Source organism: Gobio gobio (genome assembly GCF_949357685.1).
Source record: "Gobio gobio genome assembly, chromosome: 5".
Classification (NCBI taxonomy): Eukaryota; Metazoa; Chordata; class Actinopteri; order Cypriniformes; family Gobionidae; genus Gobio; species Gobio gobio.
In genome coordinates, this window is record NC_137101.1 from 65,125,923 (window position 1) to 65,198,011 (window position 72,089).

Below are 72,089 nucleotides of genomic sequence, written 5' to 3' on the forward strand. Positions count from 1 at the left end.
TTATATTTTTGCTGCTGTGATCTTTGTTTGTAACTATTTTTACTGCTGAAAAAGAACAAGTACATATTAATAAAAAAATATTCAATTTCATAAATTATGATGAACAGAAGAAATTATATATATATATATATATATAATGGGCAACCAATTAAACAAACGAGAACAACTCAAAAACAATCAAACAAGGGAACTCAACATAAGTATAAACTGAGAAACCATTGAACAAAATGAATCAAAATAACAGCCCTGGAACAGAAACAGAACATGAGGGCAGATAGTGGCCCTTTCCAAAGGCAGTTTTTGATACATAAATACTACATCACAACAGCCAGTGTGGTGGTAGAGGTAGAGACTTTGTTGGAGCTAGCAGAGGACGATACCACATTACAACCGATACTGGTTACCATGGCAGAAATGGCATAGTGGATGGAGCTGGAAGGATTGAGGCACATGGTGGAGCTTTAGGTGGTGCAGATCAGTGCATATCAGACGGTGGAGTCAGGAAGGCTGGATACCAAGATGGAGACAGATGGCTGGAGAACTAGGGTGATGCAATTGGACCAGAGGGCCAAGGTGGAGACGAAAGATCTGTGGACTGAGGTTGAGCCAGTAGGACTGATGAAGATGCTAGAGGGATAGAGGACCCCGGTGAAGCCAAAGGATCGGAGAATGCAGGCATAGTCCGTTGTTTTAAACTAGAAGATGACAGATGGTGTACTGTACTCATAGTCCTACAACACAATAACACAAAATTGTTGTTGATTTTAGTTTTATGCAATGCTTAGATGATTAACAAATAATATGCATGTGAAAAACGTGCAAATAATTTATAAATACTAAATATGCTTACATTAAGTGTCTGTGAAGACTTTTGTTGCCTTGATGAAGCCAAAGGGATGGACACCCATGGGAAACCTTTAGCAGACTGTTACGCCCTCTAGGCATATGTGTCTTGTTTTGTGTGTTCTGTTGCAGGAGCCTGCTTCCCCATTGGTTCATCCATTTGCATTTGCTCCAGCCAATCGCTGCCCGTCCTGTGATCAATCGCACACGGGGATTTGAGATGATCCAGGGCTATAAAAACTCAAGATGGCTGCTATACCAAGAGACCTCTTTTGTTTTGTACTGCTTGTGGTTTGGTTTCATGTAAAGCCTTTCAATTTGGTTTCCTTTTTCTTTTGTTTCTCGTTCTTTTGACTTTGTTAGGTCCCTGGACCTTTTTGTGTGTTTGTTGGATTTTGTTTTGAATTGGGAACAGGTTAGGGGCCCTGCACATTGCTGCTACACGTAGACCTTAACCCTGTATAGTAACATCAGGTAAGGAGTGTTGCCACCTGTTGTAAGTTTTGGTTTTAGTTAGCGTAGGTAGTTTTCTTTGTTTCTGTTTTGTTTCTAGTAAGCTTTTCTTACCTTTATTAAGTGGACTTTTGGTTTTCCTTGTTTGTTTTTGTTGGCAACACTCTGGTTCCCTTTTCACCCTTTTATTTATTTTCATTTTCTTTTCTGATGGACTGTAAATATGTAACTACTTTTACCGATCCTCAGTAAAGCTTTACTTATTATGCTTCAAGCTTGGTTGGTGGTTTGCTTAAGTCTTTCGTTCTCTGTGTGTTATGAGTTGTTCTAGTTGATTCTAGATCTAGTTTATGTTGATGTCCCGTACATACCTCTAGATTAGTTGGGACGTAACATAAAATGGGGGCTCGTCCGGGATCTCTTTGAACTCCTTGAAAATAGATAAAACTGAACAGAATTTGAGTAGTAGGATGGCGTTGTTTGATCTTAACCAGTTTGCCAGCAAACCTAGTGTTGAACAACTTGATAAATGCCGTAAGGATGATTTAATGGCTATTGCAGATCACTTTGGTATTTCTGTATCTAGAGGTCTTGTTAAGAAACGGCTAAAGCTGGTAATTTGGGAAAAACTAGTGGAGTTGAAGGTTCTTACAGGACCAGTACAGTACGATGCGGATAGTTTTGAATCTCAGGTTGTGGGGACAAGTATGCCTGTCTCTGAGGATGAACAAGATGTGTTGCAGACAGATCTTAGTTGTACTAAGACAGCTGTTGAGGCTAAGACTCCAGCTACTTTACCAAGTTTTGACCCATTTTCTCCAGCTTCCTCTGCTTCATCCCCATCTAGAGATGCCAGGGTAAAGGTCCGTTTGGCACGTCTCCAGATGGAGGCTCAAGAGAGAGCCCAGAATCGTAAGGCTGAAATGGAGCATCGCTTAGAAGTACGCAAGTTGGAAATCGAAGCTGATAAAGCTGTTCGTCTGCGTAAACTGGAACTGGAATCTGCACGTCCTCCAGTACCAGTCAGTCCTAATATATCTCCCCCAGACCAATCTACTACTTCATTGGATGTGAGTAGATGCATTACTTTAGTTCCTCCTTTCCGAGATACTGAGGTGGATTCTTACTTTAGTGCTTTCGAGCGCATTGCGACTTCCTTCCGGTGGCCAAGGGAAGTATGGCCTCTCATACTGCAATGCAAATTGACTGGGAAGGCTCAGGAAGTAGTTTCAACACTATCATTAGATGATAGCTTACAATATGATCTGATTAAAACAGCAGTTTTGCGTGCCTATGAACTCGTTCCTGAGGCCTACAGGCAAAAGTTTAGGAGTTATAGGAAGGCAAGTAGTCAGACATTTGTTGAGTTTGGCCGAGAAAAAGGAAATCTCTTTGACAAATGGTGTACGGCTACTAGAGTTACCGATTATAATTCTCTCAGAGAACTCATTCTGATGGAAGAATTTAAGAACTGTTTGCCTGAACGTATTGTGGTTTATTTAAATGAACAGAAGGTGTCTTCCCTGTCTAAAGCTGCAGTTTTGGCCGATGAGTTTGTGCTCACACATAAAAATGTCTTCGTACCAAAAGACCAAAAATCTATGTCAGTGTTTACTCCTTCAGCATCTCTGTCTTCTGCAACTAATCAGGTACAGTCACCATCTGGCCATCCAGAAGAGAGAGAATGTTTTTACTGCCATAAAGTCGGACATGTTATAGCTGATTGTATTTCTCTTAAGCGAAAGCAGATGCAATCACCCGGGTCAGGTCAGAGAAAAAGTGTGGCTTTGATTAAGAATGTCCCTTTGTCACCCAAAAGAATTGTTTCCAGCAATGACATTCCTGATTCTGCTTACGCTCCATTTATTTTTACCGGACTAGTATCTGCAACAGGAAGGCCTAAAGACCAGAGGCTAATTCGCATTCTTAGGGATACTGGGGCAACCCAGTCACTTTTGCTTGCAGATGGGCTACCCTTGACAGATCAAACCTCATGTGGGGTGAGTGTTTTAGTGCAGGGTATCGAGATGGGATTTGTACCAGTACCTTTACACACTGTACATATAAAATCAGATTTGGTCACCGGTTTCTTTAGAGTTGGGGTGCAGCCCCAAGGGATTGACTTTATCATGGGGAATGATATAGCTCATGGGAAGGTAACGCCGATGCTTGAGGTAGGAGATCGAATAGACCATTGTTGTACAACTGACAAATTGTTTCACAACTTCCCAAACGCTTTCCCTAGTTGTGTCATTACTCGTGCACAGGCATAGAAATTAGAACATGTTGACCTGTCTGATTCTTTTCTAGGCCCAATGTTGAAGGACCTGGACCATGGCAACCCAAAAGTGTCTTCCCCTTCAGACTCCGGGGTGATGAGTAAGGCTGTTTCCTCAAAGTTGTCTGTAAAGTTTGACCCTCTTCAGTTTTCTGTTTCACGTGATCAGTTGATTACAGCTCAACAATCTGATCCATCTTTGGTCAAGTATTTTTCATTAGTTGTCCCTTTTGACACTGTGAATGATAGAGAGGCAGTGTACTACATTGAGGATAAGGTACTAATGCGCAGGTGGACCCCTCCTGGTGTGGTAGATTTAGACTGGAGTGCTACCTATCAAGTAGTAGTTCCTTCAGTTTTGCGAGAACAAGTGTTGTGTTTGGCTCATGACAGTGTATGGTCTGGACATCTAGGTGTCACAAAAACGTATAATCGCATTTTGAAACACTTTTTTTGGCCAGGCTTGAAATCCGATGTGGCCCAGTATTGCAAAACCTTTCATATATGCCAACTGACTGGTAAGCCAAACCAAAAAGTCCCTCCAGCGCCTCTTTGTCCAATTCCTGCTGTGGGAGAGCCCTTTGAGCATGTTATGGTTGATTGTGTGGGCCCTTTGCCCAGGACTAAATCTGGTAATCAGTTCCTGTTGACAGTAATGTGTGTTACGACTAGATTCCCAGAGGCCATTCCCTTACGAAAAATCACTGCTACTTCAGTCGTAAAAGCATTGACCAAATTTTTTTCAACATTTGGTCTCCCTAAAATCCTCCAGAGTGATCAGGGTTCAAATTTTCTTTCGAAGGGGTTCAAACAAGTTTTAGAGGCATTGGGTATTCAGCACAGTCTCTAGTGCCTATCAGTGATGCGCGGGTTCCCCGCGGTTACGAGTCATCCAAAAATATTTTTAATGATATTCGGGTCACGGTCGGTCGGGTCGTCAATAAATCCTTATTTACCTTTTGAATGTTGAGCGTTAACTTTTGAATAAATGCTGACGCGGGACAAAAATGCCCTATTTCCCAAAACGTTGAACTGAGCAATGCCATTGTACCATTTTAATAGGCTACTTTTAAACGCATAGCTCCGAAAAGTCAGTTTTATGTATTTTCTGAGAAGGGGCGGGATTTTTGCTGGGAAAGTCGGGGGAGAGACGCACACTTCGATTAGACTGGATAAACACATGCAGCATCTTAATTGTTAAGAAAATGAAACTAAATAAATGAATAAATCAAGCCTGTTTTACATAACACTAGGCTATATCATACAGCATTCAGAAAAAGAACAGTTTGCGCTCCTAAGGGCTTGCTGATTAATTCTTCAAGCCGGGTTGAAACATAAACATCGTGTTCATCAATAATATGCATCTAGACAGCTGAAATGGAAAATGATGGGCCGCCTCAAGAACTGCCTGCTCTCGCCGCTGCACCTCTGAGCGACACCGCGTCAGGGCCTGAAACATTTTCTCAATGGCCCAATGACGCTACGATGAACATTTACTACTTTTAAAAAATGCGGGTCAGGAAGCGGGTCGGGTACAACATTTTCTTCTTTTTTTTTTGCGGTCCGAGTTGCGGGCGGGTTAGTTGAAAACGTCGGTCGGGTGCGGGTTGTTTAAACACTGACCCGCGCATCACTGGTGCCTATCACCCTGAGAGTCAGGGTGCACTGGAGCGTTGGCATCAGACGTTAAAGTCTATGCACCAGGGTAATAACGCTGGACCAGAGGGCCAAGGTGGAGATGGAAGTGAAGCCAGTGGCACTGATGAACCTGGACAGATGGAGTAGCCCAGTAGACCCAAAGGATTGGAGGATGCAGGTGTAGTTAGTTGTTTTAAACTACAAGGTGTCCTCATAGTCCTACAACATAATAAAACAAAATATTGTTTATTGTAGTGTTATGCAATAATAAGAAGATATGCATGTCACAAATATATGCAAAGCAGCCTTTATAAATACTAAATATGCTCACATCAAGTCTCTGTGAAGATGTTTTTGTTCAGTAAGAATGAGAGAGTGGTATGGCCTGATGTAGTCAGAGAGATGGAGACCCACAGTGGAGCTTTTGGCACAACACACCAGGTTGGAGCCAAGGAGACAGAAGAACAAGGCAGAATCAGGAATGGTGGAGACAAAGATGGAGTCAGAGGGCTGGAGAATCAGGGTGATGTCGCTGGACTGCAGGGACAAGGTTGAAGATCTGCAGATGAGTTGGAGCCAATGCTGAACTCTGCGGGCCGCCCTGGCCGCCTGATCTCCGCGGGCCGCCCTGGCCGCCTGAACTCCGCGGGCCGCCCTGGCCGCCTGATCTCCGCGGGCCGCCCTGGCCGCCTGAACTCCGCGTGCCGCCCTGGCCGCCTGAACTCCGCGGGCCGCCCTGGCCGCCTGAACTCCGCTTGCCGCCCTGGCCGCCTGAACTCCGCTTGCCGCCCTGGCCGCCTGAACTCCGCTTGCCGCCCTGGCCGCCTGAACTCCGCTTGCCGCCCTGGCCGCCTGAACTCCGCTTGCCGCCCTGGCCGCCTGAACTCCGCGTGGGATTCGCACGATTGAGGTGGCGAGATTCGCACGATTGAGGCGGTGAGATTTGCGAGATTTGCACGATTGAGGCGGTGAGATTTGCGAGATTTGCACGATTGAGGCGGTGAGATTTGCAAGATTCGCACGATTGAGGCGGTGAGATTTGCGAGATTTGCACGATTGAGGCGGTGAGATTTGCGAGATTTGAGATTTGCGAGATTTGCACGATTGAGGCGGTGAGATTTGCGAGATTTGCACGATTGAGGCGGTGAGATTTGCGAGATTTGCACGATTGAGGCGGCGAGATTTGCGAGATTTGCACGATTGAGGCGGTGAGATTTGCGAGATTTGCACGATTGAGGCGGCGAGATTTGCGAGATTTGAGATTTGCGAGATTTGCACGATTGAGGCGGTGAGATTTGCGAGATTTGCACGATTGAGGCGGTGAGATTTGCGAGATTTGCACGATTGAGGCGGCGAGATTTGCGAGATTTGCACGATTGAGGCGGTGAGATTTGCGAGATTTGCACGATTGAGGCGGTGAGATTTGCGAGATTTGCACGATTGAGGCGGTGAGATTTGCGAGATTTGCACAATTGAGGCGGTGAGATTCGCGAGATTTGCACGATTGAGGCGGCGAGATTTGCACGATTGAGGCGGTGAGATTTGCGAGATTTGCATGATTGAGGCGGTGAGATTTGCGAGATTTGCACAATTGAGGCGGTGAGATTTGCGAGATTTGCACGATTGAGGCGGTGAGATTTGCGAGATTTGCACGATTGAGGCGGTGAGATTTGCGAGATTTGCACAATTGAGGCGGTGAGATTTGCGAGATTTGCACGATTGAGGCGGTGAGATTTGCGAGATTTGCACAATTGAGGCGGTGAGATTTGCGAGATTTGCACGATTGAGGCGTGAGATTTGCGAGATTCGCACGATTGAGGCGGTGAGATTTGCGAGATTTGCACGATTGAGGCGGCGAGATTAGAGAGATTCGCACGATTGAGGCGGTGAGATTTGCGAGATTTGCACGATTGAGGCGGCGAGATTTGCACGATTGAGGCGATGAGATTTGCGAGATTTGCACGACTGAGGCGGTGAGATTTGCGAGATTCGCACGATTGAGGCGGTGAGATTTGCGAGATTTGCACAATTGAGGCGGTGAGATTTGCGAGATTTGCACGATTGAGGCGGTGAGATTTGCGAGATTTGCACAATTGAGGCGGTGAGATTTGCGAGATTTGCACGATTGCCGCCTCATTTACAAGCGGAGGCAGAAATAGCCTCATGTGGATCCACCAAGATAATCGTGGCCGTATGTGGATCCCCGGAGCTGTATGATACATCATCCTATCACTACAGGAACAGGAATAAAAGGATCTTGCTTGGAAGAAAGTGAGTGAGGAGGTCGGACAGTCAGCTACCCTCTCAACAAAATCTATGTCAGAGACTGGAGCAGAAAAAAAGCCAGAGCCAGTGGCAAATGTGAGAAGGACTAGCCGAGGAAAGGCGGGTCTCGCCGGGTAAACGAGCGCGGAATGCCACTGATCGCCTGGAGCTCACAACTCCCAAAACGCCAGATAAAATGCTCAAATAGGCTCTTTTTATAAATTAACCACAGATTTGAGCTTTAAACAACTATATTGTCGCCTGAAAAAGTCTTTAAACTACGTTTTGTCACACATTAATAGTAGTATTTTTTACAAAAAAGACTTCAAGTGACCGAGACGAGCTGGCTCATATAGGCTCATATAGGCTCAAATAGGCTCATATAGGCTCAAATAGGCTCATATAGGCTCAAATAGGCTCACATAGGCTCATATAGACTCACATAGGCTCATATAGGCTCATATAGGCTCATATAGGCTCATATAGGCTCAAATAGGCTCATATAGGCTCATATAGGCTCATATAGGCTCAAATAGGCTCATATAGGCTCATATAGACTCACATAGGCTCATATAGGCTCATATAGGCTCATATATAGACTCATATAGGCTCAAATAGGCTCATATAGGCTCATATAAGCTCATATAGACTCATATAGGGCTCATATAGACTCATATAGACTCATATAGGCTCATATAGGGCTCATATAGGCTCATATAGGGCTCATATAGGGCTCATATAGGCTCATATATGGCTCATATAGGCTCATATAGACTCATATAGGGCAGAAGCCCCTCCCATGACACGAATTCGCGTCTTTTGTGTAGTTGTCGAATTTCACGCATGAATGAAGCGAGTAAACTCAAAATGTTCAAGCGTCCACCTTCGTGCGAATCGTGTCTGGTGTGAACGCCACATAACAGTCATAATATAAGAAATAGTAAAAAACATATCTATACTTACACGTTTGCACGAATGCTTCACACAACGTGCTACAAACGCAAAATTCGACCATCTTTATTATTCGTGTGCAACACTGAAAACGGCCCGTCCGGAAACAATGATACGTTTAAATAGTTATGCTACTCACACATTAAACATTTCAACCGGATTATATTTATATAGCACCAGGGTAAAAACATACAACTTGTAGATCACTTGAATCTCATTGATTCACTCATTAACAGAGCATTGCTACCACCTACTGGCATACTTCACATTGCAGTATCTTTTCATGTTTTAAACTATTTTAATACTCAACATTATTCTTTTATTAAACACACTATAATGCATTAGTCACTTTACAGTATTTCTTTGACACCATTGAGCTCATTAAACAGTCCATGTAAAATCTTCTATGCCACTACAGACAAAGCTTCTGTGTTTGCAAACATGCAATTTCTTTATTTAATTCCATTGGAAACATTTTTATTGAGTCATATTATTCAAATTTAATTATATTAACTGAACACAAAACATGATGCATGAATATCATTAGGATTAAAAAGTACATTTATAAAGATAAAATATGATCAAATATCACATATTCACAACAGTGCTAAAGATTCAAGATTCAAGATTCAAGAGTTTTATTTGTCACATACACAGTTATATACACAATATACAACTGGCAGTGAAATGTAAACAGGTCCGCTCCATGGACAGTGCAAATAACAGTTACAAGAAATTAAATAGAAATAGAATAAAGTTAGAATAAAAAGTATTAACATAAGTAGAATTATAAATAAATCAAGTAAAAGATAAAAATAGGAAATAAGATAAAAATAAAAATATAAAAAATATGTGGATGATAAGTGAGATAAACTGTAGACTTAAAAATAAGTGGTTAACATAAAATATATAATATGTATATATAAAGAAGTATAATGTGCAAGGTTTATTACAGGTTGTTACGCAGTAACAATAGGGACGTAAAGTAAAGTGCAGTGCAATTGCAGTATGTGGATGTTAATGTTGAAAGACCGTATGTTTATGCGTGTGCGGGGGTGAAGTGAGTCACGTGACTGAGTTCAGGAGTCTGATGGCCTGGGGGAAGAAACTCCTCCTGAGTCTTTCAGTCTTTGCCATCAGGCTACGGAAGCGCTTACCAGATGGCAGCAGGGTGAAGTGAGAGTTTGCAGGGTGATTAATGTCTCTGATGATTTTAGTAGCTCTACCTCTGCAGCGTTTGGTGAAGATGTCCTGCAGAGACGGGAGAGCTGAGCCTGAGATGCGCTCGGATAAGCGCACCACTCTTTGCAGGGCTTTGCAGTCGTGACTGGTGCTGTTCCCGTACCACGCTGTGATGCACTGAGTCAGGACACTTTCTATCGCCCCTCGATAGAAAGTTTTCAGGATGGCTGGTGAAACCCTGAATTTCCTCAGCTGGCGCAGGTGGTACAGTCTTTGCCTGGCTTTTTTCACCTGTGTCTGGATGTGTGTAGTCCAGGTCAGATCCTCGGAGATGTTCACACCCAGGTATTTGAAGCTGCTCACTCTCTCTACCGGTGTCCCGCTGATCATGAGAGGGGAGTATGACCGATGCTGTCTCTTCCTGAAGTCCACAATCAGTTCTTTGGTCTTGTTAACATTCAGAGAGAGACAGTTGTCCTGGCACCATGATGTCAGTTGCTCCACTTCGTCCAAGTATGCCGTCTCATTGTTGTTGGAGATGAGACCCAGGACAACAGTATCATCAGCAAACTTGATGATCGAGGTGGAGCTGTGTGTGGACAAACAGTCATGGGTGTAGAGAGAGTAGAGCAGGGGACTCAGCACACAGCCCTGTGGAGCTCCAACACTCAGGGTGATGGAGGTGGAGGTGAACTGGCCTACTCTCACCGCCTGGGGTCTGCCAGTGAGGAAATCTTCAATCCAGAGGCAGAGAGAAGAATTCAGGCCTAGATCCAGGAGTTTGTGTGTTAGCTTAATGGGAACTATGGTGTTAAAGGCTGAGCTATAGTCAATAAATAGCAGCCTGACATAGTTCCCACTTTTGCTGTCGATGTGAGTGAGGCAGGAGTGAAGGACGTGAGAAATGGCATCTTCAGTCGATCTATTGGGACGATAGGCAAACTGAAGAGGGTCCAAAGTGTCAGGAATGGAGGAGCAAATGTTGTTTTTAATGAGTCTCTCAAAGACCTTCATGACTAAAGATGTGAGAGCCACTGGACGATAGTCATTTAGGCAAGAGGGTTTACTGATCTTAGGTACAGGGATGATGGAGGATCGTTTGAAGGAGGTGGGGACAACAGATGTAGCAAGGGACTCGTTGAATATGGATGTAAAGAGCCCTGCGAGCTGATCAGCACAGGACCGCAGAACACGACCTGAAATACCATCCGGCCCAGCAGCTTTCCTGACATCCACACGTTTGAGTGCCCTCCGAACCTCGTCCTCCGAGACAGAGATCACGTGACCGTTGCTGCTCTGAGGGACTCTCTCTGACGCGTCACTCGCCGGAGTCGCGCTGCCGCGATTACCATCAAAGCGAGCGTAGAAAGAGTTTAACTCGTTCACCAGTAACGGATCAGCTCTCACCTCTGCAGAGGATTTAGTTCCAAAAGCACAGATGGTTCTCAGTCCCTGCCACATCCGCCGGGAGTCATTGAGTTGGAAATGAGATTCCACTCGGTCTTTATAGCGGAGTTTTGCGGCTTTAACGGCGCGCCGGAGAGCGTAACATGAAGCTTTGTACTCCCTCATATCCCCCGTTAGGAGACCGGCATTGTAAGCGGTGGTGCGCGAGTTTACTGCAGTGCGAATTGAACTGTCCACCCACGGTTTCTGATTAGGGAAGGACGTTATAGTTAATGTTTGTGTGGCTTGCTCTGTCAGTGTGTTAATAAAGCAGAGCGCCACTTCTGTGAACTCGCTGACGTCTTCAGAACTCGCGCGGAACATGTCCCAGTCGACGTCATCAAGAGCTGCCTGTAGCGTGATCTCTGAATGGGATGACCAGCGTTTGACTTCCCTCCTCACCGGGGGCTCTTGAACGAGCCTTTGTTTATATTCCGGTGTGAGGAAAATGGCGGCATGGTCCGATTTGCCAAAAGCTGGCTGTGAACGAGCTTTGTAGGCGTTCTTAAACGGAGAGTAGCAATGATCCAGTGTGTTTGCTCCTCGTGTGGGACAGGAGACATGCTGGTGAAAGTTTGGCAATACTTTCTTTAGGTTTGCTTTGTTAAAATCACCCGCGACGATGAAAGCAGCGTCGGGGTGTTTGTTTATGAAGCCGCTGGTCACATCATGGAGGGCAGATAAAGCCAGCCCCGTGTCTGCTTGTGGTGGAATATAAACGGCAGTGGTGATGACCGAGGAAAACTCCCTCGGCAGGTAGAAAGGCCGGCACATGAGAGTTAAATGTTCCAAGTGAGGCGAGCAGGATCGCGAAAGAATGGAGATGTTCCTAGGATCGCACCATTTCTTGTTTATCATGAAACACACTCCACCGCCTTTAGATTTCCCGGCCTCGGCTGTTCTGTCCATCCGAAAAACAGAGAAGTTCTCGGACGGCGTCACGGCTGTATCCGGGACCGCTGGCGTGAGCCATGTTTCGGACAGACAATAGATGTTGCAGTCTCTCATGTCCCGTTGAAAACTTATCCTGGCTCTAAGATCGTCCATCTTATTCTCCAAGGATTGGACATTTGCGAGCAAAATGCTCGGGAGAGGAGGACTGAATGCTCTTTTTCTCAGTCTGTTGCGGATCCCAGCGCGTTTCCCGCGGTGTTTTTTGAATCTTCGCCGTCGACTCGAGTGGCCATTGTTCAACTCGGCGTCCCGGCGAATCTCAGATGGAAGATTGGAGAAAGTGTCCTGAAACAGGTCAGTGTAGCGGTAACCAATTTCCAGAAGTGTTTTGCTGTCGTAACAGATCAAAGCAGATGATCCGTTGGAAAAAATAGAGAGTAAAAGAGAGTAGAATAATAAATAAAAGCAAAGTCTTAGCGGAGCGACCTGAACGGCGACCGAGCACGGCGGCGCCATCTTTGGAAAACCAATACAATAAAGCCACCTAAACAACCAATACAATAAACGTAATCAGCGAAATTCCCTATAATTATCATTATCACAAACAATATCAATATAATTGATTGTCAATATAACACACTTAGTGAAAACTAACATTATTAAAACATCTCTGTACGATAACAGACACACTAACCCCTGCTTTCTCTTGTAGGTCTCACCAACACCCCAAAATTTGATATTAAATTGACCCGAAGCACCACAATAGACGTCACAGAATTACATTTCCCACATAAACCCCAACAAGAGCCTACCCCACTCCAAATTGTGGACATCAAGAGTCTGCCACCTCGTCAACTAACAACATGTATTAATTATGAATTATCAATGCCTTTGTATTTGTTCATTAATTATAGCTATCCAATACATAAAAGGCTACTAACAATAATGCATACCTAGTGTAGTTCCAATTTAAATACAGCTACACAACAAACAATACACACATCTTACCCCATTACAATGCCTACATAACCACAATGGCATAAACACCACACCAATCATCACTGCATACTTGACACAATTATAGCAAGCACTCAAATATCCAAGTCCCCAAGACTGCAATTGACAAACAGCACTTAGACCAGTGCTGTTCAGACCTGTCCTGACTATCACCACCACAGCACATTTCACACACCTCCCTCCTCTAACAAAGTTCATCCAACACATTAACTCACTAGTAAACATTGCAAAACTTGAAACAAATGTATCTGATGAGACAGACATCCATAATGTAAAGGATTGCCAGGACAGTTTTGAGAATCAGTGCTCTAGATATCACTATAAGTTTCAAACAAACCACACCGTTCATGATACTAAAATCATAATAACTACACACTCTCAACACATTAATGAACATATTTTGTCCCCTACAGATCCCCAAATTAGAAGCTGCAGTTTACAAAGTTGACCCATCCAGCTCCACAGTGACCTTCAGAGACACAGAATGCGAGGTCCGAACCTGCTTTGTTGCCGACCCAACATCTACCATTGAACTCTCTCTCTGGGACAAACACATCGATTTGGTACAACCTCACTTCTCCTACACCTTCACCAACGTCACAACAAGAAGCTACAGAGACAAGACTACATTGACCACTACCCGCCAGACAACTATAACTCCTCTTGACAAGCCAATCTCATTCAACCCACCGGATGCAACAATTACCCAGGAGACAAAACTCCAACATCTGACTGGAGAGATAGAAGCTGCTGTAATTAATGTAATGAAACTCTGCCCAAAATGCCACACCCCACAAAAGGATTTCACGATCAAAACTCCTTTCCACCGATGCCCCAGCTGCAAAATGCTAAGGAAAACATCCAGCTACCTCACTAAGTGCAACGGAACACTGACTGTCTGCATCAACAATAAGGAAATTGGACTGTCAATAATCAATTCTATTCTCCACAACTACGCAACCCAGCAAAACGACATAACCATGGACGCACAAGACATAGAAGAATTACTTATAATGGCAGGACCTTTGACAATACACTACACTGACGAGCATCAAATTACAAAGCTTTCCAAACCAAGCACTACCCAAACCCAAGACACCGCACAGCAACACAACAGTGATGAAGAGCTATGCCAAGCTACATGTGAAGAAGCACATATTGCTCCAACATCCTGTCAAAATCACAGTCCAAAGACACTGAGGCACCTTGCACAGGCCAACCTCACCACAACAGATGGACCACTCCCAAAAAAACTGCAAAAAACATCAAACACTGCACAAACCTCTTCCACTGCCCAAACAACAAACATTGAAGACAGCACTGACCACCAACATCGTCCAGTGCCTCAACAAACACAAAGCATGCCAAACCATCCCCCAGGAAAAAATCCGCTTTATGATCCAAAACCAACAAAAGATCATCATCACTCTCATCGTTGTCTCTCAACCTCACCTACCTTACTAAAGTTCATCACTCTGCAATAACAAAGTCAACACACCATTACCACCTTAACTCTACAGAGGTATGTTGCACACACAAATGCACACTACCATACAAATATTAACCCACACTTTTATACTCAGCACTACTTAGAGTTCATCCTCAGTACTGATAATGCCCAAGACCACAAAATCTGCTTTCCTAAAGCAACTACCTTACCCTTCCAACAACTACCTTACCCTACCAACAACTTCCTTACCCTACCAACAACTACCTTACCCTTCCAACAACTTCCTTACCCTACCAACAACTACCTTACCCTTCCAACAACTTCCTTACCCTACCAACAACTACCTTACCCTTCCAACAACTTCCTTACCCTACCAACAACTACCTTACCCTTCCAACAACTACCTTACCCTACCAACAACTACCTTACCCTACCAACAACTACCTTACCCTTCCAACAACTTCCTTCCCCTTCCAACAACTACCTTACCCTTCCAACAACTACCTTACCCTTCCAACAACTACCTTACCCTTCCAACAACTTCCTTACCCTACCAAACAACTACCTTACCCTTCCAACAACTTCCTTACCCTACCAACAACTACCTTACCCTTCCAACAACTACCTTACCCTACCAACAACTACCTTACCCTACCAACAACTACCTTACCCTTCCAACAACTATCTTACCCTTCCAACAACTACCTTACCCTTCCAACAACTTCCTTACCCTACCAACAACTACCTTACCCTTCCAACAACTTCCTTACCCTTCCAACAACTTCCTTACCCTTCCAACAACTACCTTACCCTACCAACAACTACCTTACCCTACCAACAACTACCTTACCCTACCAACAACTACCTTACCCTACCAAGTCAAGTCAACTTTATTTATATAGCGCTTTTAACAATGCAGATTGCTTCAAAGCAGCTTTACAGTGTTAAACAGAAAAATAATGCAGCATAATTTTATTCAGCTGTATAGCCATTTGATGTCATCAGTTCATTTCAATTTCCATACGGTGACAGTGTGGGCTTTAGATCAATAATTAGATCAGTAATTTAGTTTATATGGTTAAATTAGTTTATTAATTAGATTTATTTCGATGTTTAGTTGAAAAATATCGTGTCCCCAACTGAGCACGCCAAGCCAGAGGCAACAGTGGCAAGGAAACCAAAAAATAAACCTTGGGAGAAACCAGGCTCAGTCGGGGTGCCAGTTCTCCTCTGGCCAATTAACAAACAGCGTATTATTATTATTATTATTATTATTAATATTATTATAATTATTCTGGCTGCTTTACAGGTCAGAGGTCATAATAGATCGGAATATTCAAAGGACCGGAGGCAACACGCTGGAGACGGGTTTATTGAGGATGATGTTGATTAAATAATTATTAAAGTGCAATATTCGAATGATCGGAGGCAACATGCTGGAGATGGGTTTATTGCGGATGACATATCGATTTAAGTATTATTTAATGGTAATATTCGAACAATCGGAGTCATCACACTGGTGACCGGTTTATTGAGATGCCGTGTCGATGAGGCAGTTGCAGGGGGAGGATAATTGACACGGTCTCTGCGTACACTTCGGGGTCATGTGTTGGTCTTCTCTGGGCGCAGGTCCACCATCTGATTTGGATACGGCCCGGATCCGGCTGACTGCAGTAAACCTCGGGATAAAACAGAGAGACTATCATTAGCGTAGATGCCATTCTTCTGATGATGTCACGAGTACATCAGGTGGTATGGGAAGTGTTCCCGGTTCCGGCTGACCTAGTTAATGCAGCCTAACAATCAATTAATTGAAAAAGTGTTTTATGTGTATGCCACAGTAAAGAGATGTGTGTTTAGTCTAGATTTAAACTGACAGAGTGTGTCTGCTTCCCGAACACTGCTAGGAAGACTGTTCCAGAGTTTAGGAGCTAAATAGGAAAAGGATCGGCCGCCTGCAGTTTTTACTGCAGTTTACCAACAACTACCTTACCCTTCCAACATCTACCTTACCCTACCAACAACTACCTTACCCTTCCAACAACTACCTTACCCTACCAACAACTACCTTACCCTACCAACAACTACCTTACCCTACCAAGAAATACCTTACCCTTCCAACAACTACACCAATAACTACCTTACCCTACCAACAACTACCTTACCCTACCAACAACTACCTTACCCTTCCAACAACTACCTTACCCTACCAACAACTACCTTACCCTTCCAACAACTACCTTATCCTACCAACAACTACCTTACCCTACCAACAAATTCCTTGCCCTTCCAACAACTACACCAATAACTACCTTACCCTTCCAACAACTACCTTACCCTTCCAACAACTACCTTACCCTACCAACAACTACCTTACCCTTCCAACAACTACCTTACCCTACCAACAACTACCTTACCCTACCAACAACTACCTTACCCTTCCAACAACTACCTTACCCTACCAACAACTACCTTACCCTACCAACAACTACCTTACCCTTCCAACAACTACCTTACCCTTCCAACAACTACCTTACCCTTCCAACAACTACCTTACCCTACCAACAACTACCTTACCCTTCCAACAACTACCTTACCCTACCAACAACTACCTTACCCTTCCAACAACTACCTTACCCTACCAACAACTATCTTACCCTACCAACAACTACCTTACCCTTCCAACAACTACCTTACCCTTCCAACAACTACCTTACCCTACCAACAACTACCTTACCCTTCCAACAACTACCTTACCCTTCCAATAACTACCTTACCCTACCAACAACTACCTTATCCTACCAACAAATACCTTACCCTACCAACAAATACCTTACCCTTCCAACAACTACACCAATAACTACCTTACCCTACCAACAACTACCTTACCCTACCAACAACTACCTTACCCTACCAACAACTACCTTACCCTACCAACAACTACCTTACCCTTCCAACAGCTACCTTACCCTACCAACAACTACCTTACCCTACCAACAACTACCTTACCCTTCCAACAACTACCTTACCCTACCAACAACTACACCAACAACTACCTTACCCTTCCAACAACTACCTTACCCTTCCAACAACTACCTTACCCTACCAACAACTACCTTACCCTACCAACAACTACCTTACCCTTCCAACAACTACCTTACCCTACCAACAACTATCTTACCCTTCCAACAACTACCTTACCCTACCAACAACTACCTTACCCTTCCAACAACTACCTTACCCTTCCAACAACTACCTTACCCTACCAACAACTACCTTATCCTACCAACAAATACCTTACCCTACCAACAAATACCTTACCCTTCCAACAACTACACCAATAACTACCTTACCCTACCAACAACTACCTTACCCTACCAACAACGACCTTACCCTTCCAACAACTACCTTACCCTACCAACAACTACCTTACCCTACCTTACCCTACCAACAACTACCTTACCCTTCCAACAACTACCTTACCCTACCAACAACTACCTTACCCTACCAACAACTACCTTACCCTACCAACAACTACCTTATCCTACCAACAAATACCTTACCCTACCAACAAATACCTTACCCTTCCAACAACTACACCAATAACTACCTTACCCTACCAACAACTACCTTACCCTACCAACAACGACCTTACCCTTCCAACAACTACCTTACCCTACCAACAACTACCTTACCCTACCTTACCCTACCAACAACTACCTTACCCTTCCAACAACTACCTTACCCTACCAACAACTACCTTACCCTACCAACAACTACCTTACCCTACCAACAACTACCTTACCCTTCCAACAACTACCTTACCCTACCAACAACTACACCAACAACTACCTTACCCTTCCAACAACTACCTTACCCTTCCAACAACTACCTTACCCTGCCAACAACTACCTTACCCTTCCAACAACTACCTTACCCTTCCAACAACTACCTTACCCTACCAACAACTACCTTACCCTACCAACAACTACCTTACCCTACCAACAACTACCTTACCCTACCAACAACTACCTTACCCTTCCAACAACTACCTTACCCTACCAAAAACTACCTTACCCTTCCAACAACTACCTTACCCTACCAACAACTACCTTACCCTACCAACAACTACCTTACCCTTCCAACAACTACCTTACCCTACCAACAACTACCTTACCCTACCAACAACTACCTTACCCTACCAACAACTACCTTACCCTTCCAACAACTACCTGTATTTTAAAACCTTATTTCCAGGCTCACACTTTTCTTATCCTAATTTTACAATCTGCAAGTTACACAAAACACACAAGCAGTGCTGACTGACTCTGATCACAGCCAGGTGTTCTCACGAGTCTGATCGACGCCGGTATTACACAAAATTTTAAACAGAACCGGGACCCGAAGTAATAGATTGACCCGGACCTCTAGTTTGAGATACATTTTCTCTTGTTTTGTGGGTGTGTCAGTAATGTCAGCCCAATCAGCAACAAGTAATGTCGTTTACAAATGTGTCCACTGCAGCTCGGTATACGCAACAATTGAAGATATTAGAGGACATGTTTGTCGTAAGAGTTTTATAGTTCAAATATAGCATATCAACATGATGATGTAGTTGTTTATATTTTTAGCTTCACTGCGAGGCAAGTTTATCTACATTCTAAATTGCACTGCAAGGGCAGTGACTGCATCAAGCATATTTTGCAGTATTTAAACATGTATTTATATCGATTTCATCAGGCTCCGGAAATTCTTCAGAAAGAACACAAAGAATGGCCTTCTCAGCTGCCATAGTTGCTACTCCTGCGTCATCAGAACGGACCACGTTTCCGTTTATAAAACATTTTGCCATGTTTTGTCGGAACTGAACGCAGCCCTGGTGTGACTCTCCCCTGAACTATTTGCCTTTTTCTGGCTACAACTGAGTTCTCACGGGACTTCAGAGAGACTACAGCTTGCCGTCTAAAACACTATCTCTGTGAGTTTAAACAATGGCATCACGCATGGCAACGCATCTCCTTGTCATGTAAGGGCCCTGTTCATGTTGGACAGACATTTTAATTGCATTTTGTGTCTGTTAAGAGGCACAAAGACACTCTTTATGTATATGCCCCCATAGCTGCCGTGTTAGCTGAGTGGGAGCTCAGGGCATTAACTGTAACAGCTCCATGTTGCAAGCACCAATCCGGTTCGGGTTTTTTTCTATAGACAGTGCTCACAAAGGTATAACGATCAAGATTAACTTAAAAATTCCCCGGAGTTCTCCTTTAAAGTTAAATTATTTAGCAGGACCCTGATTTTGGCCTCACAAAAAAAACTATTCTTGCCGCTCGCCATTGTCAAGTAAAAAAATGTGGACGTTGAATGTGCTCTTTTATATGCTAATGATATTAATTAGGGGGGGGGGTTTATAAGGCGGAGATCTGAAACCATTCAGCTGTGCACAATTTCAAGATCATTTGTGATTTATATATTTCACATGCAAAAGAGAGGCGTTCGTTTTTTGGAATCACATGTACAAACATTTGAGAAAGGATCTTAGATCAAACATAGGACAGTTTATACGCAACATTTTATAAATGAGGCCCCTGGGGTGCGTCTCAATCAGCTCCCTAGTTCAGTCTATGGGCTCACTCCCTGATCAGTGCCCTGACTACTGAACTAGGGTGCTGATTGAGATGCACCCCATAACTCTATGATCCTGTATGATTTCTGGACCCTTTATGTGGCTGCAATTCGGGCTCAAATGCCGCAGCGGAGGCTCCCTGTCAGAGGGGAAACGGTGCACACCTGTGTAAGAGGAGCTATCCCTGGTCCTGAACATCATGAGTGGCACTGATGGTGCTCTCCATTGTGCTGAAGGTGCTGCATTGTGCCAGGACCACGCTTCCTTCTGGCTAACACAATACATAAGCCCCGTTTCCACCGAAATTACCCGGAACAATTTGTACCAGGAGCTTATTTTCCCCCAGACCGGCTGCTGTCTGCATTTCCACTGTGGTCTAAAGTACAGAGAAGATTAGGCAGATTAGCCCAGAGACATGGGACTGTGCGCGACTGCTCCTCCCAGTCAGCAACAAACAGTCATCATTATTGCGCGACACATGTCTGCAACATTAACAACTATGGAGGAGATGCAAGCAGTGCTGCTTCAAGTCCCACCCCCAAAAGTTCCCGAACTTTGAAAAAGTACTACCTCGCGAGCAGGGCCGTTTGGAGGGGGAAATATTTACCCGGAACTTCGTTTAAACCCTGCGGTCGAAACACACCGAGTACCAGCTCAAAGTTCCTAGTTCCTGGGGAAAGTTCCTGCGGTGAAAAGCGGCTATACAGAGATAGATCTATATAGCGATTTACAAAGTTTATATACACACACAGAACAAAAATATTCACACTAATTACACATCCATCTATGATCCCATTTTACATATGTTATGTTGGGCTATAAACATGTATTGGCTTGGGCTATGCATTAAATGGAGTGTACTAAAGTATACTAAATTGACTTTTGACCACTAGCTTAGAAAGTTTGATTTAATGTTTTTTATCCTGCTTCACAACCAGCTCACTTCTTCTCTTTTTCTTTAAATTGGTCTTAATTCTCTCTCATAAGGTAGGCCTGAAGTTCCTTGGTCCCCCGAGGGCTCCAGCCAGGATCCATAATCCATCCCTCTCACCAGTGTCTTTTATTACGTCTGCCTTGTCTCAGAGGCCCTTGGTGTCTGAATAAGAAAAACCCCAATCAGGTTAGCACTCATGACAAACCAAATTATATAAATATTTATACATTCAATATTAAGCCTCAACGCACAACGGAAAGGAAAATGTAAACATACCAGTAATTTTCTGCCTGTCCATTTGGAGATTGAAGTATGTAGCTTTGAGTCCTGTAAGTTTCTCCTGTCTAGTGTACCTCAGTCTCGTGTAGGGCCTTAGTTTGGCAGCTAGTTCAGGTTCCAGATCCTCTAGAGACTGGGCCAGCTTGTGCTTGTGCAAAGTGGGCTGTTTTTGAAGTCCTGAGGAACCGGCTTGCACAAGAGACAGACTCTGAAAGTCCACGGAGATATCCATGTTGCATCCCACATCTGGAACCTGGGTGGATGAAAGTGCTTCATCTCTCGTTCTGAGGTCTGGTCAGCGATGGATTCAACAGACATTGTTGTGGTCAACATTGCACCCCGACTTGGGCCGATTCGAGATAGAGAAGCCACACTCTGAAGGTCCAGGAAGATCTCCATGTCGCGTCCCACATCTGGAACCTCCAAAAGAAGTAGAAGCCACCATACCACAGACCTCCACTTCCATTGTAGTGATCCTCGAAGCTAGCCTGTCCAGTTTCCTGTCCACAGCATCCATCCTCTTGGTCACAGATTCCCCCATGGCCTTCACCATTTCTTCAACACCATGTTTAGCAGTATTAAAGTTTTCCACCAGCAGCTGGAGGTCAGTTGAAATGTGAAATGTGAAATTAAAACAGCCACTAGGTGGCAGTAAGTTAATGAGTGAATCATTTAGCTTCAACCGATTCATTCAAACGATTCGTTCATTCTCAGCCGTGTGTTGCACAACAGTCTTATTATTATTCTTATTAGTGAATAAATACATAGATCCGCAGTCAACATTTGAGTTCCCCAGTGGTTTGGTGGTAGAATCTTTGTAAACAGTGTCAAATGTGGCGGGTTGTAATCCGCTCTCATATAGTTTTTCTTCATTAGGGTTAGGGTTAATATTTTGTTCATTTGAAAGAATTCAAATCAGTGCAGTTTTGCTGATAATGTGAACATATCTTTTAGGATGTATAGGCTATGTTTAATGGAAACAGATATATTCACTGAAAAAGTATTTTAAAAAGGAAACATGCAAATCTGAACCTTTTCTTCAAGTTGTATCCTTCAAATACAGTGGTATTTTTCATAATTTTGTGAAGATCTTTACACTCCTATTCTCATTGGACCTATTCAAACTGGACCGTTTGACCAGCGAATCCTGCAGTGTCTGTAATATCACTGATCATCGTTCTCGCTAAAACATATTTTGTCATAACATGTTTAAGTTTAGTTTAAAGAGGATTTATTAGAAAAAGACGTTTAAATATGAATCCTGCATCAACATTAAATGTCATACACGCAAGACTGTTTAGACAAGATTTATTTGGATTGTTTTGGACAGATTATGATGTGTTTATTGTAAAAGAGCCTAGTGCCTAGGGTATTTTTTTAATTTAATATCAAAGTTTGTCAGAAATTATTCTGAAGTTTTGTTTTGTAGAAAGTGAATTGCTTTCTTTAAAGTAATTTTTTAGCATTAGACTACATTTAAAAAGAAAAATTATTACAAAAAAATGCTCTTCTTAGTCATTTTTGTCTTGTTTCTAGTCTAAATATTAAAACATTCTTAAATCAAGATGCATTTACTAGATAAATACAATTTCAACCAAATAAGAAGAGCATTTTTTGCAGTTTAGTCAAATCTTTTGATCATTTAAAATATAATAGGCCTTTGTTGACTACATTCTAAAAAAATTACTCTGGAGTTTTGTTTTGTAGAACGTGAATTGCTTTCTTTAAAGTGAATTTTGTTTTGTATAAATTGTATCTTAATTTTAATTATTTATTATTTTAGCATGAGACTACTTTCAAAAACATAAAAATAGTACAAAAATATATCTTAGTAATTTTTGTCTTGTTTCTAGTCTAAATATTTAAACATTATTAAATCAAGATGCATTTACTAGATAAGTAGAATTTCAACTAAATAAGAAGAGCATTGGCTGAAGCTCATTCATTATGCAGCTCATTTATTATGTTCTTTTGTCCTCTCATGTGTTCTCTCATCATTATTCATTAGATATTACGCCTCCTCGCATACTGGCTTTGTGAAGAAAAACTGTCTTACAAATGTTAAATCAGTGTATTGTTTCATGTGAATGAGTAGGCTCAATTATTCTCACATCAGTTTGAAGCAAAAACTCTAGGCAAATACACCCATTAGTCAAAAGTCTTGTGAACACATATCTATTGTGTGTTTTGAGGCCTTAATTTTAAAACAATTTCAAAAATCACAAGCATGTACACGCATGTTGCTCTCATATTATGGTAGCCCAGTTTGTGCTGAATACAGTGTAATGACACTTTTGCCATTAATGTGTTTATAAGCAACTGAAAAAAAACACAAATGTCAGAGCATGTCAAAACTTCTAAAGGGCCCCAAAACAGCTCAGACTCCTATGGGTTAAGGAAGTTTACAATTCTATTGTTTAAAATACTGCTAAATAACTTCCCCAGATTACTGCTCATTTATTTCCACTTTTGTGAATTGATGTTTTTTTGTATTTACTCATTCGGGGAACAGACACAGTCTCTATATGATAATATCTCGGTGAAAGAGTCTGTCTTGTATAAATAAATAAAACGCTCTTGGAAATTGTTACATGTCTGTCTTGTCCTATCCTAGCCATGTGCTTGTTTTGGTCTTACGTCACGTCTCTAGTCTATGTCAACCCCGCCCATCTTGTTATCTGATTATTCGTTGATTTGCCCCGCCTGTTCTCCCTTGTTTCCCGCCTGATTTGTCACCCTTTATTATTCTCATTGTGTGTTCAGTCCTGTGCGGGTACATCATCTTTGGTATGTCAATGTTACTTGTTGTAGGTGTTTGTTCCTGATTTGATGGGGTTTTTTTGTGTTTATTATTATTTTTCGTAAATAAAAACTTTTTTCCTCCTGCATTTTGAGTCCTCGCCCCTGATCTGCATCAATTGCAAGGAGCCCCTTAATGGAAAAGTTAATTCCTGACCCTGGCAAGGGGGAACGTCTGGCATTTGCAGTTTGTATTGGTGTAAATTGCAGAAATAAAAAAACTAAATTCAAACAGGGATGTTATCTTGTTAATGATTGATGGGTTTCCCATGAGATTAATGGTAAATACTAGGAGGCACAGTGTTTTAAAATCTTCTTAGTTACCCCATTTTGTATTCCAAAAGTTTGTCTTGACCTTGTAAAGTTACGGTCAGTGGACACTTTTATTCACTTATTTATAATTTTTGCCTCCCACTGATGTCCCTCCCACCCTAGGGCCCCACTTGGTCAGTTTTTAAAAAATCACAATGGTAGTTTTTTACTTGATTTAAAGCATGACCAACAGGGAACCTGAAAAATGACCCCTCTTGGCTCGGCGGTCCCCTGTTGGTGAATGTGTCACGACACCAAGGTCCCCTGTTAGATAAGTAGACAAGAACACACACACTGATCTCACTGGGGATTTATTACACACACATGTTATTTCATTTACAGAAGTTAATCTGTAGTATTAATGTCATGAAGAGAGACTCTATAACACTCACGGTCACTGATTTATCATGAGCTCAAAGCATTATGGGAAGAATCTCTCTACAGTCTATCATGATTTATCAAATCAGTTTCGCTGATGCACGATGCAGAAACCAAAACCCAGGATAGAGCGGCTCAGTGAAAGTGGTCTGGTCACTGCGGATGAGGCTCATTTTGTCTCCATTGACGCTGTAGAAGGACAGAGTTCCTGCACTGGGATCCACATACACTCCTACTCTATTAGTTTCCCCTGCAGGGGTAACATACTGCTTATTATTATGCCAGTATGAGTAACTGTGTTTTAAGCTGATCAAACTCCAGGACTTATCATTTTTTCCAAACCGACAATCATCACTCCACCTCTTCCTGCAGATGCTCTTATATGACAATGATATACCCACACCTTCACCAATGGTCTCAACCTCCCAGTAAGAGCGTCCACGCACACTCTCTCTACACAACACCTGATAAAGTTGCTTAAATCTGTCAGGATGATCAGGATACGGCTGAGCTTTGAAAGCGACAGTAATCTCTCTGTTGTCCTCAGACAGTTTGAGGTCTTCATACGCTGTGTTGTTATCCAGAGTCAGCCAAAGTGAATCTGACGGAGAGAAAACACATCAGAATGAGTTGTCGTTATTGTAGCTGAACTCTTCATGTTCAGTTTAATCATCATTCACATGATCAACTCTAAAACTCTCCTGTCATGTTTTCTTTCCTCTTCTCCAGGAAGAACATGAACACACTCATGAGTTTCTCTGCTTGTGTTCTCAGTCACTTACATTGTAGGAAGTCGTCTCTGGTCACGGGATCAGGGACTGTGGAAATCAACAGACATGAAGAGTGTGATTATCATGACAAGAGGAAATGATCCCTGCATCCATTGTGATCAGTTAATGTCTACAGAAGCCAAATCAAATATGGTGATTGGGAAAATAAATGTAGAAAGTTCAAAGAAGCTGGGAAAGAGAAATGTTTGTGGATGTAAAGGAGTAATCACAGGAGGGCCAATAAATGTTGGAATGAAGAGAGATGTCAAAGGAGGGGTAATAATAGATGCTCAAAGATTGAAAACAACCAGTGTTGGGCAAGTTACTGAAAATTAGCTTTTAAAAGTAATTGAATTACTTTACCAATAACTGAATATCAAAAGTTACTAGGGAAAGAAACTTTTATGTCTGCTTTTTAAATGTAAATATGAACAGTACTGACCAGTCAAACACAATAAACATCATTTATAGACCTATTTATTGTAATCAACAGGGCAAAAGGCCTTCAAATCAAGCAGTAGTGCAGGGTTTAGTGTCCAGCGTTCCCTCGGCTCAGCTGGGAGAGTATACTGGGAGAGTTATGGCCTGTTTACACCTGCTCACTTAATTCGTTTTCTCTGACCAGATATCTATCCGAATGTGAAAAGACCAGACCAGTAAATGCCTTCTGAGATTTTTTCGAGATTTAAATCCGATCACGCAAACAACCAATTCGGAAGGTGCAACACGCGTCGCGCGAAGGAGTAAAGCAAGCCAACACGCAACCTGCCGCCAGTGAAGCTGAAAGTAAGTCTTATATGCTCAAAAACACAATCATCTTCATTAAAACTAATGAGACTAAATGATCTTAGCAGTGCTTAGTTCGCTCTTTCTCGTATTGCGGTCTTTGATCTTTTCACTGATACATAAAATGCAGATCATATCTTTTGCTTTCGTTGACGTGAACTCCGTTAAATGTGCATATAGCGAGAGAATTGAAGATCGAATTATATTCGTTTTGCGGAGAGTTGTAAGGCAAGACAACCTGCAGGTTTTTATTTTTTTAGATTGTGCAGCCCGTTTCGTTTGCGAGCGCCTACGCCTAACCTCAACTTATAAAAAAATGCCTTTTTACTGAGGTGGTGGTGGTGGGGATAGTAGTTTAAACTAACATTGTGATGCTTGAAGTGTTTGATATCTATGGACTTTATTATAGGTAAGACGAGTCCAGTGTTGATTTGAGAGGCTAAAGCGTTGGGTTAACTCTCTGTCGGCCATTTGGTCGTCACTTTCAAAAACAAAAACTTTAATTTAACAAACAAAAAATGCTCCAAACATTTTTCTAAATTAACTTAATAAAGAAATGAAACGAAATATAACTACTTTGACATTAAAAACAACACTGAACTACTTTAATGGCAGCAACAATGTGTAATAGGGAGGATAAGAAGGAAAGAAAAGAAAAGCACAGGCCAGGCTAGGGCCTAGATCTGAGCTTCTTGTCTGCAAGCGTTCATTTTTCACAAAAGAGAGTAACAGGTAACTAATTTACATTTCTGCATTTGGCAGACGCTTTTATCCAAAGCGACTTACAGTGGCCTTATAACAGGGACAATCCCCCTGGAGCAACATGGAGTAAAGTGCCTTGCTCAAGGACACACTGGTGGAGACCGCTGGGATCGAACCAGCAACCTTCTGCATATCAGTTCAGTTTAACCCACTGGACCACCATCTCCTTGCTCAAGGACACACTGGTGGAGACCGCTGGGATCGAACCAGCAACCTTCTGCATATCAACTCCATGGTTTAACCCACTGGACCACCATCTCACATTTAAATTTCAGTAATTGTAATTACGTTACTTGATTAAAAAAATATTTAGTTACTTCTGCGTTACCGCTAAAAATAATGGAATTACAGTAACGCGTTACTCCCAACACTGAAAACAACATTGATTGAATTTGAAGGAAAAGATTTGCCAAAGAAGGTTTTCCTAGGTTTTTTGAGCTACCCAGTGAGAATGTATGTACCTAAACCTTTGAGGTGTTTTAACTGTCAAAGATTTGGTCATACAGCAACAATTTGTAAAGAGCAGAGAAGATGTGCGAGGTGTGGCGGAGACCATGAGTATGGAAAGTGTGGTGCAGGAGTACAACCAAAACGTTGCAACTGTGGAGGAGATCATAATATGGCATATGGGGGATGCGAGGTGATGAAAAGAGAGAATAATATCCACAAAATAAAAGTTGAAAGAAGGATCGCCTATGCAGAAGCTGCAAGGGTGGCAAAAGAGCAGAACAGTAGTGCGACTGTGCATGAAGAAATGAAGGATGACAGTATTTATGCTGATAAAAAGGACTTTGTAACATTCATAGCAGGGGTAATTAATAGTACAGCTGAAGTAAAATCAAAAATGCTAAAAATACAGCTGGTAGTGAAAGCAGCAGTGGATCACCTAGGGTTGGTCGGACTGACATGGGAAGAAGTGAGGGAGAACCTCAGGAAAAAAAGGTTATGGAATGGTTCATTATTATTATGGTAATTCTCTTGCAATGGAAAGCAAGGAGCCTAATGGCCTGATATAATTTATATCCAGGAAACTTGTTTGAATTCCAATCTAGGGTTTTTTTTATCTGACATTTTTAGTTTTGTCGCGATCGGGCTAGCGGTTTCGCAGATAGCAGCTTTTAAAGCGCTAAATTACAACTCTGCACAAACCATAGCCCAAAACCGAAACTTTTCAGGCTCTTTCAGGGCATCGTGTTGATGACCCATAAAAATCCGTTCATGTGTTCATAAATTACAGCATTTTAGCACATAATTCAAAATGTAGTGAGGAAAATAAGTATTTGAACACCCTGCTATTTTGCATGTTCTCCCACTTAGAAATCATGGAGGGGTCTGTAATTATCATCGTAGGTGCATGTCCACTGTGAGAGACATAATCTAAAAAACAAAATCCAGAAATCACAATATATGATTTTTTAACTATTTATTTGTATGATACAGCTGCAAATAAGTATTTGAACACCTGAGAAAATCAATGTTAATATTTGGTACAGTAGCCTTTGTTTGCAATTACAGAGGTCAAAGGTTTCCTGTAGTTTTTCAGCAGGTTTGCACTGCAGGAGGGATTTTGGCCCACTCCTCCACACAGATCTTCTCTAGATCAGTCAGGTTTCTGGCCTGTCGCTGAGAAACACGGAGTTTGAGCTCCTCCAAAGATTCTCTATTGGGTTTAGGTCTGGAGACTGGCTAGGCCACGCCAGAACCTTGATATGCTTCTTACAGAGCCACTCCTTGGTTATCCTGGCTGTGTGCTTCGGGTCATTGTCATGTTGGAAGACCCAGCCTCGACCCATCTTCAATGCTCTAACTGAGGGAAGGAGGTTGTTCCCCAAAATCTGGCAATACATGGCCCCGGTCATCCTCTCCTTAATACAGTGCAGTCGCCCTGTCCCATGTGCAGAAACCCCCCTCCCCCAAAGCATGATGCTACCCCCCCCCATGCTTCACAGGAGGGATGGTGTTCTTGGGATGGTACTCATCATTCTTCTTCCTCCAAACACGTTTAGTGGAATTATGACCAAAAAGTTCTATTTTGGTCTCATCTGACCACATGACTTTCTCCCATGACTCCTCTGGATTATCCAAATGGTCATTGGCAAACTTAAGACGGGCCTTGACATGTGCTGGTTTAAGCAGGGGAACCTTCCGTGCCATGCATGATTTCAAACCATGACTTAGTCTTAGTGTATTACCAACAGTAACCTTGGAAACGGTGGTCCCAGCTCTTTTCAGGTCATTGACCAGCTCCTCCCGTGTAGTTCTGGGCTGATTTCTCCCCTTTCTTAGGATCATTGAGACCCCACGAGGTGAGATCTTGCATGGAGCCCCAGTCCGTGGGAGATTGACAGTCATGTTTAGCTTCTTCCATTTTCTAATGATTGCTCCAACAGTGGAGCTTTTTTCACCAAGCTGCTTGGCAATTTCCCGGGAGCCCTTTCCAGCCTTGTGGAGGTGTACAGTTTTGTCTCTAGTGTCTTTGGACAGCTCTTTGGTCTTGGCCATGTTAGTAGTTGGATTCTTACTGATTGTATGGGGTGGACAGGTGTCTTTATGCAGCTAATGACCTCAAACAGGTGCATCTAATTTAGGATAATAAATGGAGTGGAGGTGGACATTTTAAAGGCAGACTAACAGGTCTTTGAGGGTCAGAATTCCAGCTGATAGACAGGTGTTCAAATACTTTTTTGCAGCTGTATCATACAAATAAATAGTTAAAAAAATCATACATTGTGATATTCTGGATTTTTTATTTTTAGATTATGTCTCTCACAGTGGACATGCACCTACGATGACAATTTCAGACCCTCCATGATTTCCAAGTGGGAGAACTTGCAAAATAGCAGGGTGTTCAAATACTTATTTTCCTCAATGTATATAGTTTACATTTATTGTCAATTTGAAAGCGCTTTACAACCTGTTACATTAATATTGTGACCTATAATTATTATTAGCCACACCTGTTAGGAAATATGGTTGTCAATACAAACATTGAGTGAGTGAAGCAAATTATTGTTATTTTTTAAAGATAAAGATTGATGCAAAGAAATGTTCATATGGCACAGTAGTACAGTAGCCTACATCTGACATCATATACATAATATACTCTGTGTCTTGACACTCACCTGAAGACGGTATGGGGCCGATAGTGTCACTGGCTTCACTCACTCCCACTTTACCCACAATCCTGTAGCGGATCATGTACTGCCTTACAAACTTCAATCCAGTCAGATTAAAGTTTTCATCAGGTGTGTTTATGACATGCCACTGTTCCTCGTTCAGCTGCTGGTACTCCACTCTGTACTGCACAGTTTCTCCAGTCGGGGACTTCTGCAGTTTCAGGGACACACTGCTCTCCAGGACCTCCTTCACTTCTGGAGGGGGAGGCTTCGACACGGGCTGAAACTGAGTGTCTGTCAGCTGCCCTTTTTCATACAGACGGATGGAGGAGCCTGGACTGGATGGATCAGGGATGGCTGACATAACGAATCTGTATCTCTTTTCATCTTTATTAGCCTCTGAAAAACTTCTGAAAAGAGATAAGGTCTCTCTCATCTTTGAGATGACCGCAGTATCATTGAACCACTTTCTGTCAGATGCCACAGAAACCATGCTTTGTTTCCCATCTAGCTCTTTAAACTTGTCAGATTTCAGAAACTCCTTCAGGGCTGAAAGATACGGGTCTTCATACTTCAGAGATGTGAAGGTCAAGCACACCACAACATCAATATCAGGATCACGGAGGATGGAGTTGAGGCGGTCTGAGTCTTGAGTTGTGATTCCCTCCAGCATCTTGGTGTGAGAACTCAAGAGGTTAAGTTCAGACTTTGCACCATCTAACCACTGGTAAAGCCTGTCAGCTTTAAAAGGGGAGCTGATGTGGATCTTCAGGACGTCTTCCAGTGACTTCTCCTCCATCTCTCCTCCGCGTATAGCAGGCAAGACCCTGGCCACTGCTTTCAGGAGCACTGTCTTGTAAATGCTAACCGAGCTCTGAAATGAATGCAGCCTCTCTTTGATATCATTGAAAGCATTCACCAGAGTTTTTCTGGACAGGTCGTTGTATGACCTCTCTACTTCTCCCAGCTCCTCCATTACATCTTCAATGTTGGAAACCAGACTTGTGCTGATTTCTCTCTCCAGCTGAGCAGCTTTTGAATCCAGTTCAGAAAGAGGATGGAGAAAAACTTTCATTGGAACTGCATTCTGTGGATTCTCCTTCAGGATAGTGGAGAGATTCTTGTACACCTCTACGGCCTCCATGTAAGTGGTGGGGCTCTTCTCAAGACGGACGTCACCATAAAATCTGCAAGCAATGCTCTCAGCCTTTTGCTTATCACCATCTGTCATTTCTACAGCTCCTTTTCCCTTGATAGAAAACTCAGGGATATTCTTGACCATGACATTCAGTTCTTCTTCAATCTCCTGCTTGTTTTCCTCTTCTGAAACTGTCCGATCAAACACCATGAAGGCCTGAGCTCCGTACAGTACAGCTATGACCACATGAGTTGCAGTTTTCTGGTCAAACACCTGAGGGTAGGTGATGTCTCCCAGTGGAGTCATAGCAAAATATTCTAATCTGGTGGTTTCACTGTAAGACATTGTTACTCTGGACTGTTGGTTTGAGGATTTGGTGTCATTCAGAAACTTGGCAGATCCTCCCACCTCCACCAGCCCTGCTAAGAAGCTGGCCTTCAGGGAAGCACTTACATCCAGGATACTGGCCTTACTAGAGAGAGAGTCAGAGCTACTGAACTTCAAATCTGTCTTGGGCGTTGGATGGGTGTTCAAATCTTCTCTCAGTGACTTCTTATCCCACAGAGTAACTCCTGAAATGAGAAATGGCTTTAACAGTCATGGATGAGGACACAATGCACTTTTGAAGAATCATGCAGGTTTTATCGTGTTGTTACACAAGCACTAGTGATGCAGCATTTGGTGAAGAGGGGAAATAAACTATTATTTATTTATTTTAAGTTGGTAAAGCACCTGGAATGAAGGCATCCGTGCGGAGGTCATACAGCATCCCAGGAAACAGAGGTCTTCCTAGAGGAGCCACATCAATGGACCCTAATGCCACGGCTGCAGTAAATAACAAAGGTCTTTATATATATATATATATATATATGATATTTATGAACAAAATTACATCTGGTGATAATTAATAATGTTTTCCCACCAGAATTTTTTTTAAAGTTGTCAGCCACCATTGATCATTTACACAAATGTTTCTGGATGGATATTTGGTTGTATCAATATTTGAACATGCAATTCATCAAAAGAAAGGACAGACCCTTTGCTAAAAAAGGTTATATTCTAGTTTCATGCATTCCTTTTTTATATACATTTTAATATGGGTAAGTTTAATTTAAAAAATTCTATATTTTGAGCAAAAAAGCTGAGAAAAACATGTTTTTGTTAGAGACTACATCCAGATGGGATTCAGAACGATGATCAAAACACAGATGGAGTAGATAAGTTTCACAGTCCTATAGCTCGTCCTGGGTCGACATTTCATTCAGTAACATTTGGCGGTTTTGATTTATATGCTGTTTAAAAGCACCCGGAAGCTGCGTTTACTGTTGCAGGTGACTTTAATCATTCAAACTTAAAGTCAGTGCTACCCAAGTTTCACCAGCATGTTTCCTGCCACACCAGAGGGAACAAAACCTTAGACCATGTTTACACAAACATGGCTGGAGCTTACGTTGCAACACCCCTCCCCCACCTGGGACAGTCAGATCACCTTTCTTTGTTCCTCACCCCCAAATATGCACCCCTCATCAACCATGTGAAGCCATCAGTGAAGACCATCAAGGTGTGGCCTGCGGGGGCAGATTCCACACTCCAGGAAAGGTTTCTACACACAGACTGGAGTATGTTTGCTTCTCAAGCCACCAGTGGCGCTCACACGGACATTGACTCCTACACCTCCTCTGTATTGGATCATATCAATACCACCATTGACAGTGTTACAACCCAGAAACAGATCACCACATACCCAAATCAGAAGCCTTGGATGAACAGGGAAGTGCGACTCCTGTTGAAGTCACGCAATACTGCCTTCAGATCAGGTGATGCACAAGCCTACAGCACATCCAGAGCAAACCTGAAGAGGGGCATCAAAAAGGCCAAGCACTGCTACAAGCTAAAGATAGAGGGACACTTTTCCAACTCTGACCCTCGACGCATGTGGCAGGGCATTCAGGCCATCAGTGATTATAAACCCACCCGGTCCTCCCCCGCAGCCACTGATGTCAACTTCCTGAACGAGCTAAATCACTTTTATGCTCGCTTTGAAAGAGACAACAGAGAAACTGCCACCAAGCTCAAACCCTCAGTTGACCACCCACCAATCACACTCTCCTCCACAGATGTCTGCAAGGCACTGAGCCGGATCAGCGCGCACAAGGCTGCTGGACCAGACAACATCCCTGGACGTGTTCTCAGGGCATGTGCGGAGCAGGGTTTTTACAGACATTTTCAACCTGTCTCTTACCCAAGCAGCTGTACCATCATGCTTTAAACGCACTTCCATTGTGCCAGTGCCAAAACACTCTAGCCCGAGGTGCCCTAATGACTACCGCCCTGTAGCACTCACACCCATCATTATGAAGTGCTTTGAGCGGCTGGTCCTGGAACACCGAAGACTCTCTACCATCCACATTGGACTCATACCAGTTTGCCTACGGCAGCAATAGGAGCACAGAGGATGCAGTTTCCATGGCACTGCACTCTGTGCTCACCCATCTGGACAATAAGAACACTTATGCACGCATGCTGTTTGTTGACTTCAGCTCAGCATTCAACACTGTCATCCCAACCAAGTTAATAGCCAAACTTGGAGACCTGGGCATCAACACTTCAATGTGTAACTGGATTTTGGACTTCCTAACTGACAGACCCCAGAATGTTCGATCAGGATCCACCTGCTCCACGTCCATCACACTCAACACTGGTGTACCATAGGGCTGTGTGCTAAGCCCGTTTCTCTACTCCCTCTTCACCTCCGACTGCAAGCCTGTGTATGGATCTAATTCCATCGTCAAGTTTGCGGACGACACTACGGTGATTGGGCTCATCAGCAACAACGATGAGACTGCCTACAGGGAGGAGATCCAGCACCTGGCCACATGGTGCGCTGATAATAACCTGCTCCTCAACACCACCAAAACGAAGGAGCTCATCGTGGACTTCAGGAAGGAGTCAAGAGGCACACACGACACCATCCACATCAATGGAATGGCTGTTGGGAGCTGCTCTGTTGCGGAGCGCAAGGCACTGCAGCGGGTGGTGAAAACTGCCCAGCGCATCACAGGGACTCCACTACCTGCCATCGAGCACATCCAGAGGAAACGCTGTCTGCATTGAGCTCGCAGCATCCTCAAGGACTCCTCTCACCCATCCCACAGACTGTTTTCTCTCCTGCCCTCCCGCAGGCGTTTCTCGATCCTCTGGACCAGGACCAGCAGACTTAAGAACAGTTTTTTGCACTTTTGCACTGCCGACTGTCTTTATAGTACCTACTGTTTACATTTGCATTTTGCACCGTACTTCTAACTGTAATATGCAACCACTTTCCACTGCACTTTACACTTTTTTTTCGGATAGCTCTGTCCATAATTTATTGCACTACCTTAATCCACTGCTATAATCCTCATCTTTGCCTAACATATTATTGTATACCTCTATCTGTAAAATTCTGTTTAAAGTAATCATTAATTAAAGCCATCTGTATATTATACTCATAGCACATATTCACCTGTAAATTCAGTTCTGTTTATAGTAATAACCATCTTTCTTTTTATACATATTTATATATATATTCAGTACATATCCATGTCCTGCACTTACGCATCCATTGTATATCCTGCACTTGCTGCTATTGCACTTCTGGTTAGACCTAAACTGCATTTCGTTGCCTTGTACTTGTACTTGTGTAATGACAATAAAGTTGAATCTAATCTAAATCTAATCTTAATGTTGACAATCACGTTATTTTATATAATGCATATGATTACACATATGATATCGCTTGTCTGCTGCTTCTTCTTCACCTGTGTTTTGATCAGGAGATGCTGTACTCTTTCAGAAGATGTGTAATAGCACCCCCTACAGTATAACAGTGAAAACTGGGAAAGCTGGACATTTAGAGTTTATCAGCTGATCTTAAGATTAGTTCTGATTTAATATAGACTGTTGATTTTTCTTAGCATCTCTTATTTTCAAATATTCGTTCATCAAGGGACCCGATATCGCACAGAGACTACAAGCGTCCGGATTTCGCTCACGAACACAAAGCGGTTACTTCTGATATTAGTCAGAGGATTGCAGAGTGAATATTGTAACTTTTAAGTGTTTGCACCTGCTCACTCAACAAAAAGTGTAATTTTAGTAATATATAAAAGCTGCAACTTGCTAAATGAGAAATCGGATTATCCCGCACTCTGTGCTTCAGGCTTCAGTAGTGAGGTCCTCGGTGTGATCTATCAGAACACAAGATTTGCAGAAATAAAGGACTCCACATTGATCCATACTAGAATAATGATTCCAGAATAATACAAGATTAACATTTATTTTAGCCAGACAGAAAAAGTAAATAATTAAACCAGTTTGATTTGGGCAGTGCTAGAACATACACTATTGCCAAAAGTGTTGGGACACCCCTCCAAATCATTGAATTCAGGTCAGAATTGGTGTGTTTTTTTGGCACACATGCTTCAGACACCGGTTCTGCAGTAGGCATTCCCATAGCATCAATACCATGACGCAGCGTCTCGCTCCCCTCTAAGGACAACAATTTGTCCTTCTAATGATTTTGAATCTGTCCCTGTGATATTGTTCATAGCATATTCACAATTTGTAACATTTCAATCTTACTTGGATATTTTGTGTTTCCTTTGGTATCAGGTTTGGGTTGTAGCACTTCCTATTTTTGGAAAAATGGTTCATAAAATCAAAGATTTTGTATCTTTAATCTCATGAAATACATCTGTTTACACTTCCACATTTTGTCTGAGGGAGTGCACTTACCTGTGCATTCACCACAGCTAGGGTTGCCAACCATAAACATGTACAGCAGATCCAGCTCGGCTGCTTCAGGGGCATCATACTTGGAATCGTCAACAAGGAGACCTGTGTGAAAGTCAGTGAAGGTCAGTGATGGAGATGCATACCACAAACATTGCCTTGGTTAGTTTCATTGTCATATTCTGCTATGTTTTGAGTTCTCATTGGTTGTTTCTGATTGTGCACACCTGTGCGGTTGATTATCATTCCATGTGTATTTAAGCACTCAGTTTTCCTCAGTTCAAGGTTCTGCGCTGTTAATGTTAATGTGTATTTAACCGTCTGGGGTCGATTAACGCGCTGACAGCCCGGCATGCTTTGGTCGATTTTTTCCACATAGCCACAAAATAAATTTAAAATCATGTCATTTTTGTCAAACAGGAACGAGTAATACAAGTGTCTACTTTTATTTGTGTACACTCACAATATCAACAAAACATTGTGCTTTTGTAAAATAAAGAAAACAGAGTGTACTTTCTGCCATCACTGAGAAACTTTTAAGTTGGCTATTATTAAACCACTTATTAAAAACCGCAACTTGATCCTACAGAATTAGTCAATTATAGACCAATCTCAAATCTTCCCTTTCTGTCAGAAACAATAGGAAAGGCAGTGTCTTCACAATTATGCTCCTTTTTAGAAAGAAATGGTATCTGTGAGGATTTCCAGTCAGGATTTAGAGCGTATCATTTTTTTTTTTTTTTTTTTATGCATTTGGCAGACGCTTTTTTCCAAAGTGACTTACATTTCATTCAAGGTACACATTTTACATTTTGTCAATCCTTGCTTTCCCTGGGAATCGAACCCATGACCTTGGCGTTGCTAGCGCCATGCTCTACTGTTTGAGCTACAGGAAAGCTACAGGAAAGCAGTATCATAGCACTGAGACTGCTCTCATCAGAGTTACACATGATTTACTCTTATCATCTGATCGTGGCTGTATCTCTCTATTAGTGTTACTCCATCTTAGCGCTGCATTTGATACCATCGACCACAACATTCTTTTGAATAGACTCGAAAAGTATGAAGGTATTAGTGGAATTGCTTTATCATGGTTTAAATCATACCTATGCGACCGTTATCAGTTTGTAGTAGTAAATGAAGAGATGTCACACCGATCACAAGTTCAGTATGGAGTACCACAAGGCTCAGTGCTAGGACCGCTGCTCTTCACCCTGTACATGCTACCACTGGGAGATATCATTAGGAAGCATGGCGTTAGTTTTCATTGTTATGCTGACGATACTCAGCTCTATATTTCTTCACGCCCTGAGGAAACTTACCAATTCACAAGATTAACGGAATGCAGAGCTGATATAAAACACTGGATGACCGGTAATTTCCTGCAACTCAATTCAGAAAAAACAGAATTTTTAATTATTGGACAAAAAAGGGGTTGCGAGGGGAAGATGATGGTGTAGTCTCAAACCTATTTGATGGTTTGTGTTCTCCGGCCACCAAATGCTGTATGTGAACCGCGCTCGAGCCCAACCAAACCCCATCCAAGTGGGCCAGGGCCGGCTAAACGAACCGAGCCGGGGCACGCAACGGAGCGCTCACACTAGTCAAACGAGCCGGGCTTTGGGGGTGAAACGCGCTCGAGTGCCTAGTGTGAGTACACCCCAAGTCAAACGCTGTTTACAAAAAAGGGAGTTGAAAGGTAAACCAACGATGTCGGACGATTTTGAACTTCGAGGAGAAGATGAGATGGAGTTTTTCGCCCTGCCCTACCTTATTGCTTATAAAACATAAACTTATTTTTTTATTTTTTAAATGACTGATGGTTTGGCTGGATAAGAGCCTTATTCATCGCCTGGTATTGTTTAAAGCCCTTTGTTGAAGCTGTCATTTGACCCGTTTGGAGCCCATTGAAGTCCATTATATGGAGAACAATCCTGGGCTTTTGGATTTTGACTTGAAATCCTTTATCGCCTTTTGGGTTGAAGGAGGAATTTGATCTCAAACCTTGTTTGTAGAATTGAGCATATTTCTTCATCTGTTCTCAGTGCCTTTGTGTATTTGTGGATTTATTTTGTCATTTATCTGGGACTCTATTGTGTTTTCACATGAGGTTTCTTTTTCAAATTATTATTTTATTATTTTATTTTATATTTTCAAATTATTAATATTATTTATCTTATCTTTCTTTCCGTTTTTTATGATGTATTTTTTTCTTGTTCATATTATTATTATTATTATTATTTTATTTTTTTACTTTATATTTATTTTCAAATTATCATTATTTAAATAATTTATTTCCTTTATATATATATATAAATAAAAATGTATTTTATTTATTTATTATTTCTTAAAATTATTATTACTCTTTTATATATTCATATTATTTTGTTTTGTTTTGTTTTCTCTTTTTTATCTTTTTTTTCAAACTATTACTATTAAATGTTTCTTTCTTTCTGTTTATTTTCAAATTATGATTATTTAATTTATTTATTTCCTTTCTTTTTAAAAATGTATTTTATTTATTTAATAATTATTATTTTATATTTATTTATCTATTTCTCTTTTATATATTATTATTATTATTATTGTATTAATTTATTGTATTTTGTTTTGTTTTCTTTTACTTTCTCTTTTTATTTTTTTATTATTATTATTATTTATTTTTCAAAATATTATTATTAATAGATTTTTCTTTCTTTCTGTTTTTTTATATTATATATGTTTTGTTTCTTCTTCTTATTATTATTATTATTATTATTATTTTCTTTTTCTTTCTCTTTATTTATTTATTTTCCTTTTCTTTTTATTTATTTTTAATAGGGCTGTCAAAAGATTAATTCAAGATTCAAGATTCAAGAGATTTATTTGTCACATACACAATTATATAGAGCATATATAACCAGCAGTGAAATGAAAGTCAGGTCCGCTCCAAGTGTTGGGATAGTTGTTGTTGTAGCACGGACTGTAATTGATGTGACACCAGTAGTGAGATGTTGTTTACATGTGACAGTACAGACCGGGTGTGTTGTGTTCAATAAAGTTAAGTGTACGCAACTATATTGGCGTTAACCGTCCATTCTATTTGACGATAGAGGATAGAATGAAACATGGTGGCAGCGGTGCTTTGTGAAAAGTAAAAGCACATAGAATAGCAGACACAACGGAAGACACCGGCTGAGTATGGTCGAGAGAGCGGAGAGATCAGGTGCAGCGCGGATGGAGAATCCTTTGGGACTGAGACCGCCACAAGCCCTTTGCCTAGACTCCACTAATCTGGCGAAATCATGGAAATTGTGGAAGGAAGAGTTCACACTGTATATGGATCTTACATTGGCGGAAGCTGGCGAAGCCGCGAAGCTAAAAGTTTTCAGTTATCTCATCGGAGAGATGGGAAGAGAGCTGTGCGAGACCCTGATCCCCACCTCGTCACCGGATCGGACAGTAAGCGGATTAATAAATGCATTGGATGAACACTGCAATCCGAAAGTGAACAAGACAGTTGAAAGGTACCGTTTTTTTGTCAGAAATCAGGGCTCTGATGAAAACATTGACAAATATGTGACGGACTTAAGAATGCTCGCCAGTACGTGCAATTTCGGCCAGATCAAAGACTCTCTAATCCGCGATAGAATTGTTTGCGGCATAACCAGCTCTGTTTTGAGGGAGAGACTTTGCAAAAATGTGTGCAAATCTGCAGAGCATCAGATCTGTCACGGGAAAATAAAAGAACGATTGAAGGACGGGTGACAGAGGAAGTGCACGCTGTAAAACAGGCTGAGAGAAAAGAGAGAAGTAAGAGCACTGTAAACTGCAAGTTTTGTGGGAAAATGCATGAGAGAAATAAACAGAAATGTCCTGCATATGGGAAAAAGTGCAAAAAATGTGGAAATGACAATCATTTTGCCACAATGTGCAGAACAAAAATGCAGAAAGGAAAAACGGTGCATACTATAACTGAGTCAGATGATGACAGTTATGAGGACATCTTGTGTGTAACAGTAGACACAGTGAACACAGTGGATAAACAGCAGCCGCCCTCAAAACTCTTTGCTGCAATGCTTCTGGGGAAAGAACAGATAAAGTTTCAGTTAGATTGTGGAGCCAGCTGTAACATTATACCTGTCAACCTGTTAAACCCAGCCACACAAATTGAAAAGACTGAGCAAGTGCTGGTGATGTACAATAAAAGAACACTGCAGCCAGTGGGGAAATGTAAAGTTAAATTGAGAAATCCCAGAAACAAGAAACTGTACCGATTAGAATTCATGGTTGTAGATGAGGGGTCCGCAGTGCCGCTACTGGGCAGCAGGGCAGTACAAGCCATGAATCTAGTGAAAGTCCAGTATGAAAACATCATGGCTGTGGATAGCATTGTTACCAAAGAGACCGGAAAAGATGAAAAGTGGAACATGGATAATATCAGAAAAGACTATGCTGATGTGTTCCAGGGAGACGGATGTCTGGAGGGTGCGTATAAGATAGAAGCAGACCCCACAGTAACTCCAGTAAAACTGCCAAAGAGAAGGGTTCCTGTGGCGATGATGTCACCACTTAAAGCAGAGCTGACTGATCTTCAACGAAGAGGGATCATCACACCAGTAGACTGTAGCACAGAGTGGATTAGCAGTCTTGTCATTGTTAAAAAGCCATCAGGAAACCTCAGGATATGCATAGATCCAAGACCACTCAACAAAGCTCTGAAAAGATGCCACTTTCCTCTGCCGACAATAGACGAAATACTGCCAGATTTGTCAAGGGCAAAAGTTTTCACTGTGTGTGACGTCAAAAATGGATTTTGGCATGTGACCCTGGATGAGGAATCAAGTTACATGACCACATTTGCCACACTGTATGGCAGATATAGATGGCTGAGGATGCCAATGGGCATTAGCCCTGCACCAGAGGTGTTTCAAAGAAAACTCAGCCAAGCTCTGGAAGGATTGCGAGGTATATATGTCATAGCTGATGACATCCTCATCACCGGAGAGGGTGAGACATTCGATTTAGCAAACCAAGACCATGACGACAAACTGAGAGCCCTGTTGACTAGATGTAGAGAAAAGAACATCAAATTGAATGCAGAAAAATTTAAACTGAGGAAAAACGAGGTTCCATACATAGGACATTTACTTACCGCAGATGGGTTAAGAGTGGATCCGGAAAAGGCACGAGCAGTCAGAGACATGCCACGTCCAACAGATGTCAAGGGGGTCCAGAGGCTCCTGGGCATGGTAAACTATCTCTCGAAATTCTGTGACCACCTGTCAGATGGCTGTGAGATACTGAGGCAGCTAACTCATAAAGACAATATCTGGGAATGGTCAGATGTGCATGAGCAAGCATTCACACGGCTCAAGGACGCCATCATAAAAGCCCCAATTCTCAAATATTACAACCCAGATGAACCACTGACACTACAGTGTGATGCATCTGAGACTGGGTTAGGGGCCGCTTTACTTCAAAAGGGGGTGCCAGTCGCTTATGGAAGTCGGGCATTGATGCAGACGGAGAGGGGTTATGCCCAGATAGAGAAAGAGTGTTTGGCCATTGTCTTCGGTATGGAAAAATTCCACCAGTATACATACGGGCGCAAAGTAACAGTACACTCTGACCATAAGCCACTGGAAAACATAGTAAGAAAACCCCTGCTGAACACTCCAAAACGCCTGCAAAGGATGTTACTTCGACTTCAGAGATACGATATCGAAGTCATTTATATCCCAGGGAAGGATATGTTGTTAGCTGACACACTGAGCCGCTCATACTTACCAGAACATGCATCAGAAAATTCAGTAGAAATGGAGATTGAAAGCATAAACATGGTCCAGCATGCAAATATAGCGGAACAAAGACTCAGAGGCATTAGAGAGGAGACAAGTAAAGACAGAAAATTGCAGACACTTATCAAATTCATCCAAGAAGGTTGGCCAAGGAGCAAAAAAGACTTGCCACATGACATCGCACATTACCACCCTTTTCAGGAAGAACTGAGTACGCAGAATGGAATTGTCTTCAGGGGGGAGAGAGTTGTAATCCCAGATGCACACAGAGGTGACATTGTTCAGCGCATTCACTCCTCACATTTGGGCATTGAGGGATGCCTGAGAAGGGCAAGAGAATGTGTTTATTGGTTGGGGATGAATGATCAGATAAAGACATTCATAGAGAAATGTGACATCTGCAGATCTATGGATGTGAAACAGCAGAAGGAGACCCTGAGGTCTCACGAACTACCAAGTAGCCCATGGTCTAAGGTGGGGACAGACATATTCACTTTAGACAACAGAAACTACCTGATCACCGTTGATTACTTCTCTAATTTCTGGGAGCTGGACTTCTTATCCGACACACGATCCACCACTGTCATCCATAAACTGAAATCCCATTTCGCAAGACACGGTATTCCTGATGTTGTTATCTCAGATAACGGCCCGCAATATGCATCAGAAGATTTCAAAAGGTTCAGCAGACAGTGGGAATTTAAACACTGGACATCCTCACCAGCCTACCCACAAAGCAATGGGATGGCAGAATCAGCAGTAAAGACTGCAAAACGGCTGTTGAAAAAAGCAAAAGCTGATGGGAAAGATCCATACCTTGCCATGCTTGATCAGAGAAGCACACCATCGCAAGGGATCAAAGCAAGCCCAGCACAGCGATTGTTCAGTAGGAGAACCAGGACACTGATACCCATGCATGACAACCTGCTGAAACCACAGGTAATCCACACTCGACAGGGTCAGATTGATAACAAGAACTGTCAGGCTGCATATTATAACAAACATGCAAAAGATCTAGATCCTCTGAAACAAGGAGACAGAGTCCAGCCGGAAGATCATAACAAAACATGGAGAAAAGCGACAGTTGTGAAACCTGTGGACTACAGGTCTTACGATGTCCAGCTCGACTCAGGGAACATTCTGAGGAGAAACCGCCGACACCTCAGGAAGGACAGAACCATAGTCGTGGAAAAGACAGAGACTTGTCAATCTGCAGAGGTGAACAGAGACAGTGTGACAGTCCCGAAACCAAACGCAGATAGTCCTGTTGTTTCTATTACAAAGTCTGGAAGAAAAGTGATTAGACCTCACTACCTTAAAGACTATGTACAGTAACCCACTAATACTCACCTCCATGTCCCAGGAAATTTAGTGCTATATTGGTTCACCTGCCGTGACAGTTGTATTCATATGTGCCAATTGAAAGGAAGAAAAAAAAAAGAGATAAACTGTGCAGACACTTTATTTTGTTATAAGAGTTTATTAATGGAAAGGAATATGTAGTAGAATGCATTAAGGAGACATTACAAATACTGTCTTACTGAAATTGCAATGTTTATACTTTAAGAATTGTGTAGTGTGTATATTTCAGTCAATGCATAGCATAGGTGAAGGTATACATACTGTTCTGAGTTATTATGGAATTGACTTTCAGGTTGTAAGTTACTTGAAAAAAAAAAAAAGAGAGAAAGGATGTTGGGATAGTTGTTGTTGTAGCACGGACTGTAATTGATGTGACACCAGTAGTGAGATGTTGTTTACATGTGACAGTACAGACCGGGTGTGTTGTGTTCAATAAAGTTAAGTGTACGCAACTATATTGGCGTTAACCGTCCATTGTATTTGACGATAGAGGATAGAATGAAACACTAAGGACAGTGCAATATTAAAGAAAATATACACAGAAGTACAATATACACAGATAAATAAAATAAAAAATAAAAATAAAAAAAGAATTCATAAATAAGCTATGAGAAAATGAATTAAGGTAATGGTGTGCAAATGTGCATTATACTGTAGTCTTAAATCTTAAATATTAAGATACACAGGAATGTATAAAAGGTAAAAAGTGCAAAAGTGCAAACGGGTCGACACTGACAGTATGTCACATCCAAAATAAAAGTTTGTGTTTACATAATATATTTGTGTGTACTCTGTATAATTATTATGTTTATATAAATATTCATGTATATATTTAAGAAATATTTGCATGTATATACTGTATACATTTATATAATTTATATTATATATACATATAAATATTTTTATATGTATATGTATGCTTGTGTGTATTTTTATATATAAATAATAATTATACACAGTTCACACACATATATTATGTAAACACAAACTTTTATTTTGGATGTGATTAATCGTGATTAATCTTTTGACAGCCCTAATTTTTAATTATTATTTTATTTATTTTTCAAATTATTATTATTAATATTATTTAATTTATTTATTTTCTTATTTTTCTTTCCCTTTTTATTTTATTTGTTTATTTAAATGATTATACTTTTATTTATTAATTTTTCTTTTTTCAAATTATTATTATTGTATTATTATTATTATTATTATTATTATTATTATTTTCTTTCTTTCTTTTTTATTTATTTATTTTTTCAAATCTTTTTTATATTATATATTTTTTCATATTATTATTATTATTATTGTTTAATTATGTATGTATGTATTGTATTTTTCTTATTCCTTTTTCTTTTATTTATATATAATTTTCTTTCTTTCTTTGTTTTCTTTGGCCAGAAATGTTAGCGTATACAGCTAAACGGGCTCTAAGTTCGTGCCTGACCAAGACCTGTTGGTCGAAGCGTTGCAATACACTGGAGCAGTTCAATCAGTGTGCGGACATCACATTTGTTTTTTGCTTCAATAACACTACGTTTGCCACAAACCAAGTCCAAACCCATATGTACAGGTCAAATATATAGTCAGCTACGTTTGCCACAAACCAAGTCCAAACCCATATGTACAGGTCAAATATATAGTCAGCTACGTTTGCCACAAACCAAGTCCAAACCCATATGTACAGGTCAAATATATAGTCAGCTACGTTTGCCACAAACCAAGTCCAAACCCATATGTACAGGTCAAATATATAGTCAGCTACGTTTGCCACAAACCAAGTCCAAACCCATATGTACAGGTCAAATATATAGTCAGCTTGTTCCCATGATTCCACAATTGTTTGATTAACATTGAGACAGACAGTCTGCATATTCAGACCCGCTGTAACGCTCAGATATAATGCTACACATCAGATATGAGTCTCTCCCAAAGGTTTAGGAAGGTTTACCTCTCAGAAAACACACACATACAGAGACTTGAGTTACTATCTGGAGCATTGGGATTCAGGGTTTAATGAATTCATTTTGTGAAAACCTCACATTCAACCAAAATGGACATTTGCCCACTTGTTTAGCCAGTAGCTCATACTTAGCATTACAGCTCATTCTGCCAGCACAGGACACACACACACACACACACACACACACACACACACACACACACACACACACACACACACACACACACACACACACACACACACACACACGTTTGTTTTTGTTAAATGTGAGGACATTCCATAGGCGTAATGGTTTTTATACCGTACAAACCGTATTTTCTATCCCCTTACACTGCCCCTAAACCTACCCATCACACACACACACACACACACACACACACACACACACTGCCCCTGCCCCTAAACCTAACCCTCACAGGAGACTGTGCAGTTCACTTTCTGTGAAAAAAAACTTGTTCTGTGTGATTTATAAGCATTTTGAAAAGTGAGGACATGGGGAACGTCCTCATATTTCACCCTCTTTTTGTAATACCTATGTCATACCCATGTCATTATACACATTTGTGTCCTGATATTTCACAAAAACATGCCCACACACACACACACACACACACACACTGTTAGAATAATGATGAAATTGATTCTTTTATTCCCAATATATATCCAGGGATAAGGCCTAATATAAAGAGGTCTTACTCCCAACATGTAACCAAGAATAATGCCAAATGTAAAGAGGCCTATGTTAACCACACAAGTATGTTATGCATGGTTTTATGATGTTGAAACTATACAGAAAATATAGTGGAGGTTTTATAGAGAACCTTTATCGTGGACTTTATAAGAGCCACAAGTAGAATAGAAATAGCAAAGTGAAGTAAAGAGTTGTTTATGTGGCCGAGAAACTTTTATAAGAAGTTTTTATTTTTCACAACTTTTATGTATAAGCTGTTTATAAGGCCGAAAAGCCTAAAGAAGGTTTTTCTTATACAACTTTCATAAATTACTTTGTAAGCATGGGAAAACACAGAAACATAATGTTGTACAAATGTTTAGCTTTGGTTCAAGTGAATACATGACACAAGATTCTGTAAAAATGTTTTATTTGGTTTCATAGTAAAGACACGGAAGCAAAGACTTTCTGTAAAAATGTTTTATTTGGTTTTATAGTAAAGACACGGAAGCAAAGACTTTTTGTAAAAATGCTTTATTTGGTTTTATAGTAAAAGCTCAAGAGACATTGTTTGGTAAAAAGTATTTTATTAGGGTTGGTGTAAAAACCACACTAAGACATGTTTTGTAAAATATGTTTTATTGAAGAGATAAAGAAAGACAGTGAGCCATATGTATGAAGGTCATTTATTCATGTAAAAAGAACAAGCAAATGAAATGTAACCTGTATAAGCATGCAAGCATGTAACAAAGTATTAAACGAAGAAATAGGTTTTACCCAGGATGATATCTTGCAGACGAGACGAAGGAGGAGATTAAGGATCCAAGCCAGAAGAAGAAGAATGAAAGAATACAGAGCATTATATACTAAAGTGTTGAAGGAATTGAGGGAGTTGACAATGGTTCAAAATCTGGGATTGGATGAACTGTACCTATGTGATTGAATATGTAATGAAGAGGTGTGATGATTAAAAAGTATATAAGGTCATGATCTCTGTATGACCATCAGAAGCTGAGAGCGACAGCTGCTTCTCCATTGCTTGATGATGCGAGCCTAACATCTGCTGGTGACTTTTGTGTACTGACGTTTTGAAACTTAAAACTTTTCTTTTTGTTACTTTTATTGATTGTATGTAAAACTTTTGTTAATGGAAAAATAAATCTACTTATAATTGATTTATAAAAGAAAACGTTTGCCACGTCTCTGCTTTCTAAACGAGTTGATCTGAACCAGACACGGAGGGGGTCTGTTCTTCTAGAGAGTAAGTATAAATTTATATTTATGATCTAGTTAAGGATTTGACCTGCTTTACCTAGCCTGAGAATATAAACTAAAACTAGGTAGAAGGTGTGTGGGATCTAGATAGATTGTACACCGAATAACAACACACACTAATATTAAATAGAATATATAATAGTTAAATATAACCTTGCCCTTTCTAGTCTCTCCAGTTTCTTGACTTCTTGCGTCTATCCTCTGAAAAGGTAAAAAAAGCTTTGCTCAACCTTTACTCCAACACAATAACACTGACACTGAACCTAAAGTCACATCTTACCTGGAGTCTCTGTTCTTGATCTGGTGAGTCTGAAGCGGATCAGAAATCTGTCGTGATGTTTATAGTCCTGCTTCTGAGGGAATGCCTCATGAATACATGCGATGTCAGGAAATATTGGAGTGGATGGGTCAATGCCCCTTGGACCTTGAAATGCTTTCTGGCAGTACACGTACGTCGAACATGACCGACTGAAAGGGAACTGTATAAAAGGTCAACGCCAGTATAGATCCACACTGAATAGATACCATTAGCAACAGTATGGATTTATGTTATGTAAGTTAGGTAACTTTCTAATGTGGCAGCTGTAGCCTGTGATACTGTAATTCATGTGATTTGAAACATGTATCTTGCATTGTTTGCTATTAAATGAGAGAGATCACACTGTTGTGTCTCAGTGATTAAAGCAAATGTTCTCATTATATATTACAATAACCTTCATGTAGAATGAAAATATGTACAACTAAGATGAAAGCATGAGATCAGGCTGTGGAAGAACGACCAGCTGTGTTACAAGTGTGATCAGTTTGGATAAGAGTTTTGAAAATGTACACCTAACTTGTGAAAATAAAAAACCTGTAACGTCTGCCTCCATCCCATGTCTGAGGTCAGGTGGGGCTCTGACAGCTTTAACATCTGTCCTGAAGCCGGACCTATGATGTTTCTGACCGTATGCTTTTTAGAGCTTAGATCGGGCCCAAAACATATCAAGCCCGACCCTACCCGAGCCTGTGCACGACACATTAACTATAGACAACACGCACAACCTTGAGGCGGATGGGCTACAACAGCAGAAGACCCCACCGGGTACCACTCATCTCCACTACAAATAGGAAAAAGAGGCTACAATTTGCACCAGCTCACCAAAATTGGACAGTTGAAGACTGGAAAAATGTTGCCTGGTCTGAGGAGTCTGGATTTCTGTTGAGACATTCAGATGGTAGAGTCAGAATTTGGCGTAAACAGAATGAGAACATGGATCCATCATGCCTTGTTCCCACTGTGCAGGCTGGTGGTGGTGGTGTAATGGTGTGGGGGATGTTTTCTTGGCACACTTTAGGCTCCTTAGTGCCAATTGGGCATGGTTTAAATGCCACGGCCTACCTGAGCATTGTTTCTGACCATGTCCATCCCTTTATGAGCACCATGTGCCCATCCTCTGATGGCTACTTCCAGCAGGATAATGCCCCATGTCACAAAGCTCCAATCATTTCAAATTGGTTTCTTGAACATGACAATGAGTTCACTGGACTAAAATGGCCCCCACAGTCCCCAGATCTCAACCCAATAGAGCATCTTTGGGATGTGGTGGAACGGGAGCTTCGTGCCCTGGATGTGCATCCCACAAATCTCCATCAACTGCAAGATGCTATCCTATCAATATGGGCCAACATTTCTAAAGAATGCTTTCAGCTCCTTGTTGAGTCAATGCCACGTAGAATTAAGGCAGTTGTGAAGGCCAAAGGTCAAACACAGTATTAGTATGCTGTTCCTAATAATCCTTTAGGTGAGTGTATGTCATTTTAGTGAAACTGGTGCTTTGCCGTGCCAAGAGACATTTCCAAACATTTCACCTGCTTATACTTCAGCTTTTGCCGCAGAGATGTTTTATGTCCGATAAATGTGTTGTATTTATGATAATCCGCATATTCCCGTGTATGGTTCATCCTCTATCTCCTCTGTGGCCGAGGTTGTTTTTCTGTCAATGTTTTGCTCGTTTTCTGCTGACGTTTTCTCTGTCTCAACACATGTTTGCAGTGCTAAGTTCACAAGGATTGATTTAGGACAGTGGCCCTCGAGGACCAGAGTTGAAGAACCCAGCACACACAGTCATGGACTATTTGCACTGAGCCTCGTGACATTATTGTGATGCTGCTCAAAGACATCGAGGGACCAGAGACTTCCATGTTTCAATGAGCCATGTGTATAAAGTTTAACCCTCAACAAATAGTGAGCAACAAATCAGCAGACAGTCAGCAAGCACATAACATACACAGCCATTCAGTTGCAAGGGAAACATTAAATAGTTCAGACTTTCACACTCAACGCATTTTTGGCTCCCAAGAGCTCAGTCTTTGGAGTAGTGAGTGTGAGATAAACCGGTACTGAAGTGCAATGAGCCTGTAAAGAAATCTCCAAAATTCACCTGCACGTTGGATGGGTTAGACAGTGTTAGCTACTCAGTTGCTTACTCTTATTACATGTAGCAACACTAATATACACTGTTATTCGGTGTACAATCTATCTAGATCCCACACACCTTCTACCTAGTTTTAACTTATATTCTCAGGCTAGGTAAAGCAGGTCAAATCCTTAACTAGATCATAAATATATAAGTTTATACTTACTCTCTAGAAGAACAGACCCCCTCCGTGTTTGGTTCAGCTCGACCTGTTTAGAAAGCAGAGACGTGGCAAACGATTTCTATAAATCAATTATAAGTAGATTTATTTTTCCACTAACAAAAGTTTTACATACAACCAATAATGGTTACAAAAGAAAAGAAAAGTTTTAAGTTTCACAAAGTCGATTCACAAGTATAACCAGCAGATGTCAGGCTTCGACCATCAACCAATGGAGAAGCTGCCTGTTGCTCTCAGCTTCTGATGTTCATACAGAGATCAATACCTTATATACCATTAACATCACACCTCTTCATTACATATTCATTCACATATGCACATGTAGCAGGCTACAGCTGTCTGGCCAAATGGCAATTCATTTGCGGTGCTGTGAGCCAATCGCGATGGTCGAGTCCCTATATATAAATCGGGACTTTTCGTTTGACAAGTTACGTCATCGACACGCGACTGTTGTCCTGTTTACCTGCCGGCCTATCTGTCTGATGTCTGTCTTGGTCTGCCTGGGTCATCTATTCGATCCTAGCGTTACCGGTAGGAAAAGCTCTGGTTCTTTGTTTCCACTCTTTTTACTTTATGACGGGCTTATAGGGAATGTTTTAATTTTAGAATCCCCGTTGCTGTAGTAGCCCTGTTAGCAGCTAAAGTTGTGCCCGGTTATTGGTGACCAGAGCCTGGGGCCGTGACTGGATGCTGTTTCACAAAGGTATGTGACTACGATAATCATTAGATAAATGTTACGGTGAGATGCGTTTACAAGTAGACACTTTTTGTATTTCAGGAGAGGCTTTATAGCCGGGGTGTAGCGGCCAGCGGGCGACATCAGCGCCGAACGCCTGCTGCTTTGCTTACGTTTTTATTCCGATTTGTTTACGTATATAATTGGATCATGTCAACAACTGTGGCTGCCTTTTTCACCCGGGACCTAGAATAAGTGGAACCGAGATTTGCTTACATTAATCGGCAGCTTCCTGGTGAGCTCGGTCTTCCTGTTATACCGTGAAATGGTTTCATTCAGCATCATATGACCAGTTTCATGGTTTAAGTGTGGAGTGTTGGATGGACTGACACCATTAACTGTTATTATTTTGGTCTATATTTTATAGGCTCAGTGTTTTGTGTGTTTATTTAAACTCTTGTAGGGAGGCTTTTTGTTTGCTGCTGATATACAAGAGTATTATTCTGATTCATTTGGGTTGATTATTGATTTGTTTTGTCTACCCCGATCAAAGATCGTTAAGCCAGACGGCATTTTTTGCCCCATTTGTGCTGGCTGGGCTATGATAGTTTGTTTGTTTAATTTGTATTTTGCTTTGTGATTCAATTGCTATCCATATCTTTAACCCTAGTACCATCTTGGGTTTAACAGTGTTTTGCAATTGTTGTGTGTGGTTGTGGTTGATTTTCACGTGCTTGTCTTTTGTCTAGGTGCTGAAGACCGCCAGTGGGAACAGTGCCCCTTGTGGTGGTGGGTCCCTTGGTGTGTGCAGTGGCGGTGCGTTCACCAAATGTGATTATTTCCCTTGCGGTGTGTGTGAAATGTATCACGTGTGAGTGGGGTGTTGTGTTATGGACGATCATTGCTCGGGCCACTAGCCTCCCACTGGTAAGTTTCAGCCCTAGCTTCACCTCGTGTGTGTGTGTGTACATTGTGATTAGAGTATATTGTGTTTGTTATTTGATTTGGTGTCAATTACATTCTATTCTCTGTGAAATTCGTACTATGTTTGTTGTGAAATCTTGAATGTTTGGAGTGACTCTGGAGTGTATGGCTCCATGGGTTGTACATTTTTATAAAAAGTAAAAGAAGAGAAATTAATATATTATTTTTGTACTTGACCACTGTCTCTGGCTGATCCTTGCACGAACCTGAGTGTCTTGTTAGCGAAAAACCATTAAATCTTTGGGTGTAAGTCCCATCGTGGCGTAGTCTGCTAATTGTCTGGGTCTAAGCCCAGCTATATATATATATATTCCCCCTGCCACACACAGTTTATCCAATCCCAGATTTTGGACCATTGTCAACTCCCTCAGTTCCTTCAACATTTCAGTATATAATGCTCTGTATTCTCTCATTCTTCTTCTTCTGGCTTGGATCCTTGACCTTCTCCTTCGTCTCGTCTGCAAGACATCATCCTGGGGTAAAACCTACTTCTTTGTTTAATACTTTGTTACATGCTTGCATGCTAATACAGTTTACATTTCACTTGCTTGTCTTTTACATTAATAAATGACTTTCATACATATGGCTCAGTGTCTTTCTTTATCTTTTCAATAAAGCATATTGCCTAAAACATGTCTCAGCATGTTCATTTCAATTATCCAATAAAATATTTTTACAAAGTCTTTGTCTCTGTGTCTTTACTATAAAACATAATAAAAACATTTTTACAAAAGTCTTTGTTCCTGTGTCTTTACTATAAAACAAAATAAAAACATTTTACCAAACCATGTGTCTGTATTCTTGCTATGAACCAAAGAAAAACATTTTTACAAAATCATGTTTTTGTGTTTTTCCATGTTTACAAAGTCATTCATGAAAGTTGTATAAGAAAAACCTCCTTTAGGCTTTTCGGCCTTATAAACAGCTTACACATAAAAGTTGTGAAAATGAAAACTTCTTATAAAAGTTTCTCGGCCATATAAACAACTCTTCATTTCACTTTGCTATTTCTATCCTACTTGTGGCTCTTATAAAGTCAAACATAAAGGTTCTCTATAAAACCTCCACTACATTTTTCTATATAGTTTCAACATCATAAAACAACATATAACATACTTGTGTGATTAACACAGGCCTCTTTACATTTGGCATTATTCTTGGTTACATATAGGGAGCAAGGCCTCCCTATGTTAGGCCTTATCCCTGGTTACATATTGGGAATAAAATAATCAATTTCATCATTATTCTAACAACACTCACCTACAGGATTATTAGGAACACCTGTTCAATTTCTCATTAATGCAATTATCTAATCAACCAATCACATGGCAGTTGCTTCAATGCATTTAGGGGTGTGGTCCTGGTCAAGGCAATCTCCTGAACTCCAAACTGAATGTCGGAATGGGAAAGAAAGGGGATTTAAGCAATTTTGAGCGTGGCATGGTTGTTGGAGTATTGAAGCAACTGCCATGTGATTGGTTGATTAGATAATTGCATTAATGAGAAATTGTACAGGTGTTCCTAATAATCCTTTAGGTGAGTGTATATTAGGAAACGTTCAGCTGTGTTGCTACATGTAATAAGAGTAAGCAACTGAGCAGCTAACACTGTCTAACCCATCCAACGTGCAGGTGAATTTTTGACACAACGCATCACCCAGCATATCCAGGTAAAAAAGTAAACCCGGGTAAAAAAAGTAACCGATATAAAATATATATTTTATTGTATATATATATATATATATATATATATATATATATATATATATATATATATATATACATACTCACTACTCGCACTCATATTGGTAACACTTTATAATAACTACACGTTTAACTGTCTTCATTCAGCAAACAACATCCTTTCCATCTAATTCGCCAACATTACCAACAGCCGCTCGGAGATTTCTTTGCAGGCTCATTGCACTTCAGTACCGGTTCATCTCGCACTCACTACTCCAAAGACTGAACTCTTGGGAGCCAAAAATGCGTTGAGTGTGAAAGTCTGAACTATTTAATGTTTCCCTTGCAACTGAATGGCTGTGTATGTTATGTGCTTGCTGACTGTCTGCTGATTTGTTGCTCACTATTTGTTGAGGGTTAAACTTTATACATGGCTCATTGAAACATGGAAGTCTCTGGTCCCTCAATGTCTTTGAGCAGCATCACAATAATGTCACAAGGCTCAGTGCAAATAGTCCATGACTGTGTGTGCTGGGTTCTTCAACTCTGGTCCTCGAGGGCCACTGTCCTAAATCAATCCTTGTGAACTTAGCACTGCAAACATGTGTTGAGACAGAGAAAACGTCAGCAGAAAACGAGCAAAACATTGACAGAAAAACAACCTCGGCCACAGAGGAGATAGAGGATGAACCATACACGGGAATATGCGGATTATCATAAATACAACACATTTATCGGACATAAAACATCTCTGCGGCAAAAGCTGAAGTATAAGCAGGTGAAATGTTTGGAAATGTCTCTTGGCACGGCAAAGCACCAGTTTCACTAAAATGACATACACTCACCTAAAGGATTATCAGGAACTCACACTAATACTGTGTTTGACCCCCTTTGGCCTTAGAACTGCCTTAATTCTACGTGGCATTGACTCAACAAGGAGCTGAAAGCATTCTTTAGAAATGTTGGCCCATATTGATAGGAGAGCATCTGCAGTTGATGGAGATTTGTGGGATGCACATCCAGGGCACGAAGCTCCCGTTCCACCACATCCCAAAGATGCTCTATTGGGTTGAGATCTGGGGACTGTGGGGGCCATTTTAGTCCAGTGAACTCATTGTCATGTTCAAGAAACCAATTTGAAATGATTGGAGCTTTGTGACATGGGGCATTATCCTGCTGGAAGTAGCCATCAGAGGATGGGGACATGGTGCTCATAAAGGGATGGACATGGTCAGAAACAATGCTCAGGTAGGCCGTGGCATTTAAACCATGCCCAATTGGCACTAAGGGGCCTAAAGTGTGCCAAGAAAACATCCCCCACACCATTACACCACCACCACCAGCCTGCACAGTGGGAACAAGGCATGATGGATCCATGTTCTCATTCTGTTTACGCCAAATTCTGACTCTACCATCTGAATGTCTCAACAGAAATCAAGGTTGTGCGTGTTGTCTCAACAGAAATCAAGGTTGTGCGTGTTGTCTCAACAGAAATCAAGGTTGTGCGTGTTGTCTATAGTTAATGTGTCGTGCACAGGCTCGGGTAGGGTCGGGCTTGATATGTTTTGGGCCCGATCTAAGCTCTAAAAAGCATCCGGTCAGAAACATCATAGGTCCGGCTTCAGGGCAGATGTTAAAGCTGTCAGAGCCCCACCTGACCTCAGACATGGGATGGAGGCAGACGTTACAGGTTTTTTATTTGCTTTGGTAATATTTTCACAAGTTAGTTGTACATATTTTCATTCTACAAGAAGGTTATTGTAATATGTAATGAGAACATTTGCTTTAATCACTGAGACACAACAGTGTGATCTCTCTCATTTAATAGCAAACAATGCAAGATACATGTTTCAAATCACATGAATTACAGTATCACAGGCTACAGCTGCCACATTAGAAAGTTACCTAACTTACATAACATAAATCCATACTGTTGCTAATGGTATCTATTCAGTGTGGATCTATACTGGCGTTGACCTTTTATACAGTTCCCTTTCAGTCGGTCATGTTCGACGTACGTGTACTGCCAGAAAGCATTTCAAGGTCCAAGGGGCATTGACCCATCCACTCCAATATTTCCTGACATCGCATGTATTCATGAGGCATACCCTCAGAAGCAGGACTATAAACATCACGACAGATTTCTGATCCGCTTCAGACTCACCATATCAAGAACAGAGACTCCAGGTAAGATGTGACTTTAGGTTCAGTGTCAGTGTTATTGTGTTGGAGTGAAGGTTGAGCAAAGCTTTTTTTACCTTTTCAGAGGATAGACGCAAGAAGTCAAGAAACTGGAGAGACTAGAAAGGGCAAGGTTATATTTAACTATTATATTCTATTTAATATTAGTGTGTGTGTGTGTGTGTGTGTGTGTGTGTGTGTGTGTGTGTGTGTGTGTGTGTGTGTGTGTGTGTGTGTGTGTGTGTGTGTGTCCTGTGCTGGCAGAATGAGCTGTAATGCTAAGTATGAGCTACTGGCAAAACAAGTGGGCAAATGTCCATTTTGGTTGAATGTGAGGTTTTCACTAAATTAATTCATTAAACCCTAAATCCCAATGCTCCAGAGAGTAACTCAAGTCTCTGTATGTGTGTGTTTTCTGAGAGGTAAACCTTTGGGAGAGACTCATATCTGATGTGTAGCATTATATCTGAGCGTTACAGGGGGTCTGAATATGCAGACTGTCTGTCTCAATGTTAATCAAACAATTGTGGAATCATGGGAACAAGCTGACTATATATTTGACCTGTACATATGGGTTTGGACTTGGTTTGTGGCAAACGTAGTGTTATTGAAGCAAAAACAAATGTGATGTCCGCACACTGATTTAACTGCTCCAGTGTATTGCAGCGCTTCGACCAACAGGTCTTGGTCAGGCACGAACTTAGAGCCCGTTTAGCCGTTAACATTTCTGGCCAAAGAAAACAAAGAAATACAGAAAATAATATATAAAGAAAAGAAAAAGGAATAAGAAAATATACAACACATCAATTAAACAATAATAATAATAATAATAATAATAATAATAATAATATGAAAAAATATATGATATAAAAAAGATTTGAAGAAAATATAATAATTTGAAAAAATAAATAAATAAAAATAGAAAATAATAATAATAATAATAATAATTTGAAAAAAGAAAAATTAATAAATAAAAGTATAATAATTTAAACAAACAAATAAAATAAAGAAAAAGGGAACGAAAAAACAGGAAAAATAAATAAAATAATATTAATAATAATAATAATTTGAGAAATAAATAAAATAATAATTAAAAATAAATAAATAAAGAGAAAGAAAAAAAATAATAAGAAGAAGAAGAAGAAGAAGAAAAAATATATATATAATATGTATGTATAATATGTATTAATAATAATAATAATATATAAAAGAGAAATAAATAAATATAAAATAATAATTTGAAAAATAAATAATAATAATAAAAAAAATAAAAAGAGAAAGGAAAACAAAACAAAATACAAGAAATTAATACAATAATAATAATATATAAAAGAGAAATAAATAAAAAAATATAAAATAATAAATAATAAATAAATAAAATACATTTTTAAAAAGAAAGGAAATAAATAAATTTAATAATCATAATTTGAAAATAAACAGAAAGAAAGAAAGAAAGAAACATTTAATAATAATAATTTGAAGAAAACAAAACAAAATAATATTAATATATAAAAGAGAAATAAATAAATATAATATAATAATTTTTATTTTTTATTAATACATGTATATATACAAAGGAAAAATATTAAGATTAATTAAATTATAGAGTGCGGGATAAATTAAATAATGATAATTTGAAAATAAATAAAAAGAAAGAAAAAATAAAATAATAATAATAATAATATGAGAAAGAAAAAAATATATCATAAAAAATGGAAAGAATAAATAAAATAAAATAAAATAAAATAATATTAATAATTAGAAAAAAATAAAATAAATAAATAAATAAAATAAATTTTTTAAAAGAAAGGAAACAAATAAATTAAATAATAATAATTTGAAAATAAATAAAAAGAAAGAAAAAATAATAATATGAAAAAGCCAACATCGTTGGTTTACCCTTTCAACTCCCTTTTTTGTAAACAGCGTTTGACTTAGGGTGTGCTCACACTAGGCACTCGAGCGCGTTTCACCCCCAAAGCCCGACTCGTTTGACTAGTGTGAGCGCTCCGTTCCGTGCCCCGGCTCGGTTCGTTTAGCCGGCCCTGGCCCACTTGGATGGGGTTTGGTTGGGCTCGAGCGCGGTTCACATGCAGCATTTGGTGGCCGGAGAACACAAACCATCAAATAGGTTTGAGTCTATACCATCATCTTCCCCTCGCAACCCCTTTTTTGTCCAATAATTAAAAATTCTGTTTTTTCTGAATTGAGTTGCAGGAAATTACTGGTCATCCAGTGTTTTATATCAGCTCTGCATTCCGTTAATCTTGTGAATTGGTAAGTTTCCTCAGGGCGTGAAGAAATATAGAGCTGAGGATCGTCAGCATAACAATGAAAACTAACGCCATGCTTCCTAATGATATCTCCCAGTGGTAGCATGTACAGGGTGAAGAGTAGCGGTCCTAGCACTGAGCCTTGTGGTACTCCATACTGAACTTGCGATCGGTGTGACATCTCTTCATTTACTGCTACAAACTGATAACGGTCACATAGGTATGATTTAAACCATGATAAAGCAATTCCACTAATGCCTACATAATTTTCGAGTCTATTCAAAAGAATGTTGTGGTCGATGGTATCAAATGCAGCGCTAAGATGGAGTAACACTAATAGAGAGATACAGCCACGATCGAATGATAAGAGTAAATCATGTGTAACTCTGATGAGAGCAGTCTCAGTGCTATGATACGCTCTAAATCCTGACTGGAAATCCTCACAGATACCATTTCTTTCTAAAAAGGAGCATAATTGTGAAGACACTGCCTTTTCTAGTGTTTCTGACAGAAAGGGTAGATTTGAGATTGGACTATAATTGACTAATTCTGTAGGATCAAGTTGCGGTTTTTAATAAGTGGTTTAATAATAGCCAACTTAAAAGTTTCTCAGTGATGGCAGAAAGTACACTCTGTTTTCTTTATTTTACAAAAGCACAATGTTTTGTTGATGTTGTGAGTGTACACAAATAAAAGTAGACACTTGTATTACTCGTTCCTGTTTGACAAAAATGACATGATTTTAAATTTATTTTGTGGCTATGTGGAAAAAATCGACCAAAGCATGCCGGGCTGTCAGCGCGTTAATCGACCCCAGACGGTTAAATACACATTAACATTAACAGCGCAGAACCTTGAACTGAGGAAAACTGAGTGCTTAAATACACATGGAATGATAATCAACCGCACAGGTGTGCACAATCAGAAACAACCAATGAGAACTCAAAACATAGCAGAATATGACAATGAAACTAACCAAGGCAATGTTTGTGGTATGCATCTCCATCACTGACCTTCACTGACTTTCACACAGGTCTCCTTGTTGACGATTCCAAGATGGCGGCACGTATGATGCCCCTGAAGCAGCCGAGCTGGATCTGCTGTACATGTTTATGGTTGGCAACCCTAGCTGTGGTGAATGCACAGGTAAGTGCACTCCCTCAGACAAAATGTGGAAGTGTAAACAGATGTATTTCCTGAGATTAAAGATACAAAATCTTTGATTTTATGAACCATTTTTCCAAAAATAGGAAGTGCTACAACCCAAACCTGATACCAAAGGAAACACAAAATATCCAAGTAAGATTGAAATGTTACAAATTGTGAATATGCTATGAACAATAATCACAGGGACAGATTCAAAATCATTAGAAGGACAAATTGTTGTCCTTAGAGGTGAGCGAGACGTTGCGTCATGGTATTGATGCTATGGGAATGCCTACTGCAGAACCGGTGTCTAAAGCATGTGTGCCAAAAAACACACCAATTCTGACCTGAATTCAATGATTTGGAGGGGTGTCCCAACACTTTTGGCAATAGTGTATGTTCTAGCACTGCCCAAATCAAACTGGTTTAATTATTAACTTTTTCTGTCTGGCCAAAATAAATGTTAATCTTGTATTATTCTGGAATCATTATTCTAGTATGGATCAATGTGGAGTCCTTTATTTCTGCAAATCTTGTGTTATGATAGATCACACCGAGGACCTCACTACTGAAGCCTGAAGCACAGAGTGCAGGATAATCCGATTTCTGATTTAGCAAGTTGCAGCTTTTATATATTACTAAAATTACACTTTTTGTTGAGTGAGCAGGTGCAAACACTTAAAAGGTACAATATTCACTCTGCAATCCTCTGACTAATATCAGAAGTAACCGCTTTGTGTTTGTGAGCGAAATCCAGATGCTTGTAGTCTCTGTGCGATATCGGGTCCCTTGATGAACGAATATTTGAAAATAAGAGATGCTAAGAAAAATCAACAATCTATATTAAATCACATCTAATCTTAAGATCAGCTGAAAAACTCTAAATGTCCAGCTTTCCCAGTTTTCACTGTTATACTGTAGGGGGTGCTATTACACATCTTCTGAAAGAGTACAGCATCTCCTGATCAAAACACAGGTGAAGAAGAAGCAGCAGACAAGCGATATCATATGTGTAATCATATGCATTATATAAAATAACGTGATTGTCAACATTAAACAGCATATAAATCAAAACCGCTAAATGTTACTGAAGGAAATGTCGACCCAGGACGAGCTATAGGACTGTGAAACTTATCTACTCCATCTGTGTTTTGATCATCGTTCTGAATCCCATCTGGATGTAGTCTCTAACAAAAACATGTTTTTCTCAGCTTTTTTTTCCTTTCTTTTGATGAATTGCATGTTCAAATATTCATACAACCAAATATCCATCCAGAAACATTTGTGTAAATGATCAATGGTGGCTGACAACTTTTTAAAAAATTCTGGTGGGAAAAGAGTTAAACATTATTCATTAAATATCATAAGTATATATATATATAAATAAGACCTTTGTTATTTACTGCAGCCTTGGCATCAGAGCCCATTGAAGTGGCGGCTCTAGGAAGACCTCTGTTTCCTGGGATGCTGTATGACCTCCGCACAGATGCCTTCATTCCAGGTGCTTTACCAACCTAAAATAAATAAATAATAGTTTATGTCCCCTCTTCACCAAATGCTGCATCACTAGTGCTTGTGTAACAGCACGATAAAACCTGCATGTTTCTTCAACAGTGCATTGTGTCCTCATCCATGACTGTTAAAGCCATTTCTCATTTCAGGTGTTACTCTGTGGGATAAGAAGTCACTGAGAGAAGATTTGGACACCCGTCCACAGCTCATGTCAGATGTGAAGTTCAGTAGTTCCGACTCTCTCTCTAGTAAGGCCAGTCTCCTGGATGTAAGTGCTTCCCTGAAGGCCAGCTTCTTAGCAGGGCTGGTGGAGGTGGGAGGATCTGCCAAGTTTCTGAATGACACCAAATCCTCAAACCAACAGTCCAGAGTAACAATGTCTTACAGTGAAACCACCAGATACGAACAGCTCACTATGACTCAGCTGGGAGACATCACCTACCCTCAGGTGTTTGAGCAGAAAACTGCAACTCATGTGGTCACGGCTGTACTGTATGGAGCTCAGGCCTTCATGGTGTTTGATCGGACATTTTCAGAAGAGGAAGACAAGCAGGAGATTGAGGGAGAACTGAATGTCTTGGTCAAGAAGATCCCTGGATTTTCTATTCTGGGAAAAGGAGCTATAAATATGACAGATAGTGATAAGCAAAAGGCTGAGAGCATTGCTTGCAGATTTCATGGTGATGTCCGTCTTGAGAAGAGCCCCACCACTTACATGGAGGCCGTAGAGGTGTACAAGAATCTCTCCACTATCCTGAAGGAGAATCCACAGAATGCAGTTCCAATAAGAGTCTGGCTCTATCCTCTTTCTCTACTGGATTCAACAGCAGCTCAGCTGGAGAGAGAAATCAACACACGTCTGGTTTCCAACATTGAAGATGTAATGGAGGAGCTGGGAGAAGTAGAGAGGTCATACAACGACCTCTCCAGAAAAACACTGGTGAATGCTTTCAGTGATATCAAAGAGAGGCTGCATTCATTTCAGAGCTCGGTTAGCATTTACAAGACAGTGCTCCTGAAAGCAGTGGCCAGGGTCTTGCCTGCTATACGTGGAGGAGAGATGGAGGAGAAGTCACTGGAAGACGTCCTGAAGATCCACATCAGCTCCCCTTTTAAAGCTGACAGGCTTTACCAGTGGATAGATGGTGCACAGACTGAACTCAACCTCTTGAGTTCTCACACGAAGATGCTGGAGGGAATCACAACTGAAGACTCAGACCGCCTCAACTCCATCCTCCGTGATCCTGATATTGATGTTGTGGTGTGTTTGACCTTCACATCTCTGAAGTATGAAGACCCATATCCTTCAACCCTGAAGGAGTTTCTGAAATCTGACAAGTTTAAAGAGCTAGATGGGGAACAAAGCATGGTTTCTGTGGCATCTGACAGAAAGTGGTTCAATGATACTGCGGTCATCTCAAAGATGAGAGAGACCTTATCTCTTTTCAGAAGTTTTTCAGAGGCTAATAAAGATGAAAAGAGATACAGATTCGTTATGTCAGCCATCTCCGATCCATCCAGTCCAGGCTCCTCCATCCGTCTGTATGAAAAAGGGAATCTGACAGACACACAGTTCCAGCCCGTGTCGAAGCCTCCCCCTCCAGAAGTGAAGGAGGTCCTGGAGAGCAGTGTGTCCCTGAAACTGCAGAAGTCCCCGACTGGAGAAACTGTGCAGTACAGAGTGGAGTACCAGCAGCTGAACGAGGAACAGTGGCATGTCATAAACACACCTGATGAAAACTTTAATCTGACTGGATTGAAGTTTGTAAGGCAGTACATGATCCGCTACAGGATTGTGGGTAAAGTGGGAGTGAGTGAAGCCAGTGACACTATCGGCCCCATACCGTCTTCAGGTGAGTGTCAAGACACAGAGTATATTATGTATATGATGTCAGATGTAGGCTACTGTACTACTGTGCCATATGAACATTTCTTTGCATCAATCTTTATCTTTAAAAAATAACAATAATTTGCTTCACTCACTCAATGTTTGTATTGACAACCATATTTCCTAACAGGTGTGGCTAATAATAATTATAGGTCACAATATTAATGTAACAGGTTGTAAAGCGTTTCCAAATGGACAATAAACGTAAACTATATACAGTGAGGAAAATAAGTATTTGAACACCCTGCTATTTTGCAAGTTCTCCCACTTGGAAATCATGGAGGGTCTGAAATTGTCATCGTAGGTGCATGTCCACTGTGAGAGACATAATCTAAAAAAAAAAATCCAGAAATCACAATATATGATTTTTTAACTATTTATTTGTATGAGACAGCTGCAAATAAGTATTTGAACACCTGTCTATCAGCTGGAATTCTGACCCTCAAAGACCTGTTAGTCTACCTGATAGGTTTTTATGTACATCTCACCATTAACTCTTTAGTTAATCACCCATATTATTCTCATTATTTTAATCTACATCACATTCATATAAGTATGGCCTTTGTTCCTATGTCTTAGCTCTCTCTCTCTCTCTCTCTCTCTCTCTCTCTCTCTCTCTCTCTCTCTCTCTCTCTTTCTCTCTCTCTCTCTCTCTCTCTCTCTCTCTCTCTCTCTCTCTTTTGTTGAGCATTATCCTGAACATGTGTTTGCAATATAAAGAAGGCTCTTTGGGCCCTCATGGTAAAATGGTCTCTATTCTATGCATTAGAAAGGAGCTGAAGGAGTTCCAGGCTTGGGAGGAAATAATGATTACCAGATGTGTTGTATACATTATACTGATATCACGTGGCTCACGTTCACATACCATGAGACCTATATGGTGTAATGCTTTTTCATTGGTTAAAGCCATAACGCCTCTTTACTTGGGCCTATATATGTTAAGTTCTTTGTTCAATAAATTGGAGATTTTCCTTCCCTCAGATCTGAGCAGAGATTGTCTTTGAATCACCGATATACACTGAGAAGGGCATCGAGTAGGACAGGGTTTGATAGAAACCTATCACTACCTTTAAAATGTCCACCTCCACTCCATTTATTATCCTACATTAGATGCCCCTGTTTGAGGTCGTTAGCTGCATAAAGACACCTGTCCACCCCATACAATCAGTAAGAATCCAACTACTAACATGGCCAAGACCAAAGAGCTGTCAAAAGACACTAGAGACAAAACTGTACACCTCCACAAGGCTGGAAAGGGCTCCGGGGAAATTGCCGCCAGTGAAGCTGGTTGCTGGTTCAATCCCAGTGGTCACCACCAGTGTGTCCTTGAGCAAGGCACTTTACTCCATGTTGCTCCAGGGGGATTGTACCTGTAATAAGGCCACTGTAAGTCGCTTTGGATAAAAGTGTCTGCCAAATGCATAAATGTAAATGAGTTACTCGTTACTCTCTTTTGTGAAAAATGAACGCTTGCAGACAAGAAGCTCAGATCTAGGCCCTAGCCTATCCTGTGCTTTTCTTTTCTTTCTTTCTTTTTTATCCTCCCTATTACACATTGTTGCTGCCATTAAAGTAGTTCAGTTTTGCTTTTAATGTCAGAGTAGTTATATTTCGTTTCGTTCCTTTATATAGTTAATTTAGAAAAATGTTTGGAGCATTTTTTGTTTGTTAAATTAAAGTTTTTGTTTTTCAAAGTGACGACCAAGCGGCCGACAGGGAGTTAACCCAACGCTTTAGCCTCTCAAATCAACACTTGACTCGTCTTACCTATAATAAAATCCATAGATATCAAACACTTCAAGCGTCACAATGTTAGTTTAAACTACTATCCCCACTACCTCCACCACAGTAAAAAGGCCTTTTTTTATAAGTTGAGGTTAGGCGTAGGCGCTCGCAAACGAAACAGGCTAACACAATCTAAAAAAATAAAAACCTGCAGGTTGTCTTGCCTTACAACTCTCCGCAAAACGAATATAATCCGATCTTCAATTCTCTCGCTATATGCACATTTAACGGAGTTCACGTCAACGAAAGCAAAAGATATGAGCTGCATTTTATGTATCAGTGAAAAGATCAAAGACCGCAATACGAGAGAGCGAACTAAGCACTGCTAAGATCATTTAGTCTCATTAGTTTTAATGAAGATGATTGTGTTTTTGAGCATATAAGACCTACTTTCAGCTTCACTGGCGGCAGGTTTCGTGTTGGCTTGCTTTACTCCTTCGCGCGACGCGTGTTGCACCTTCCGAATTGGTTGTTTGCGTGATCGGATTTAAATCTCGAAAAAATCTCAGAAGGCATTTACTGGTCTGGTCTTTTCACATTCGGATAGATATCTGGTCAGAGAAAACAAATTAAGTGAGCAGGTGTAAAAAGGCCATAACTCTCCCAGTATACTCTCCCAGCTGAGCCGAGGGAACGCTGGACACTAAACCCAGCACTACTGCTTGATTTGAAGGCCTTTTGCCCTGTTGATTACAATAAATAGGTCTATAAATGATGTTTATTGTGTTTGACTGGTCAGTACTGTTCATATTTACATTTAAAAAGCAGACATAAAAGTTTCTTTCCCTAGTAACTAATTACTTTTGATATTCAGTTATTGGTAAAGTAATTCAATTACTTTTAAAAGCTAATTTTCAGTAACTTGCCCAACACTGGTTGTTTTCAATCTTTGAGCATCTATTATTACCCCTCCTTTGACATCTCTCTTCATTCCTACATTTATTGTCCCTCCTGTGATTACTCCTTTACATCCACCAGCATTTCTCTTTCCCAGCTTCTTTGAACTTTCTACCTTTATTTTCCCAATCACCATATTTGATTTGGCTTCTGTAGACATGAACTGATCACAATGGATGCAGGATCATTTCCTCTTGTCATGATAATCACACTCTTCATGTCTGTTGATTTCCACAGTCCCTGATCCCGTGACCAGAGACGACTTCCTACAATGTAAGTGACTGAGAACACAAGCAGAGAAACTCATGAGTGTGTTCATGTTCTTCCTGGAGAAGAGGAAAGAGAACATGACAGAAGAGTTTTAGAGTTGATCGTGTGAATGATGATTAAACTGAACATGAAGAGTTCAGCTACAATAACGACAACTCATTCTGATGTGTTTTCTCTCTGTCAGATTCACTTTGGCTGACTCTGGATAACAACACAGCGTATGAAAACCTCAAACTGTCTGAGGACAACAGAGAGATTACTGTCACTTTCACAGCTCAGCCGTATCCTGATCATCCTGACAGATTTAAGCAACTTTATCAGGTGTTGTGTAGAGAGAGTGTGCGTGGACGCTCTTACTGGGAGGTTGAGACCATTGGTGAAGGTGTGGGTATATCATTGTCATATAAGAGCATCTGCAGGAAGAGGTGGAGTGATGATTGTCAGTTTGGAAATAATGATAAGTCCTGGAGTTTGATCAGCTTAAAACACAGTTACTCATACTGGCACAATAATAAGCAGTATGTTACCCCTGCAGGGGAAACTAATAGAGTAGGAGTGTATGTGGATCCCAGTGCAGGAACTCTGTCCTTCTACAGCGTCAATGGAGAAAAAATGAGCCTCATCCGCAGAGTCCAGACCACTTTCACTGAGCCGCTCTATCCTGGGTTTTGGTTTCTGCATCGTGCAACAGCGAAACTGATTTGATGAATCAGGATAGACTGTAGAGAGATTCTACCCATAATGCTTTGAGCTCATGATAAATCAGTGACCGTGAGTGTTATAGAGTCCCTCTTCATGACATTAATACTACAGATTAACTTCTGTAAATGAAATAACATGTGTGTGTAATAAATCCCCAGTGAGATCAGTGTGTGTGTGTACTTGTCTACCTATCTAACAGGGGACCTTGGTGTCGTGACACATTCACCAACAGGGGACCGCCAAGCCAAAAGGGAACATTTTTCAGGTTCCCTGTTGGTCATGCTTTAAATCAAGTAAAAAACTACCATTGTGATTTTTTAAAAACTGACCAAGTGGGGACCTAGGGTGGGAGGGACATCAGTGGGAGGCAAAAATGATAAATAAGTTAATAAAAGTGTCCACTAACCGTAACTTTACAAGGTCAAGACAAACTTTTGGAATACAAAATGGGGTAACTAAGAAGATTTTAAAACACTGTGCCTCCTAGTATTTACCATTTATCTCATGGGAAACCCATCAATCATTAACAAGATAACGTCCCTATTTGAATTTAGTTTTTTTATTTCTGCAATTTACACCAATACAAACTGCAAATGCCAGACGTTCCCCCATGCCAGGGTCAGGAATTAACTTTTCCTTTAAGGGGCTCCTTGCAATTGATTGTCACGGACGGCATGCAGATCAGGGGCGAGGACTCAAAATGCAGAATGAAAAATAATAATAAACACAAAAAACCCCATCAAATCAGGAACAAGCACCTACAACAAGTAACATTGACATACCAAAGATGACGTACCCGCACAGGACTGAACACACAATGAGAATAATAAAGGGTGACAAATCAGGCAGGAAACAAGGGAGAACAGGCGGGGCAAATCAACCAAAAATCAGATAACAAGATAGGCGGGGTTGACATAGACTAGAGACATGACGTAAGACCAAAACAAGCACATGGCTAGGATAGGACAAGACAGACATGTAACAATTTCCAAGAGCATTTTATTTATTTATAAGTGCAATTTTTAATGATTACCAAACACTTACATTTAACCAATTACTTACAATTACATATACTAGACTGTTACCAATAACATTTTATCACAGAAGCTGCATCTGAAATAGCTTAAATGTTTATTTACACAGACGGTTTAATGTTTCTCAAAAACTCATTGTCAGACTTGATATTGATATTGTAGGCTAATAATGATTCGCCGATTAATAGATACATAAAATGTCTTTGTTTTATCTGTGTAGTCAGAATATGACGTGACACAATCTTTCAAACATTTACAAATTATTTTAATGCTTTTCATGCATTAGAAAATGAGACTTTGTGTGATCTTACCAGCATGATGAATAGATTATATTAACCGGAATAAACTATACAGAAAGGGAGCAGAGAATGTGACAAACAAAACTGAACAAAACTCTTTGCTTCAACATTGACTAATCTGAACGCCTCTGATTGGCCATCATGCTCGACAGACTATTATCACCCAATGGCTGGTTGTCTAAGTGGTGTCCGCAAAATAACATAGGGTTCATAGACAATTGGAAAAGTTTTTGGGGCAGCCCTGACCTGTTGAAGAAGGATGGCATCCATCCCTCCTGGGGTGGTTCCGCTCTTTTCTCTAGTAATTTGGCACATAGTCTTAGAGCTAAACCTTGACTCACTAGGGCCCAGGTCAGGAAGCAGACAAACTGGCTAAACCGAGCATCTGCTAGCTGTCTCACGTCCCATAAATCCCAGCACATAGAGACTCTTCCACCTAGATATTATCATATAGAGACTGTGTCTGTTCCCCGAATTAGTAAATACAAAAAAACATCAAAACCATTCAACAGTAAAAATTTAATTGATGTCCAACAAATAAACAAAAGATATAATACAGATGAACAATTGATAAAGCTTGGGTTGCTGAATATTAGATCCCTTTCCCCAAAAGCGCTTATTGTTAATGATATCATTACAGATAATAATCTAGATGTGCTGTGTTTGACAGAAACCTGGCTAAAACCTGACGACTACATTACTTTAAATGAGTCCACCCCCCAAGATTATTGTTATAAACATGAGCCGCGTCTGAAAGGTAAAGGGGGAGGGGTTGCTGTAATTTATAATAATATCTTCAGTATTACTCAGAAGTCTAGTTTCAAATTTTGGTGCTTTATGTAACGTCATGAGAGAGTGTGCGCACCATAGACTGTAAAAAAATATGGACGTAGTGTCCGTGACATCACCCATAGGATTCTGATGAGCCGTTCTGAAGCGCAAAGTATGGACGAGATGGCCGTCGTGTGATTGGTTATAATGCTCAATGCTGCAAAAGGAAATCTGACGGAATGCAGCAGTCGGGTGGATCGAAGGAATGAAGTATTACGAAGTTTCAAAGTTTATTTAAGCATTTTGGGAAATTATATAAAGAAATGCCACCAAAACAACTCAATGACAATTATAATATGATCAAACAAAATCTACTAATTTATGAAGACACAATTCAAAATAATCAGAATCCATTTGACTTCCCAATTACACAAAAGCCAAAGAAAGTAAGAAGTCTTGTGGTCCTGACAGCATTCTGGGTGAAATGCTGAAGCACAGCACACCGGAGCTGTAGACGGCTGTGCTCTAACTATTCAACACTGTACTTAGTTCAGGCTGTTTTCCTGACATCTGGAGCCAAGGACTTATAACCCCAATTCACAAAAGTGCAAATAAATGAGCAGTAATCTGGGAAAGTTATTTAGCAGTATTTTAAACAATAGAATTGTAAACTTCCTTAACCCCTAGGAGCTGTTTTGTTGCCCTTTAGAAGTTTTGACATGCTCTGACATTTGTGTTTTTTTCAGTTGCTTATAAACACATTAATGGCAAAAGTGTCATTACACTGAATTCAGCACAAACTGGGCGACCATAATATCTGAGCAACATGTTTGGAAATACATGTTAATAAAGCATTTATTAACATATTGAGTAACTATTACTATATGTCTAAATAATAAGATGTATAAATGTACATTTAAATAGTTTATTAATCCTTTACTTACACTTTCTAAATAATCCTATGAACCACTGACTCCTAACTCCTAAATAACTGGTTTGTAAATAATGTAATACTTAATTTAGAAATTATAAATTGATCATTAATAAAGTATGCAAATACAATTATTAAACACATTATAGATATGCTTCTAAATCAAGAATAAAGCATTTATAGCTGTATTTATAAACTGCCTATTAATGTATATTAATGCTTTATAAATGATGAATTAACTATTAACTAATGCTTAACTAATGCTTCATAGTGTGTAGTTATTATAAAGTGTTGCCAAATAGGCTTATGTTAACCACACAAGTATGTTATGTATTGTTTTATTATGTAAAAAACTGTATAGGAAGTTTTAATACAACTCTTATAAGGAAGTTGTTTATATAACCAAAATACTTTTATAAGAAGTCAGAAGGAAGACAGTGGAGGTTTTATAGGGAACCTTTATGTCACGGCTTTATAAGAGCCTTACAAATAGAAGTAGTGGAGGCTTTATAGAGAACCTTTATATTACGCTATATGAGAGCCACAAGTAGAATAGAGATAGCAAAGTGAAATAAGAAGTTGTTTATATGGCCGAAAAACTTGTAACAGTTTCAGTAAACTGTTACCTGTGTTCCATGTTGAATGTAAGGTGTAATTTTACTCCTGGCTTTTAGAGGGCGCTAATGAGTTATTATGGGGAGATTTCTCTGAGCCAGAAGGTAAAAGGAAGCAGGAAGTATGTGTAGGATATACCTGTTAGCTGGGAGTGTTTGCTCTTACCATGCTGCTTTGTGGAAAACCCTTGTTGAGGAACCTTTGGGTTCTACTTCTCAATGTGAGTTGATTTGACTGTTTCTTTATCACTTGAGGTTTTGAAGGGGGAAATGTATTTTACTTGATGAACCTCATGTTGTATTGTTTGTTTTGTACAGAGGGGTTTGATATCTGCTTGATTTTGAGGACATCTCAACCGGATCAAGCTTGTAATTTATTTTCTTCAAGTATACTTGGGATGATGTTTGAACTCTTATGAACTGGACACTTTACACTTTTTCTCTGGATCAACCTTTATTGGATATACTTGGACTACATGCTTCTAACATCACCAATGGTGTGCTGAACCAGAGACCTTGGGGGGAATTTTGGGTGGACATTTATAAGATCTCGTTTCAGGTGGTGAAAGATTCATTCTGCTTCAAGGAATGTTATCACAACTCTTGTACTACTCAAATGGTGTATTCTTTTGATAAAGGAAATATATTATGGTATTAAGTGGTGATTGATCCCTCCTCATTTATTTATGTGACTTGACATGAGTGTTACATAATTTGGCGCCCGAACAGGGACCTTGATCACCATCTTAATATTTTGTGAAATAGTAAAATGAGAGTGTGCTTCTGCTGATAATTGCCTTATCTTTTTGTGTCAAATCCGGTTGAAGCTCCTGCATGAGACAACGTTGAGTATATGCCCAGAATGGATCCAGACTATACTTCTGAACCGTTCACAACCCGACGTGAGCCTGTCCAAGAGCTAATATGCTCATTCAGCAGCCTGTATTTAGAGTCAGAAGGAGGAGGAACGGGGCCAGAAGAGGACAATGATTTAAACTGTCTACCACCTCCACCACCATTGGAAGAGGATGAGGAAAGTCTGATCAGTCTTGCCATCACAACAAAGGTGAGTCAACTGGGGCACCGAATAGATAAGATGGAGAGCGAGAGTGTAGAACGGGTTCGGGGAGTGGAAGCTTCCCTTCAGAATCATTTTCTGCAATTTGATCGTCGCTTGATGGCCATTGAGGGGCAGATGCCAGACTTGAAAAAATGTATGTCCAATCAGTCATCTCTGGACAATCAAAGTTTGAAGAAGGTTGAGGAAAAACTTGTTGACTTTGTAGTAGAGAAATGTAACAGCCTGAAGAAAACTCTAGAAGACCAACTCTAAGAGATGGGTAAAGCTGTTATGGATTGCATGAAAAGAAGAGACAGTCATCTTAAATCGTTGTATTGCCTTACACCTGGGGCGACTTCTACTCCAACTACCCCATCAGCTCAAGATGCACAGTTATCTCACGTGTTGCATCAACCGCCTTATAAGATGGCCATTAAAATAGAATTTCCTAAGTTTGGGAGCACAGTAGATGAGGACCCAATTGCTTATCTGGAGAAGTGTTCAGAGTATTTAGCCGTGCGACCCATGAGTGATGCAGAAATACTAGCTACACTGCCATCGGTGCTGACCCATACCGCCAAAGATTGGTGGGTGGCTGAAAAGGCACAAGTTAGGACATGGAGTCAGTTCAAAGCTGCCTTTCTGCGGTCATTTCTTCCGGATGACCATGAGGTTGAAGTAGAAAGGCGGATAAGAGAGAGAAAACAAGGGATTGATGAGGATCTCCGAACATTTGCTTTCCAGTATCGAGCCTTATGTCTTAAACCAACGATGACTGAGAAGGAGATTCTGCTAGCTGCTTTGAGAAATTGTAATCCCCGCCTCGCTAGTATTTTGAGAGGAACAGTAAATACATTTGACGACTTGGTACGCACAGGAGCTTTGGTAGAGCGAGACATTGCTGAGGAAAGGGGCTTCTGGAAACAACGACAGGCTGAACAGTCATCCAGAAAAGGGGGCCAGGACAAGTATTGCAGAGGTAAGCCCGGAAGTCACAGCATGGCTTTAGTGACTAGGGGAAATGTCAAACTTCTGACCTTGACTGTAACCTTGTGTAACCACCCTTGTGAAGCCATTGTGGATACAGGCAGCTCATACTCATAATCCAGGAGTCAATGTGGAGGAGATGGAAGGATGAGACAGAGTCTTGGCGGTCTAATAGAGGTCAGACATTTACCCTGGCAGATGGTCATATCCAGAGGGCGTTGGGTGAAGTTTCTTGGGAGTGTACCCTGCAAGGATGTACTAACCTGTTGCGATTATTCATCATGAGAGATAAGGACCTCGCTTTTCCACTCATCTTAGGCCTTGAGTTCCTTGTGACGTGCAGAGTCAAGTTGGACTTTGATTCCTCCACATATTCATTGCCTGGACAAAAGGAAACACTACACCCTTTCTCTTGTTATGACCAGCCACCCTCAGTTAACATACACTGTGCACTACCAGCAATGCAAGTATCAAGTGGAACAGCAGATGCCGTAAAGGATTTGGTGGGTCTAGCTGATGCCTCACGGACAGAGAAGAGGAGTTTAGAGGGGTTGCTATTTAATTGGCCAACTGTCTGTACGGATGCATTAGGTCAAACTTCCATCATAAAGCATCAG

General features: G+C 40.6%; 2 protein-coding genes and 1 long non-coding RNA gene across 8 annotated transcripts; 2 read left to right on the forward strand and 1 right to left on the reverse strand.

Moving 5' to 3' along the window:
- Positions 1-21,122: 21,122 nt before the first annotated feature.
- On the reverse strand, positions 21,123-47,445 carry LOC307126360 (cytolytic toxin-alpha-like; the record flags this gene model as incomplete). The annotated part of the gene is made up of 10 exons (XM_079816826.1): positions 47,421-47,445; positions 36,094-36,195; positions 35,941-35,989; positions 32,050-32,142; positions 30,186-31,889; positions 25,528-25,563; positions 25,147-25,346; positions 21,573-21,854; positions 21,254-21,464; positions 21,123-21,139 (listed from the first exon to the last, which is right to left on the reverse strand). The coding sequence occupies exons 2-10, from the start codon at positions 36,169-36,171 to the stop codon at positions 21,123-21,125; spliced, it is 2,670 nt and encodes an 889-aa protein (XP_079672952.1). The 5' UTR covers positions 36,172-36,195; positions 47,421-47,445.
- Positions 47,446-50,246: 2,801 nt separating this feature from the next.
- LOC307127247 lies at positions 50,247-51,305 on the forward strand. The gene is made up of 3 exons (XR_013816612.1): positions 50,247-50,311; positions 50,387-50,483; positions 51,206-51,305. It is a non-coding gene; the product is annotated as an uncharacterized lncRNA (long non-coding RNA).
- A 3,824-nt stretch (positions 51,306-55,129) lies between these two features.
- Positions 55,130-65,944, forward strand: LOC307126846 (stonustoxin subunit alpha-like). 6 transcript variants are annotated; one of them, XM_079817638.1, is made up of 10 exons: positions 55,279-55,309; positions 55,389-55,436; positions 57,521-57,580; positions 57,674-57,796; positions 58,610-58,722; positions 58,827-58,875; positions 60,131-60,223; positions 60,384-62,087; positions 65,042-65,077; positions 65,259-65,944. In XM_079817638.1, exons 5-10 carry the CDS (start codon positions 58,633-58,635, stop codon positions 65,777-65,779), a joined length of 2,493 nt encoding a protein of 830 aa, XP_079673764.1. In that variant the 5' UTR covers positions 55,279-55,309; positions 55,389-55,436; positions 57,521-57,580; positions 57,674-57,796; positions 58,610-58,632; the 3' UTR covers positions 65,780-65,944. The 6 variants fall into 6 exon arrangements, with proteins under 6 accessions (XP_079673762.1, XP_079673763.1, XP_079673766.1 ...); XM_079817641.1 differs by lacking the exon at positions 57,674-57,796 and having other exon boundaries at positions 65,259-65,943; XM_079817639.1 differs by lacking the exon at positions 57,521-57,580 and having other exon boundaries at positions 57,689-57,796; positions 65,259-65,943.
- Positions 65,945-72,089: the final 6,145 nt, after the last annotated feature.

Coding starts and splice junctions, on each gene's coding strand:
- LOC307126846 (XM_079817636.1), top strand. CDS start 58,633: ATGGCGGCACGTATGATGCCCCTGAAGCAGCCGAGCTGGATCTGCTGT. Junction 58,723..58,826: donor TAGCTGTGGTGAATGCACAG/GTAAGTGCACTC, acceptor TTCCAAAAATAG/GAAGTGCTACAACCCAAACC. Junction 60,224..60,383: donor CACAGATGCCTTCATTCCAG/GTGCTTTACCAA, acceptor TTCTCATTTCAG/GTGTTACTCTGTGGGATAAG.